This window comes from Ursus maritimus, unplaced genomic scaffold (genome assembly GCF_017311325.1).
Source record: "Ursus maritimus isolate PB19 unplaced genomic scaffold, ASM1731132v1 scaffold_51, whole genome shotgun sequence".
NCBI classification, from domain to species: domain Eukaryota; kingdom Metazoa; phylum Chordata; class Mammalia; order Carnivora; family Ursidae; genus Ursus; species Ursus maritimus.
The window spans coordinates 10,175-81,366 of record NW_024426675.1 but is presented as its reverse complement, the minus strand read 5'-3'; the positions used below and the strand labels follow the sequence as shown (position 1 = coordinate 81,366).

General features: G+C 42.1%; 1 protein-coding gene, 1 non-coding gene and 10 gene segments (V, D, J or C); 10 read left to right on the top strand and 2 right to left on the bottom strand.

The window, feature by feature from the left end:
- Positions 1–5,547: 5,547 nt before the first annotated feature.
- LOC103682250 lies at positions 5,548–6,386 on the top strand. The segment is given in 2 exon segments: positions 5,548–5,650; positions 5,775–6,386. Coding segments are annotated over 2 exon segments (381 nt in total).
- A 6,637-nt stretch (positions 6,387–13,023) lies between these two features.
- Positions 13,024–14,189, top strand: LOC103682249. The segment is given in 2 exon segments: positions 13,024–13,208; positions 13,397–14,189. Coding segments are annotated over 2 exon segments (642 nt in total).
- A 3,675-nt stretch (positions 14,190–17,864) lies between these two features.
- LOC103682248 lies at positions 17,865–19,675 on the top strand. The segment is given in 2 exon segments: positions 17,865–18,110; positions 18,271–19,675. Coding segments are annotated over 2 exon segments (411 nt in total).
- A 5,047-nt stretch (positions 19,676–24,722) lies between these two features.
- On the bottom strand, positions 24,723–28,071 carry LOC103682258 (MOB kinase activator 1A-like). Its single transcript, XM_040622769.1, has 3 exons — positions 27,998–28,071; positions 25,045–25,559; positions 24,723–24,862 (listed from the first exon to the last, which is right to left on the bottom strand). Exons 1-3 carry the CDS (start codon positions 28,069–28,071, stop codon positions 24,723–24,725), a joined length of 729 nt encoding a protein of 242 aa, XP_040478703.1.
- An 89-nt stretch (positions 28,072–28,160) lies between these two features.
- Positions 28,161–28,745, top strand: LOC103682251. The segment is given in 2 exon segments: positions 28,161–28,271; positions 28,396–28,745. Coding segments are annotated over 2 exon segments (381 nt in total).
- A 9,889-nt stretch (positions 28,746–38,634) lies between these two features.
- LOC103682259 lies at positions 38,635–39,601 on the top strand. The segment is given in 2 exon segments: positions 38,635–38,821; positions 39,009–39,601. Coding segments are annotated over 2 exon segments (645 nt in total).
- Positions 39,602–43,627: 4,026 nt separating this feature from the next.
- Positions 43,628–45,447, top strand: LOC103682252. The segment is given in 2 exon segments: positions 43,628–43,804; positions 43,965–45,447. Coding segments are annotated over 2 exon segments (429 nt in total).
- Positions 45,448–50,935: 5,488 nt separating this feature from the next.
- Positions 50,936–51,556, top strand: LOC103682253. The segment is given in 2 exon segments: positions 50,936–51,082; positions 51,207–51,556. Coding segments are annotated over 2 exon segments (468 nt in total).
- A 3,414-nt stretch (positions 51,557–54,970) lies between these two features.
- Positions 54,971–55,077, bottom strand: LOC121100929. Its single transcript, XR_005832690.1, has one exon. It is a non-coding gene; the product is annotated as a U6 spliceosomal RNA (small nuclear RNA).
- A 418-nt stretch (positions 55,078–55,495) lies between these two features.
- LOC103682260 lies at positions 55,496–56,173 on the top strand. The segment is given in 2 exon segments: positions 55,496–55,612; positions 55,782–56,173. Coding segments are annotated over 2 exon segments (441 nt in total).
- A 4,139-nt stretch (positions 56,174–60,312) lies between these two features.
- On the top strand, positions 60,313–60,915 carry LOC103682261. The segment is given in 2 exon segments: positions 60,313–60,460; positions 60,584–60,915. Coding segments are annotated over 2 exon segments (465 nt in total).
- Positions 60,916–68,309: 7,394 nt separating this feature from the next.
- Positions 68,310–69,406, top strand: LOC103682262. The segment is given in 2 exon segments: positions 68,310–68,446; positions 68,634–69,406. Coding segments are annotated over 2 exon segments (645 nt in total).
- Positions 69,407–71,192: the final 1,786 nt, after the last annotated feature.

Genomic DNA, 71,192 nt, shown 5'->3' with positions numbered 1-71,192 from the left:
TGTCTTCTAATGGCCTTGGATGGAGCTATCTGCTTCATGCAGTAATACATTTGTTTCATGTTTCATGGGTTGGCACTCACTTCTGTGAACTGTCTGCTTCTGCTGATTCTCTTGAGAACCTCAGTTTAAGATCTCTAACATGAGGGGCACCTGTCGGTTAAGCCTCTGACTCTTGATCTCAGCTTAGGTCTTGATCTCAGGGTTGTGAGTTCAAGCCTTGCGTTGGGCTCCAAAATGGGCATGGAGCCTACTTAAAAAAGAAAGAAAGAAAGAAAGAAAGAAAGAAAGAAAGAAAGAAAGAAAGAAAGAAAGAAAGATCTCTAATATGAACAACATTTTCCATTCCTGTCAATGAAGGATGGGTGATGCCAAACTAGTTGGTACACACGTAACCAGGGATCCATTTCTGATAGTTTATCTGCTGAACTGGTAATAAAAAGTGCTTAATAAGGTCACTTCACACGTCTTAATGGCAGTCTCCCTCTGCGATTTTGTTTAGAGCTGATTAAATGAAAGGCCAGGAGAGCACTCTGTGCCTGAGATGAAAGGAAGAGTCAAGGGTTTATTTATCTAGTTCAGTTTGTGAAGAGTTGGGTTGGGACATTCTGAGTTATGTGGGCTACAGGAAGCAGTTTATGGTAAGACAGCACAGCACTTTATGAGGGAAGGATCCAGGGCTAAGGCTAACATGTCCTAGCCCACAGGAGCCCAAGGGTTTCTGCTATAGTAACTCATTTCAGTTTTCATATTCCATTTGTTGTCTCCACTACAAGAGAGGATTGGGGATGGGGGTGATAGGAGAACTGAAGTTTCTGTGTGAGGGCTAACCTTACCTAACTGTCCCAGAGAAATTTGCTCCACTATATAGAGATTAATTGAAATCGCACAGGTAGTAAACACAATATCCAGTTGACTTTTAACTTTTGTGATTACTTTTGTGATTGTGTAAGGAGAGAGGGCTTCAATCCATGCAGTAAATAAAATACTATTATTAGTACACACACGTAGCTCATGAAGGGAATGAAATTGTGTAAGATCCTTTTGGAGATACTCAAATACTTCCTTGGGACAGAATTCCAGACCATAGTCTACCTTTCCAGATTTTATGGGATTTTGTTGGTTCCAAGACAAGGCGGGCATGAACAGCTCCATTGTCTGCTATCCCAGAAAAGTTTCCCTGCCAGTGTTTGCTTAATGCTGCATCCAATATGTCCCTACTGTGATGTGTTGTCTCTGGCAGATTTTGGTACGTGTTCATTGGAGATCATTCGCCTCTATCAGGCAGCTGTCCTGACTTTCATATAGCTGGTTCTCATGGGTCAAACAAATCAACCATTTTTAGTGATTCTTTACAAAATTGGGGCCAAATTTTCCACAGCTAAGATGCAATTATTAAACTTTTTCCATGGACTTGTCTTTATGTTCTGTAAGAGGCTCTTGCATAAGAACCTTAATCAGAATGGTATGTTCATACGATGAGCTCCTCATTCTTTCCTAGCTTTTACAGTGCCTTTTGTATTGTAAGACTTTGTCTTTATGACAAAAAACTTTTTGAACGGCATGAAGGCAGTCAATAATTCATATATTTGCCGTCCCTTTCTAATAGGATGCATGAGAGGGTTAAGAAAATTAGAAAGTTAAGAAACCTCGCTGTCTTTTTAGTATTTGGAAGCTGTGACCTACATTAAAAACATATTGACTGATACTGGCTACATAATTTTTTTGTAAAATGACATGCCCCAGAGATATCCACTAGTTCAGTTACTTGAATTAACGTTGCCTCTGCTAAGGGATTAGGTTTTATAAAGGGGTCTGGAGTACTAATTGCATGACCAGTCTGGTAGTGTCTTTTTCAATGTTTAAGATAAGATTATTAAAAAATCTATTCATTCAGCATTTGGTGGGGGAGTGTCCAAAAGATCTGTCCTGCACATGGACATTTCTTGAATGACAGAAGCACAACCACGAGATTCCCTTCATTGAGAAACGTATTAAAGTTGAATAATAGGAGGAGAAATTAATAATATTTCCCATTTACTCAGGCAGCTGGGCATTTTTAGAGAGTCATTTAGAGGCATTTATAGGCTATCCCCTAGAGAGCAGGCCAGTTACTGTATGTGGTTCCATCCGAGTTCACGGAGACATATGCAGTGCGCATTCTGAAGATGCCTCAACCAATTTAGCTGAGGCTACAATGATTTTGAGACAGGGATGTTAAGCCTTGGCTACCGTATCAAGAGACAGACAGTGACAGGCAGTGGATCTTTGCTGTTTGCCATGATGCGGAGGAATATCCTTAGGGTACAACCTTATTTTTAATGTACATACCCAGAGAAAGTTTTATTACAATCAATTATTAGATGATCAACACTTCTGTGGAGCTGTATGGGGTCACCTAGGGTATATTCTCTTCAGAACTGAGCGTACAAGGCATGGGAGCTTACTGTGGTTCAATTGAGACGAGGGCAAAAACATAAAGGCAAAGGTTTGATAACCTAATGACCAAACTCTGGTGTCTATTCTGGCCTTTGTGGGCAGAGCTGAGCTGTGGAAACGAAACCGTGAGGAGAAGGAGACCTCGGTGACAGGATCTATTGTCTGAGGGCTGCAGCCTGAACTCTTCAGCAAAGAGTGATTAGATTTTTCTGCTTTTGGCTCCAACATCGGCATCTGAACAGACACAGGTCATGAGGAGGAACACTGGCATAACAATAGGTACATTGAAAGAGCGACAGTGATTATCTAAACACTTTGTCTTCTTATCATAGTGTGATTTCTTTCTGGCTTAGGTGAAAGAGCAGCATAGAGGGTGTGAGGTTACAAGGATCCTAATCTTGTGTTTTTTTCTTACTCCATTACATGGAGTATTTTTAAGTGCCACCCACCCACTTTCATCACAGATGCAATGATTGAACACATCATAGTTAAATCATCAATCCTCATTTCAATATAAAATTAAACTCACTTATTTTCAGATGTAATTGTTTCCAAGTTAAGGATTGTTGAATGCAAAAGGATGTGGGGTAGTGAGACTCTCAGTGGGACACAGAGATCTATGACAGGACCCACACAACTTGCTACACCAGGAAATCCCTGTTTCCTATTCTGGGGCCACAGGGGCACATAACCCAGCAATCCTTCCCTCACTCTGTCAGGCCCCCCTCACAGTGCCAAGCTCTGATATTGAAGAAGAAGACATTTTCCATCTAGTGGAACATGTTGCTCTCCATGCTTCTGAAGGTGCTCATGGCTTTCGTGTGGCTAGGTAAGGAGAGCCCCTATGGGAATGTGCCTGGTCTAGGATCTAGAACAGGGGAGATAGGCAGTGTTGTGTGTGTATTGTGGGAAGGAGGGATCGTAGCATGTAAACGAGAAGTTCTTTGTGCCACATCACTTATCTTGAAACCCCTGATTGCATTTCCTCTAGGTTCTTCTCATTGGCTTAAAACTATTTTGTTTTTTTTTAAGTGTAGATAATGACCTCCCCCATCCATCCAGTATAGTGTTACACTGTCTATTTTCAATCCAGCATCATCCCAACCTATTTGGCTTTCTCCCTGTATATCAGAATAGACATTTGTAGCTGCTTGTCCCGAACTCCTTTCTAGTGTAGTTTTGAGGCAGGTTCTGACAAAGTGATTTGGAAGGTGGAGGAGAAGAGAAGGGATATGTGGACTCACAAATATCCAGGTCTGAGTTTCGTACTTCACTCTGCATCTGGGAAACCGTTCCCATGTTGGCTCTGGACTCATGAAGCTCCGTGATCTGATTCTCTGGAGAGTGGCCTCCAGGAAACAGCCTGAGCTAAGCTTCCATCTCTGTGTCTAGAGATAAATGTTTAAAGGCCCTTACAAAAGATGTGTCTGTCTCCAGAACTTCATCCTGATAATCCTCAGAAGCTTTTTGTTTTATTTTGTTTTGTTTTATAAAACAAGTGGTCATAAAATGGGAGCTAAGAGAGTGCTTGTTTTTGTCTTTGGTGCATTGTAGAAAAAGAGTAGTTTTTTAAAATTTGTGTAGTCACAGGGACATTTTCGCACGTTAACTGCAGACCTTTGCCCCTGATCTTTGACTACCATCTTGGCCGGGGGGGGGGGGGCAGTTATCACAAATGAAATCTCACAAACCGGTGTGGGACTGACTGTAAAAAAAAACCATGGTGGGGAGCTTCAAAAATTACAAACTCGTGGGTCTCAATCCTGTAAAATATGAGTCCTGGAGTTAGTGGTGGGATCATAGAATCTGTAATTTGAAATCACTGGTACATTGGTTTTACTATTGGCTATTGTGTGATTATAAGCTGTTATGTCTTTAACAATTTCAAAAGCTGGGAAGAAGAGAATCCTAAATCATGTTCCAGGCATTTGACGTCAACCCACATCTTCAGGGTTCCTTACCCTGTGGAGGAAAATCATTTGATTAAAGTATGGCAACATAACAATACACAGGACGACAGTGAAAAGCGTCCTTGAGGCTAGATATCCACTAAGCATATAAGATTAGCACTTGTTGCCTAATTCACATATACAAGTTATGTTATATTAGAGTCATTGAAATTGTAGAATAAGGTATTGATCTCAGATAATTTCTATAGGGATTACATAACTGTGATTATCATTTGTTCTGGGTAGGACTAATCTTTTTCACTTTTTTTTTAAAGATTTTATTTGTTTATTTGACAGAGATAGAGACAGCCAGTGAGAGAGGGAACAAAAGCAGGGGGAGTGGGAGAGGAAGAAGCAGGCTCACAGCAGAGGAGCCTGATGTGGGGCTCGATCCCATAACGCCGGGATCACGCCCTGAGCCGAAGGCAGACGCTTAACTGCTGTGCCACCCAGGCGCCCCTAATCTTTTTCACTTTTTAAATGATTTTGAAATGCAAGGATATTTGAATATTGACAAGATAATGGGAATTTTTCCTCCTAAAAAGCTTTTATTAAAAAGATTGCATTCCTTACAATCGGTATAATTTAAGACTGAGGATATATTGTATTCTAGTAGTAGTGATTCCCCAATCAAAGTCTGTTTATTCATTATTTTTGTCTAATTTAACAAATATGTAGTGAGTGTGTAATGAATGACAGTCTCTGTTCCACATGCGGGGGGCAGGGCTGAAAAGTGAAGAATAATGACTTGACTTCTTACTGTTTCCTCTGATTTCAACTAAAAACCCTTTTCTGACATTCTTTTGGATTATTGGCTGGCTCTGAATGAAATTATAAAAAATTGTCTTAAAATGTTTGAGAAAATGAGTATCTTCCCAGCTACAGAAACGCCATGAGATGCTGTGTTAAAGAACTTCCATGTCAGGTAGTGTCTTAAGAACAAAATGGACCTGAGAGGGCAGGATTGCTGTTGTTAGACTTCCAAGGGCACCTGAAGACTGACATGTGCCTCATGAAGTCAGGGATGAAACACATGGCTGACTTGGGGAAGATTCTGGCCAACACGCACGCACTTCAGTCCCCGTCCACCAGGGGGCGAAGCTTCCTACCACAATCACATTTCCTGTGTGAAATGTGGGCTTCCCCTCATCATTTCTCTGTCACTCCAAGGTTTCTTCATGGTAAGAATGAAGAACATTATTTAGGTGACACTGCAGAGATGAAGTGTTCTCCAGGCTTCGTGACTGTGGTACTCTTCATGCTTGGTAAGTAAAATGCCTCTTAAAACTTGGGATTCTTTCTTCCATTGTGTCTGCAAAATCTTTAACTCTAATTTTATCCCAGAGCTTTATGCTCAAGGTGACACAGGTCTCTTTTCTCTATCTTCAGGACAAACCCATGGAGACTCGGTGACCCAGACGGAAGGCCAAGTGACCATCTCAGAAGATGCTTCCCTGACTATAAACTGTACTTATATAACGACGAGTTTCCCCACTCTTTTCTGGTATGTCCAGTATCCGGGAGAAGGTCCACAGCTCCTCCTGAAAGCCTCGAGGGACCAGGAGAAGGGAAGCAATAAAGGATTTGTAGCCACGTACAACAGAGATTCCAAATCCTTCCACCTGGAGAAAGGCTCAGTGCAAGAGTCAGATTCAGCTGTGTACTACTGTGTCATGAATGACACAGTGACGGGGACTGCAGGGGGAGCTGAGCACAAACTCTGAGCAGAACAGGGGCCTGGATGCTGAGCTTCTCTGACCCACTATGGTTCCAGCACAGTCTGTGGTTGTCTGTCCCTCAGTGTCTGCTTGATACAAAATCATAGAGACGTCGAGAGTATAGGAACCAGAAGTCACATTCCCACCCCAGCTGTTCCTTAGTGACACTGAGGACAGTTTGATGCCAAGAGTACCTCAGCCAGGGCATAAGCAATTTCATGGTAAATCCACGTAACAATGAAGGGGTCTCTTGCTCATCCTTGCAGTGAACGTCCAGCCCCACAAGTTGTTCAGGGCAGCCTGGTGGGTGTTGCTGTGTCTATGACACTTTTAGAGACACACGGTGTGTCTGAGAAGGTGGTGATGTCCAGTGCCTTCCTGACAGAGTGTGGCAGGAGAGGTGATGGGAGAGCTTCAGCCCCAAACCAGGTTTCAGTAGAGAAAGAGGGGAAGGAAAGAAAGGAGGAGGAACACATGTACCCGAGCAAGGAAAAGAGAGTCCAGGGACCTCTGCCCTGCTTTCATTTCTAGTAAATCAGCTGGCAGACACAGGCTGATATTCAACATGAAGGGGTGGGGGCAGAAACAGAATGGAGGAAGTGGGTCATGTCCTGTTCAGGTAAATAGGTCAGTTGGCTTTCTGACAGTAGGAACTCAAGTGAGATAATTCTCAGCACCCAGAGAATATGGTGAGAAAAAAATGCTCTTGCCCTGATGTTTCTTAACAATATAGATCGATAGGTGACACTTGGGGGGAAATCCTATAGATTTCTCTAACTCCTGTTTTGCAACGTCTCACAGAGAGCCACAAATAATGGGATTGGAAGAATGCATGGGAGTCAGTGAAATTGTGCAAGGAATAATAGAAAAGCAATGTCTGTGTTTCAGTGCAAGCATTTGTCAATATTGTTACAATCTTCTTTAATTATTATCTCCTTTTCTGCAGATTTTATGAATGAGCTATGATCAGAATATTAATACATTCCCTATTATATTAGTTATATATTCTTGGTTTATAGTAATTTTTAATTTAATTGGTTTAAAATGTAAATTTTATTTTCAAACCTGTATAAATATAAATGCATGTGAAAATATACATTAAACCATTCAAAAGGGTGTATAATAAGTGTTTTCCTCCGAACTTGGGATAAACGCGGTAAACTAGGGTGGCCTGGCTTTGTCAGTAGAGCTGAGACTCCAGGTCTCATGGTTGTAAATTTGAGCATCTTGGTGGGTGTTGAGATTACTTAAAAATATAATCTCTAAAAAAAAAACCCATTATTAACCCACATTCATCTCTTGAATCCTCTAAAACTCTATTTAAAAAGATGGTAAAGACACATGAAAGGGCAGAAAGCCTCAAACACAGAGAGAAACAGGAAAGAAGCTCCTAGCAGGCAGTGCCTTCAACCAATTTTAGAAAATGAGCTGTAGATGGAGAGGGGCAAACCTGCACGAAAGACTAGAGAAGGGGAAACCGGGGCTGGTGTGGAAGCACCTCGGTGTGTGCTGTGCCCTCGGGAAAGGGTCAGGGAAAAGAAGCACCACACATTTTTGGAGAATTGAGGAAAATCATGTTGTCAGCATTGGTGCATGTGTGTGTGCGTGTGTGTGTGTGTGTCCCCATGTGTCCACGTGTGTGCGTGTGTTGAGGGTACTGGGGTGGAGGGAAGTAAAAGAAGTGGACCGAGTGAGAAAATGTCTAAGTCCCAGAGCAACCATGTACTCCACAGCCCTTTATACGAAGCAACGATCACTTCTAAACCGAGCAGAGAATTGGATGTTGGTCTTGGAGGAAGTGACAACAGCGCATAAAAAATTTCCTCAAATTTTGGGCATTACTAAGGCTTTTGATTTTTTTCTCACCAGTCTCGTTTTCTTTTAAGAACTTCATGGCTTGATAGCTCATTTCTTCTTAGCACTGAATAAGATTCTCTTGTCTGGCTGTACCATAGTTTACTTACCACATCTTCTGCTGAAGGACATCTTGGTGGCTTCCCTATTTTGGCAATTATGAATAAAGCTGCTATAAACATTTGTGTGCAAGTTTTTGTGTACAGGGACATTTTCCAGCCATTTGGGTAAACACCAAGGATTGTCATTGCTAGATCATTTGGTAGGAGTCTGTTCAGTTGTGTAGGAAACTGCTAGTCTTGTGTGCCAATGCGGTGTTACCATTATGCATTCCTGCCAGCCACGAATGAGGTTTCCTGTTGCCGGACATCCTTGCTGGTGTTAAAATAAAAAACAAACAGAGCAGCCTTGAAAATTCCCGGGCAGGGTGCCTGGGTGGCATGGATGGTTAAGCTTCTAACTCTTGTTTTGGGCTCAGGTCATGATCACAAGGAGTTTGGTATATAGTTTGGATATTAACCCCTTATCATATATGTGGTTTGCAAATATTTTCTCCCACTCTGTAGGATGGCTTTTGATGCTGCTGATTGTTTCCTCTATTATACTGAGCTTTTTAGTTTGATGTAGTCCCCTGTGTTATTTTTTCCTTTTGTTCTCTTGGCTTTTGATGTCACATCATTGATCATTCCCAAAAACAATATCTTGGAATTTTTTTTCTATGTTTTCTTTTCAGAAAAATAACTTTTAGGGGTGCGTGGGTGGCTCAGTGGTTTAAGCGTTCGACTCTTGATTTGGGCTCAGGTCATGATCTCAGGGCCATGAGATGCAGCCCTGCTGGGCTCAGGGCTGAGCCCAGGACTGGCTTAAGATTCTCTCTCTTCCTCTCCCTCTGCCCCCCACCCCAGCGTGCATGTACTCTCTTTCTTTGAAAGAACAAACAAACAAAAACTCTTAGTTTGTGGCTTTTTCTATTGTTTTGCTATTTCTGTGGTAATCTTTGTTATTTCCCTCCTTCTGTAGACCTTGGGCTGACTTATGCTTTCCCTATGTCCTTGAGCTGTAAGTTAGGTTATTTATTGGGGATCTTTTGTTAGGATATTAGACCTCCATATATAATTCCTAGGGGGATATCTAAGACAAAGGAACACTTTTATTTAGCAAACAATGCACTAAAGCATGCATATGAATGATAGGTTGTTAAAATGCTTAAGATATTTATATGTGTAGGTATGACTCCAACATTGCTCTTTGTGGTACATTTAACAGGACAGGAAAATTGACCCTCCTAGTAAGTAAATGCGATGTTCAGAAACAAGACAGCTAAGGTCTCCCTTGATTCAAATTTGATTTCTTGTGCAGAGACTGATTATACACAATTTTGATGATGGTTTTTCAACTTCTCTTAATGTGTTTTTAGAGGAATCAAAAATATATGCTTTCAATAGTTCTTAAAGCACTCCCAGGTGTGAACGAATGGAGATTTGAGGGACCACTGATGAATGTGTGGAGGCTTGTTCACACTTGTTTTTACCCCGTGCTCTATCAAGGTGTGGGATTTGCTTAGTTTTACTTTCATCCTTTTCTGTAAATCTCAATTTCTTCTTGGTATTTCATCTCTCCCAGTTTCTTCTTTTTTCTGTTCTCTCTTCTGTTGGAATATTTATTTTTTTTAACCTCTGTCTTTTCTTTCTTAGATCTTCCTTTTGCAGGCGTTGCCTTAGTTGGCCATCGAGGCGTTCTCTCAGCTTCGACTGATTCCATAGGACTGACATTCCTTGCGATCTCTATGGTGGGTGAGGTGGGTTTAGCAGGTGAGGAGGGGGCTTTAGTCTTTGCACACAGAGGCAGCAGGAAAATCCCATCCTATCCGCTCACCTTTCTGGGCTGTTTTCTTTTAGGTTTGTCTCCAAAGCAGTACATAGCAAGATTTTAAAATGTTGATTTGATCCAATAATTTCTTTTTATCTATGTTTTGGTTGCTGATATATTGGAGTCATTTCTAATATTTTGGTTTTGCTCCATATGCTTTTGTTTCCTTTTTTTTTTTTCTAGGCCGTCTTCTGTTGCACTGGAGAATTGTCTTTCTGTTCTAATGACAAGTACCCTTACATTGTGTGTGTTTATGCTTGTGCAAGTGTGCACGTTTTTCCTATGTCTGATTTTATTCTGTAACATTTTTCCTGTTATATACCACTCCCTTTCCTTGGGTGTGCTTGTTCTCTTCCTGATTTACTATATTTAGAAAACCTCAGTGTCTAGCTGCAGGAAACTACACACTAGGTGCCTATCAGGAAAGTAATTTCAGAAAGAGTTTATCAAATGAGCTGATAAACTACAGTTGCAAAGCACATTAAGAAAAATAATAGGAAAAGAAAGCCATCCAACACGATAATCAGAACATGAGTTCTCTCCATTCTTCCTCAGAGTTTTTCCTCTGCCTGGAGTAATTTTCACCTTGTAGGCTCATGGCTTGTTCCTTCAGTTCTTCCTAGTCTCTGCCCCTAGAAAAATATGTGCTTATAGTGAGGAATGCTTAAAACATTTTATTGAAGTGTAGTATTTCATATTTAAAAAAATCATCTTAACTACTACTCAGGAGGGTAAAGGATGTATAAATGAAAGCATATCCACAATATGGAATAAAATGGAACGGAGGATCTATATGGGTTAATACACAAGATTTACCTTTGAGTTTATAAAGCAAGTTACAGAAAGGTAGACCAGAATGTTTATTTGTATTATAATGAAATCTAAAGAAAATACTGTCCATTTCCTGGTGATTGAAATCTAGTAAATTACGTTGAAACATCAACCCCAATTGTACAAGATGAAGAACAACGTAGGGTAATAAGTGCCGAAAGGGTCAGAATTGGGGTTGGTAGTCAAAGGGATTTTAGTCTATAGGTAATGTTTTATTACTTTTAATAACTCATATATTCAAAATTCCTCCTATTGTTAAAAGTGATAAAAGTCATAAAAGCTATCATAAAGGTTTATGCATATTGTCTTCTATTCTTTCACCAAAAAGGGAAAGGGGAAAATGATTACATTCTTCATAAGATTTTGTACAATGACCCAAAGTATAAGCATTTCTACCTCTTTTGGGATCAGATAGTTCTTACTTTTCACTCCTCTTAGCGTCCTACTCATTGATTCTATTATAGTTATGTACATTTTTGCTTCCCCTGTAGACTGTAAACTAGAATTATCCACGTTTATGTATTATTTTTAAAAAATCATTCATTCATTCATTCATTCTTCATTCATTCGTAACTTTTATTTACATTCCAATTAGTTAACATACAGTGTTATAGTAGTTTCAGGTGTACAATAGAGTGATTCAGCCCTTCCATAGAACACCTGAGGCTCATCAGGACAAGGGCAGTCCTTCATCCCCTCGCCTATTTAACCAATACCCCGCCCTCTCCCTCTGGTAACCATCAGTTTGTTCTGTTTAATTAAGAGTCCATTTCTTGATTTATCTCTCTCTGTCTTATTTTTTTCCCCTTTACTTATTTGGTTTGTTTCTTAAATTCCTCATGAGTGAAATCATATGGTATTTGTCTTTCTCTGACTGATTATTTCCCTCAATATTATACTCTCTACTCCTTTCATGTCATTGCAAATGGCAAGATTTCATTCTTTTAAATTGCTGAATAGTATTTCATTACTCTTTTATAAATTCTTAGACCTAGGAAATTGCTCATCCCTGTTGACACTAAAGGCTCAGTAAGTATTTATGGATTTCCTTTGAACTAAGGTAATGAAATCAAATAAATAGCACAAGATGAGATTTACCAAATTATTTTCTGATATTAACTTCCATGCAATTCCATTTTAAAAGTAAGGTTCTTTCACTTTTAATCCTCATTCAATCAAAGCAGGTGTCTTCTTTTCTGACCATCTGCATTTCCTTCATCAGGAAGCTTGGAATGAATAGGGCTGGGGATATGTGTCTGCTGAGTTGCTTGGTCTGAAGGGGTCTTCGCTGACCTTTTCAGTCCTCTAGGGGGCACTGTAGGCCCTAAAAGAAACAAAGACTTTCTGATGGTGAAATCATTGAACAGTTAAAGAGAGAACAGAAATCATATAAGTTAGTCCAATTATAGATAGCAAAGATGGGGGTGAGGGGAGACAGGGTTTGTGTAAAGTTCATCTCAGGTTTTGAGTTCTGCCATTGCATAGCAACTTCAGACATCTGGAGGCCATGTCTCTAGAAATCCACTATGCAGATAATTCTTCACAGATACCAGGATAGGAATATTTCTACGCGTTGTGACCATGGAGACTCAACAGAAAACATCCCGTTACCTGTTGTCAATTGTTATGAATAAAATCGCCCAAACGTACTGGTCTTGAAATTATTTCAAAACTGCAGATATCTTACCTTTTCATGTATCTCTGCTGAGAGCAGAGGGAACAAGGATGAAGAGAAGAAGATAGGAAACAATAAAGAACAAAAAGAGAAGGATCGGAGGACAATATTGACTTTGAACAGCAAGGAGTGGCCTGGCCAGACTCAGCTGTGTGGGGGAGCTGGGTCCAAGAATTGCACAGGAGAAGTGGAGAGGTGAAGGTTAGAGAAGACACTATGCAGACATCTCATTTTCCACCAACCAAATTCTGATCGCAGTAATAATCAATGCAGATGGTGACTGTCTTGGTTTCTAGAATTGTCTTGATTTCAAGAAATTGTAGTTACTTCAACAATATATAATGCATGCTATCAGATTGTTTTCCTTTATCAGTATTTTCACATAACTGAATTCTCACATTGTATGTCAAACTATGCAATTTGGGGAATGGAGACACTCTTTGCTATTTTTCAAGGTTTTGTGTAACTCCCTTTAGGCCCTGAGTCTTCTAGGAATATCATTCACCTCTCCTCACACACACATTAACCCACACATTTCTTACATAAAGTGTTTTAAGAAAACCCCTCTGGTATCTTCGTATATTGGAACTATTGCCCCTTAGCTCCCTGCACTGTTGGCAAGCACAATCTTGGAGAGATCATGGTGCACAATCTTGGGCCACTGTGGGTGGAGTCTCGAGTTCCGTGAGTGACAGGGCTGAGGTGTGACTGGTGCTCAGCGGCTGTGTTGGAACGATTGACTGTAAGACACAGTTTCTCTGGACCCAGGACTCCACTCTCTGCACAGTAGGGGTGTCGGTAACTCGGCAACTAGACAAGGAATCATGAGCAGACACTGGGGAGCTCTGCTGGGGCTCCTGTGGGTCCACGTTTGCTGTGAGTGGGGGCATCCAGACGGGGCTGGGGAGCGGTCCGCAGCCCTCAGTGGTGGGGGGAGCTGACACTGAGCTCTGAGAGGGTCCTACAGCCCCGGGGGTGTGTCTCGGGACATTTTACAAGTTTGGAAACTGCATCGGTGACCCCCTGGAGACTTGACTTGTGTTTGTTCTTCTCTTTCCACGCAGGGGTGAGAGGGCTGGAGGTGGAGCAGAGACCTTCAGCCCTGAGCCTCCAGGAGGGAGCCGGCGCTGCTCTGAAGTGCAATTTTTCTAGCTCAGTGCAGAGTGTGCAGTGGTTCCGACAGAACCCCGGGGGCGGCGGCCTCACCTCCCTGTTTTTCATAGCTTCGGGCATGAAGCAGAGCGGAAGGCTCAACTGCACACTGAACACGAGGGAACGGTCCAGCGCCCTCCACATCGCGGCCTCCCAGCTGGAAGACGCTGCCTCCTACCTGTGCGCGGCGGAGACACAGTGCTGCCTGCTGATCTGGGGCCTGCACGCCAACTGCAGCTGCGCCTGTGCCCTGGCCCCTCTCTGGGACATCTGCACCCACAGCAGCCTTGGCTCCTTTTCAGATTTTCAGACCTATGTTACAGCACCTTTTCCCTCCAAAATGAGACCCATCAGGATTCTCATTTCACTTGCTTTTCTTGCCCTTTTTCTTCCCAGTAAGACCTTTGGAAGTAAAAATTCTACCATGGAACCATTGGAGCAAGTGATGGAGATGCCCATATCCCATGCCCTCGGAAAGCAGATCTCCCGGCAGGTAGCATAAAATGTGTGTGTATATTACTCAAACGGAAAAGGCTTGAAAAATTGGATACTCTTCAACAAATAGAGATGACTGAATTTTTTAGTTGCCATAGAAGGTTTTATTTTCAAAGAACAGTAAGGAGAACGTGTATGGTATTTTTAAAGTTTGTGTTCAGCTTTTTCACGCTGGGAAATGCAAATATAATAAAATAATTTTATTGAGGGTCAGACACTCTACTTGTCTTATTACATGTATTTTCTATTTCAGTAATGTAATACCCTGTAAATAGGTACCTTTATTTTATGCACGAATAAAGGGAAGATTTTAGAGCATAAGTGACTTGGTGGAGCTCATATTATTCCAAAGTTAGTGAATCTTAGGTGACATGAGAGCTTATCCTCTGCATATCTGATATACAGACTCTAAAGAATCACAAAATCTGAATGATTTCCTAATTTGTACGATGTGTTGACGTGTATCACTGACAGAAGTAGCCAATTCAGTCATTTCTAAATAGCACCTTGTGGGGAAGAGCTCATGGAAATTTTCTTTCTGTTCCAAGAAAATCCATTGTCCTTCCTTGCGTTTTGAATGAATCTATTGTCATGATTATGTAACATCATTCCAGGTTTGGAAAAGGGAGCAAAGAGCTTCCAGGATTCCCCTAAAGAACCCATCTGTGTTGTAGCCAGAGACAAAGACTGCTGACCCCAAACCCAAAGTTGAAACTTGCATGTGTAAGGATTCCAGCACAAATTGAATTCCAGCCTGCTCTGATTGTTATGTTGATGAAAGGGCATTGACAGGAAAGACTGGGTCCCTGAAAATTCAGAAGGAGATAAAGGGCAGACTCCCAAAGCTGGGAGCAGCCAGCTTCTTGATCATGGGACATGGGCAGTTACACAGCCCCCTGCTCTCCCAAGGAAGCCTGCTCTTGGTTTAATGCTGGGCCCTCACTGTCTTGAAATTCATAGTAATTTTATCTTTGTCCTTGTCCTTTCTAAGTGAGTCCAGTGAGTGGGAGGAGCAAGTGCCTGAGCAGAGAGATGCATGGGGCAGCAGGACACAGGCAGGAGCACACCCAGGCTCCAGGTCTGGGTCACGGCAGGTGGTGTGTGCGCTGAGCAGGGGGCAGGGCCACCTGGGATCTGTGGCTGCTTTGGACTAGCTGGGGCTTTGACGCCAGCAAAGGGTGTAGTGAATACTGTCAGGAAATTACTACAGAAGGAAAGTGTATTCATGTACCTTTCAATTAAGGGGTTTGGCAGGTTTTTACACAACAAAACACACTTATCGTGTGATCCCACAGTGGCTTCCTGAGTATTTACCCAAAGGGGTTGAAAACTTATGTCCACACACAAACCTGCACACAAGTGTTTTTCGATAGTTTATTCACATTTGCGAAAACTTGGAATTAGGCAGCATGTCCTTCAATAAGTGAATGAATACATGAATGGTGGTTCATCCAAACAATGGAATATGGTTTGCTGTTAATAAGAAAGGAGCTATGAAGCCAGGAAGAGATAAGGGAAACTTGCATGCATTTTACTAAGTGAATACAGCCCTCCTGAAGAGGCTACATAAAGTATGATTGTGACACCGTGACTTTCTGGAAAAGGCAAAACTACAGAAGGAGTAAAAGGATTGTGATTGCCAATGGTTGAGGGCAGCGAGAGGGATGAAGAGCACAGAGCGTGTTTAGCACAGTGAACCCACTCTCTCCAATGCTATGATTCTGGATGCATTCCTTGTACATTTGTTCACACCCACAGAATCTACAACAGCAAGAGTGAACTCTAGATAAACTGTGGCCTTTGGGTGACATGATGTGGCCAACTAGCGCCTTCCATTGTGAAAGAGCCACGGGGAAGGTGATAGTTGGAGGGCTATATACCTGTGTGGGGGCACGAGGTGCCCTGGAAGCCTCAGTACATCTGACTCATTTTTCTTTGAACCTGGTTGAGATGGTTGAAAAGAAAAAAGTCTTTAAAACATTAAAATCAGAGACACAAAACTAATGTGGATGAAGAGTTAAAGCATTTTAGAAAAATGTTTCCCCTAGAAACATTACCTGATGACAACTTTTCCCAGCTTTTTGAATAAAGATCCCAAATTTTCATCTTGAAATCATCTCAAAAATTGTATACGCATCCCTGGCTGGAAATTTTGAACCTCCAAACTAAAGTTCTAAGGAGAAAGCCAGAATCCAGTAAGCAATTAGGCGTTTTAGAACGTGCTTCTCGCTTTCCATGTTAGTAAGCTCACCCACCTCCTCTAGTTGGTCTCAACCGGGGGGGGGGGTTCTTTCTTTTTTTCATACAATACATATATACACAAGAAATATGACTCCGGTAACATCCAGCTTACCCATGGCTTAGCCATGGAGCCCCCTGGTCTCACTGTCTGTGAAGGGCTTTCAGTCTGTGAATAAAGTCTCATTTTAGTCCATGTTAATATCGATTTAGTTCTTGATACATTATTGATCTCATAGAAGAAATGAAAACCCAGACAGGATTTCATCCTGAGGACGGTGTCTTTGCTTCTGAAGAGTCCTCAGGGTGGGTTAGGGTCAACCTCAGACCCACTAGGTCCCGTGTGGTTGTGAAAATGGTCTTGGGGTCCATGATGGAGGTAATTTCACCCCACTCTGACACCAGTCCATTGCACACAATCAGTTCTCAATACATATATGCGTTGTTACATAGTATCAAAGAAATTTAGAGCTGGAAGAGCCCTTAGAAATCCTTTATTCCAACTTCATTTTACACATCAGAGACTGTATCCAAGATGACAGTATGGAACAATTAGGTAGTGAATAAGCTGGGCAAGAAAGAAAGTGGGTTTCCTCACTTTCGGTTTAGCATTCTTTCCCTTGCCTCCTTGCTGTAGGGTCATTGGGCTGGGTAGAGAAAAAATGTCTAATGGAAGCCCAGCCATATCTCTGCAGCTTGGCTCTGAGAAGATTGTGGCCCATTTAGTTTGAATGCCTGAATAGAGAGGTCCAATTTATGTAGATGTCTGAGACCTTGGGCAGGAAGGGAGACTCAGGCTGAGCCGCTGTTACTCTACCAGCAAACTCATGCATCACTCTCTGTCTCAGTAGGAGAGAGCCAAAGGTGATGGTGCCCTGTGAACACCGACGTGTGTTTCTAAGGACTTTCCCCCAAATAGCAAATATATTTATCATCCCAGGTGGACATTTCTTGAAGCTAGAAGGAGTATAATGAGCATAACTCACACATTGTCTGCAAAACAATCATTGGATATTTAGGGTTCCTGCTGCCGGCAGTCCATGTTCTTGTTAGTACCCTTCCCAGAGCACACATAATAGTTATGCTTCCCTGGATTTTTTTCTCATAGAGGTCATCAGAAGATTCTAAGAAATTCAAATGAATTAATTAAGAATGAGAAAGGGGTTTTGTAAGAGAAAGCTAATTCTGGAAACTCACAGGGTGAAGAACTTTATCAATGAGTCTTGGGGAAAGGACATTGTAGTGGAGTTTAGGAGAAATATGATGGAGTATAGAACGTGAAGCTGTGTTGGCCAGGAAATGGGAAGCATGAGAGAATAGGTCGTTAATACTTTAGAGGAAATTCTCCTGAGGCTAAGTCAGTAACTGCATTGGAGGACATGCCAGCTTTTTTGATTTGGGAAAATGAAACCACTTCAAGAATAGACTCATATGGTTTTATTTTCTGAGTTTGCAGCTTGATGTTTTCTCAGAATTTCTACTCTTTCAGTAGTTCGCATTATATAAGACACATAGCATTCAAATAGATTTCTCAAAGCATGTCAGATTTCTCCATGCAAGTTTGTCCTTCAGAGGCACGGGCGAGGAGAAGAGCATTTCCCTGGTGAGATCAGTAGCGCTGTGACCACAGACGGAAGTGCACCTGTACCGACGCAGAACACGTGGAGGGCTCGTTTTCGTGCATCTGGTGCGCTAGACTGTGGCAGGAGCAGGGCCTTTTCTCATTGGCTGGTGAACAACGTGGGAAAGTCCTCTGTTAGAGGAAGGGGACGGCCTGGCAAGAGCAGGAGCTGAGCTGGCTGGAGGCTGCAGTTCTGAAGCTGGTCTAACGGGGAGGAGCCATGAGGACATCCAGGGGAGCTTTAATCGTGTTCTCGTGGCTGCAGCTGAGCTGTGAGTTGACAAGTATGGGACACGGAGGATATTAGTGGATGGTCTTCAGAAGTCAAGCCTGGCTTTACTCAGGTTTCCCCCGTTAGTGTAGAAAAGAACATTCTGAAGCATAAGAACCTGGAATCTCTTCTCCTCTCTCTGACCTTTTCTTTCTGCACAGGGTTCAGCCGAGGAGAGACTGTGGAGCAGCGGCCTTCTACCCTGAGTGTGCGGCAGGGACGCAGCTCTGTCATCAACTGCAGCTATTCAGACAGTGCCTCAGTCTACTTCCCTTGGTACAAGCAAGAACTTGGAAAAGGTCCCCGGCTCCTTATAGACATTCGTTCCAGCATGACCACAAAAGAAGACCAAAGGCTCACTGTCTTACTGAATAAGATGGCCAGACATCTGTCCCTGCACATCGCAGACACGCAGCCTGAAGACTCAGCTGTGTACTTCTGCGCGGCAAGCACACGCTGTTTCCCAGACACCTGCTGCCTGCACTCAAACCTGCCACCGAGGCAGCCCCCTGGCCTTTGACACAGACCTTCCAGGATAGCGTTTGTGCTGTTGTCTCTCTGTAGGTGGAAGCTAATGTGTTAGACGTTAAAGGCATATAGTAAAATATTAGACTGGAGATGACCCAGACAGGGTAGGAACATTTTATTGGATGACTCTTGTTTAATAGATTCTTGAAGTGATTTTGTAATGTTTTATTTTCAAATTTTAAAGATGACTTTACATTTGCTATTCAGACTCCTTCCCTATAATAACTCCTTAGTACCAATATAACCGTCCTTATTATGGATGGACACGGAAACACTGTGTATCAAAACTAGCATTTATGATATTTCTGATTCTGAAACATAATGGGAAATACAGAAATACAGAAAGTGCAAATATGAAAGTGATAATTGTGTAATCACATAATATTGCTAATATTCCTTTTAGTCTCTAAAAATCCTTATTGTAATTATGATCATGGTTTTTTCACTTTGTATTTTGATTTGAGCATGCCCCACTTCATCAATTTTTTCCTTCAAAGATCTGCTTTATTTTACTTTATTTTTTTAAGTTAGTCATTTAACATATGTTTTAAAATAGCTCTGTGAGATATTTTATTTAATTACATTTTCATATAAATTTTGTTCCTCTGTATTTGCGGCAAAATTTGAGAGCCATTTCTGTATCCTTTGATCACTTTCTTGCTCAGAAATTGTGTCATGAATTTTCCTTTAGAGCCCAGGGATGGTATGTACTATTTGTGTGTTTGAGGGAAATTAAGATAGGAAGTGATTTGACAATGCGAGCTTCAGATAAAACCCAGAAATCTATTCTCATTTACAAAATTTTGTAAGTCTCTGTTCACAATTACCCTCTCATAGAATTTAGGAGACCAAATATTGTATTTCATTCGTGCTATATTTTCAGTAGGTAGAAGATACTTTTTTGCATAATTCCTTATCAGTAGCTGTTAAAGAAAGAAGGAAAGGAGAAATCTGCTCCTTACTCATAATTCTAATGTAAGCTTTGATTGAATTAAATTTATAAATTGATTTGTGAGAAATAAAAGTCCTTGAAGTATATGTCTGATTATTTGATTTTTTACAACATACTGTTTCATTCCATTTATGTGTCTCTTTCTTAATAATGCTCAGTTGTTTGAAGATAATTCAATTTTTCCTGGACTTGTAATTTTTTGTTATTATTATAATGAAAACTGATCTTTCTGAGATACATGGGAAAACTTTTATATGCATGTATCAGCCACCTTTTTTTTTTAAGATTTTATTTATTTATTTATTTATTTGTCAGAGGAGAGTGAGACCACAAGCAGGTGGAGCAGCAGGCAGGGGAGAAGCAGACTCCCTGCTGAGCAAGGAGCCTCATGCAGGACTCAATCTCAGGACCCTGGGATCATGACCTGAGCAGAAGGCAGACGCTTGATGGACTGAGCCACCCAGCATCCCTCAGCTACTCACTAGTATTAGTATTGCACAAAGCCATTTGGAGTAATGGCTAATGCAGAGACGATGTGCGGCCAACCTCCCTGCCACACATGGTCACATTTCACAGAATCAAACATTACTAACCACAACCTTCTTTTTTAAAAAAAGTTATTTCTCTAGTGTTGTAGAGAAATCAAAGGAGTGAAGGAAGTTGTGTAAATATTTAATTCTCTCCTTCTTCCATTCCTGCTCAAGGGTAGGCTCCTGTCAATGTCCCTCCAGGCATTCCTAGTTAGGGATGGACCTAATCTGCCATTGTCATGGTGAGTGTGGCTAGCTGGCTTGTTCTCATTGGGAAATGCATCCGATTAAATTCAGTTTATCACACACAACGAAGGAGGTCAGGACGGCAACCCAACACGTCGATGGGCTCGATTCTCTCGCTCCTTGTACCCCCAGCTCCCTCGCCACAGAAGCAACCTGACTGCTGATTGTCCCATTTCCTGCTGGCCTGAAAATGGGGTCAGAAGGAAGCACGCGTCTATGTTATCAGCTCATTTCTTCTTAAGTCAGTTAGAAGCAAGACAGAGGGTGCCCTTGCTACAGGTTTGAACGCTCGATCCTATTTAGAGGAGCACTGACGTAGTGGAAGCAGCAAGGGTTTAGCCGGAGTGCGCGGGGAGCCCGTAGCTCAGATCCAGACAGGGTCAGGCTTCACACCTTCACGCGGGGGGCGTGTCTGTCTCCTACTGCCTGGGACCGTGGAGCACCAACTTCAAGGACTTCTCTCCATCCTGCGAAGCCAGACTGGGTGCTGAGAGTCTCTCTCTCTCTTTTTGTTTGTTTGGTTTTTTTTTTTGCTGAAATACAGTGATGATCCTGTGACATCTTTTTTTATTATGTTATGTTAGTCACCATACAGTACATCATTAGTTTCTGATGTAGGGATCCATGATTCATTGTTTGCATATAACACCCAGTGCTCCATGCAATTCGTGCCCTCCTGAATACCCATCACCAGGCTAACCCATCCCCCCACGCCCCTCCCCTCTGAAACCCTCAGTTTGTTTCCCAGAGTCCATAGTCTCTCATGGTTTGTCTCACCCTCTGATTTCCCCCCCTTCAGTTTTCCCTTCCTTCTCCTAATGTCCTCCGTGCTGTTCCTTATGTTCCACATATGAGTGAAATCATATGATAATTGTCTTTCTCTGCTTGACTTGTTTCACTTAGCATAACCCCCTCCAGTTCCTCTTCCGTTGGCTTTCTCCAGGCCGGTGCTGACTGCGTATGTGTGGTTTCTCCCAACCCGGGAGATGGGCTGCTCTCTGCACACGCTCACTAGCCGCTTACAGAAGCTCCCTCTTGCTGCCCCCGAGTGCGCTGGTGGCAGGTCGCAGGGTGCGATGATGTGCGGGTGAGGCACTGAGTGTCGTGTGTAGTGGTTCGTGTAATTAGGTTTGTTGGCTGTGAGTCATCTGTACTGGCATTTAGTTTCTAGGGGTCTGCTCTGTGATGCAGCTTGTACTAGGGTTCATTCCTTCTTACTAACGCCTCCAGCGTAGCTGTGCTCAGTCTGCATACTGGACGTTTCCCTGCTTCCCACCAGTCTTATCCACAAATGCTCATCGCTAGGGGCTCTTAGGGGGACACTGTGAAGGTGCAGAGTGTGAATTTTCCTCTTTGTCTGTTCCTGCTCTTTGCTTCAATCTTTCTTCAAAAATCTCTTTTTGCCAACACATGACTCAGTTTGCAGACTTCCAGGCCCTCCTTGTTTCATCAATGTTCCACACTCCAAAATCCTCATTCTCTCCATTTCCCACCTTCCACCTCTAACCCCATTCCTACAGTGCCTTAAAAATCGATGGTAATGGGTGGTTGATATTTGGGCTTTCATTGTAACCCCCTCTCATATTTGATTTGAAGGTACATGTGTAGAGTAGAAATCTTAACAAGAATCTCTTTAAATGTTTCTAATTACAGAATTTCACCATTTTAACACAACATAATGTCCTCAGGGTTCATCCATGTTGCACAAATTTAACAATTTACTATTTTAACAATTTTCAAGTGTTCAATTCACTTGTATGAAATAATTTACATTGTTGTTCAACCAGCACCACCACCCATTTCTAGAATTCTTTACATCTTGAAAAACTAAATATTTGTACTCATTAAGCGATTACTCTCCATTACTCCACCCTCCAGTCCTTGGGAACTACCACTCTGCTTTGTGTTTCCACGCGTTTGACTACTTTAGATATCTCATAGAAGTGGAATTATGCAATATTGGTCATTTCGTGACATTGCATTGGACATAATGTCCTCAGGGTTCATCCATGTTGCAGCATGTGACAGAGTTTATTTCCTTTTCAAGGTTGAATAATATTCCAGTGTATGTCCTATCCCATTTTGTGTATCCATTCCTATTTGTTGATGGACTTTTGGGTTGCTTCCACCTTTTGGCAGAAGCAGGAATTCATAAACCTCTCAATATTTTCTGTATATAGATGAATCCCTTCCATTTTTGAGTATATTCCACAAGCGGACTGCTGGGTCATAAGACAATTCTATTTCTAAATTTTGGAGAAGTATTTATACCTGTGAACTGGAACAACTATGCTCTAGACTGAGCTACCACAAGCAAGTTTCAAGGAACAGAGTGACTACTAGTCATGAATGGAGTGCCAATATTGGTGAACCACAAAATCCTAGAAGAGTTCTCCACTTTTGCCACAACGCATTGCATAGATCAGGTGTTGGTATTTGGTCTGAATGGAATGGTGAAGCCGATACCCAGTGGTCAGCTCCTGAATAGCAGTTTGGGCCTCCATTATATTTTCTTTCCTCTTTTGGTAAAAGAGCCAAACCTGGACTTATTTAAATCTTCTTTATTAGTTACAATGTATAATAAAGAGTGTTAAATAGTGTCTTAAGATATTTCAAAACCTTGGAAAGAAGTCATTTTGCTACTCTCTAGTCTCTCTCTCAAATTTTCTGTCAACAATCTTTAGTGGCAAATACAGGGAACCGGTTTTTTGGTTTTTGTCTTTTTCATTTTAAAGAATAGTACTTTATTGAATAAGTTCTCTTCACAGAAAAATAAGCTTTAATCTATGATGACTGCCAGATATACAGTGGAAAGCAATTTTCTTTGTTTTCCATACTGATGGCAAGGTTTCTACTAAATGAAAAAAGTCATAAAATTATGTTCACAAATATAGCACTCTATCTCAAAACATTTCACATGATTATTCACATCACTAATACCATGGCGTAAAAATCTGTCATTCTGTCAGATTAGATGACATATACCAGTAATGAAAAAAATGCAAAATCTTCTAACAAAAATTAATAAAAATGTACAAGGCTGTCCTTAGGTGCCTTAGGAAAATTATTTCTGATATACATACTCCTAAACCTTAAATAGGTTTATGTGAATAAAATACCAAGTAAAGATTAAAATTTAAAGTCATTTTAGAAATAACTCTGGTTACTCCCATACTACATAGGTCATATGAGGATTTAAACTGCAATCATGGATTTTGAAAAAAAAAAGTCTTATCTATAAAAACACTAGTATACAAACTTCAAACTAAAAGGTTATCCAAAGTAACACACGAATGTTCTAAATCTTAAGGAAACTTAAAAATACCTCTTCTATCTGTATATAAGGCAGAATAAAACTGATCTGATTGTGTTATTAGGTAATTTATTCTTTTTTTTAAAATATATTTTATTTATTTATTTATTTGACAGAGAGAGAGATAGCCAGCAAGAGAGGGAACACAAGCAGGGGGAGTGGGAGAGGAAGAAGCAGGCTCCCAGCAGAGGAGCCTGATGCCGGAACCCCGGGATCATGCCCCAAGCCAAAGGCAGAGGCTTAAGGACTGCGCCACCCAGGAGCCCCATTAGGTAATTTACTCTGGAAACTTGTTAAAGCATTGGTGGAAATTCTCAATAGCCATTATGCTGTCACCTGAAGCACTCAGTCGTTTTCTTCAGTAAAAGAATAAGTAAACTAATAGACTACATGTTAGTTGATGAGGGAGCAGAAGGCTGGCTGAAGACAAAGCATAAACTGACACCCTGCGACCTCCCCCCACTCTGCACTCTTGGGTGGGACAGGTGTGACATTCTTCCAGGAAGTTCCCAACAATGCCTTGCTAGAGGGAAAAACAACCTTCACTTGACAATGGCAAGGCCTCCACTGAGTCTTCCTTAACATATGAAAGTTTTCTCAACCTCCCTTTTCCTTACCTCCCCCAACCCCATGGTCTATAATCAGCCACCCCTCACAACCCGGGGCAGCAGCTCTTTCTGCCCATGGGTCCTGTCCCTGTGTTTTAATAAACCACCATTTTGCACCAAAGACGTCTCAAGAATTCTTTCTTGGTCGTGGGCTCCGGAATTCACCCCCCTGAACCTTGCTGATATCCCACAACCTCATCATTGTCATCCCCTATTACAACCAGTCTAACTCAGGAGGGGTCACACAGTGCCTCGGATTCACTGTGTCTTGAATTTCTCACTGACGGATTAGACCAATCTGCCTTTGGGACAATTTTATCAGTAGACACAAACAATAAGTGTATTTTTATCCTGTTTTCTTAAAGTCTGTATCGCTAGTCTATAACAAGTAGCAATGAGATAGCTCTAGCTGATGAAGCAAGAGGGTCACTGTGTTCTAGAAGAAACATTTATCTGTCTTTGATCCAAGTTTCTCAATTAATCCCTGAAGAGGTGTCAACGCACGCCTATCAATCAGATTAAACTCCTGAACAAAGAAAATAAAGTGCTTAAAGGAGGTGTTGAGGTAGGCCTCCTCTTTTTTTTTTTTTTTTTAAGATTTTATGTATTTATCTGACAGAGAGAGACAGCCAGCGAGAGAGGGAACACAAGCAGGGGGAGTGGGAGAGGAAGAAGCAGGCTCCCAGCAGAGGAGCCTGATGTGGGGCTCGATCCCAGAACACCGGGATTATGCCCTGAGCCGAAGGCAGACGCTTAACCACTGAGCCACCCAGGCGCCCCAAGGTGGGCCTCCTCTTGATAAATATGGCCATAAACCAGGAAGAGATGCTTCAGAATGATCTTTGACACACACATAAAGTTTTTTGGAAATGGGATACCAATCTTAGAAGGAAAAAGAGTTTCATCATCAAGCTGATCCTGAACCCAAGTCATCAAATAGTCAATGTATTTTGGTGCAGAACATTTGATTGGCTTTTTGATATTAGTACCGTCTGCCCAATGATATTCGTGTCTTGGACGTGCAGGCATGAGTGGACAGCTTGCTTCAGAGCAGAATTCTGTAACAGTTCCATACTGCGTGTTGATCTGGTTGAAGGGATCCACAGTGTTAACTGCAATGCACTCACTGAGGTCCTCCCCCTTTGGCAACATAACAGCTTGTCTCAGATTCCCACTTCCTAGGGTTGCTTCTGCCTGTTTTAAGAGTTCACACTGACGAGAGCCCTCAGGGATATTCTTCTTTGGTTTGGCTACCCCCACCCTCCCAGGGGGTCTGGATTCAGAGTCCCAGCAGGAAGCACAAGGAAGCAAACAGTCCTCAGTTCGCAGCCAGTGGAACACCCAACGCCCCTGCTTTGAACTAGGGGTCTAGTGGGTGCAAGTTGCCGTGCTCGCCTCCCCCACCAGGCGAACCTGAAAATCAGAGAAAGATTTTGGCTATCATCCAGCTCTGTGTTCAAAAGTATCAGCTTTGCCATCAAGTTCTTGATACTTTCGAGCTTGCTTTATTCTTTGTAAATTTGAGAGTGATATCTCCTTTAATATTTTGTCCTGACAATTTATCAATAATATATCCAAAATGACAAGTAGCAGATGAGCAATTTAGGAAGGTGTCTCAATAGGTACAGAAAAATGATTTGACAAATCCAGATTCATTCCTAAGAGAAACTCTCAGCAAATAAGGAATTGAAGGGAATTTCATTAATGAAAACAGGGCTCAACCAAAAACCTACATCAAATGTCATACTCGATGGTGAAAGCCTAAACGCTTTCTCCTTAGCTTCAGAAATAAGGGAAGAGTTTTGGCTCTCAGCACTTGTAGTTAATATTGATGTAGAGGTTACAGCCAATGCAATACGGCACGAGGAAGAAACAAAGCCATACGGTTTGGAAAGAAAGAAGTAAACTTATCTTTATTAACAGACAGCATAATTGAGCAGAAAATGCAAGGGAATCTACAAAACAGCTGCTAGAACAAATTGGTCTAACAAAGTCAAATGTACACCTACCATATTCCGCTCCCGGAAATCGATCCAATAGAAATGAAAGTGTATGTCTATAAAAATCTTGTACAGAAATGTTCATAGCAGCTTTATTTGTAACAGCCCCACTGGGACTAATCCTTAGGGTAGCGGCAGGTGAATAAACACATTGGTTCATAGGCACGTGATGGGATTCTACATAGCAGCAAAAAGAAACGAAGTTTTGATAATTAAGTCTATGGACCGTTCGGAAAATAACTATGCTGAGAAGAAACCAGACAAAAGAGTACATAGGAGTCCATTTATACAAAAGTATAAAATATACAAACTAATTCACAGAAGAGTTCTCTGAAATGGGGGTGATGAGGGTTGAGAAAAGGAAACTTTTGGGGTGATGCATATGTTCGTTATCTCAATTGTGGTGATGGCTGCACAAATACCTACATACGTCAAATCTCATAGAATTGTTTGATTTTGTGTTTTTGGTTATGTAAATTATGTGTTAATAAAGGGTTAAATATCCAAATTCACTATGCAGTATCTTCCCTCGATGACATGCAAGTCTTCTTTTGTGACATCAAATGCAAACTATTTCTCTTGTCCACTTTCATTGGCCTGAAATTGTGTTTTTTTAAAGTTATGCATAAGAACTTTTTTCATCCATGTGCTAATCTGTTTATTTTCAACCAGCATTATCACAGCCTATTTCCCATTGTTCCTGCATATCTGAATAGACATTTGTAGTGGCTTGTCCAAAATTGCTTTCTAGCGTAATGATGAGGCAGGTTCTGACAATGTGATTTGGAAGACGAAGGAGAAGTGAAGGGGTGCATGAACCAAAACAGTATCCAGGCCTGAATTTCTTACTTCACTCTGCACCTGGAAAACCTTTCCCACGTTGGCTCTGGACTCCTGATGTTCCTCGACCTGAATGTGTGGGAAATCGGCTCCAGGAAACAGCTGAGCTAAGCTTCCTTATGCGTCTAGAGTAAGTGTTTACAGGGCTTTACGGAAGATGAGTCCCTCTCCAGAACTTTTTCATGAAAATCCTGATTTCTTACCTTTTGGCAAAAATTATTTGATTAACATTTGACAACAAAATGTGTCAGATGGATGGTAATAGAAAGCATCCTTGAGGCTAAACCTGTTAGGAGGATAGGATTAGTATTTGTTGCCTAATTCACATATTCTAGTCACCTTATGTTGGAGTCAATAAAACTGTGAGAACATAAGAATCTCAGATCATTCTACAGCGTTTCAGTGACTCCGTGTATGATGTTTCTTCGGTCTATAATTCTTATATTTCACTTTTTAATTATTCTAAAAATCAGGAATATTTGACTATTACAATGTTTGATTATCAGATAGTGTGACTTCTTCTGAAAGCTTTTCTTAAAAAGTAGTATTTCTTGCAATTGCTAATAGTTTAGGAACAAGTAAATAGGGTAATTCAATTAGAGGCCTTTGTTCATTATTTTTGTTTAATTTAAAAGTATTCAGTGAGTACTTAAAAAATGACAGTCACGGTTCTAAATATTAGGTTACAGGCTGGCCCACATGGACGCATGAGAATGTGAAGCACTGTAGTAAGATGCTTAGAAGATTGTTACCCTCCAGCTACAGAAACGCCCTGGGATGCTGTGTTAATGAACTTCCATATCAGGTAGAGTCTTAAGAACAAATAGACCTGAGAGGACAGAACTGCTGTTGCTCAGACTTCCAAGGGCACCTGAAGACTGACATGTGCCTCATGAAGTCAGGGATGAAACACATGGCTGACTTGGGGAGGACTCTGGCCAACATGCAGGCACTTCAGTCCCTGTCCGCCAGGGGGCGCAGCTTCCTACCACAATCACATTTCCTGTGTGAAATGTGGGCTTCCCCTCATCATTTCTCTGTCACTCCAAGGTTTCTTCATGGTAAGAATGAAGAACATTATTTAGGTGACACTGCAGAGATGAAGTGTTCTCTAGGCTTTGTGACTGTGGTACTCTTCATGCTTGGTAAGTAAAATGCTTCTTAAAACTTGCGATTCTTTCTTCCATTGTGTCTGCAAAACCTTTAACTCTAATTTTATCCCAGAGCTTTATGTTCAAGGTGACACAGGTCTCTCTTCTCTTTCCTCAGGACAAACCCATGGAGACTCAGTGACCCAGACGGAAGGCCAAGTGACTCTCTCAGAAGAGGCTTCCCTGACTATAAACTGTACTTATATAACGACGAGGTTCCCCACTCTTTTCTGGTATGTCCAGTATCCGGGAGAAGGTCCACAGCTCCTCCTGAAAGCCTTGAGGGACAAGGAGAAGGGAACCAGCAAAGGATTTGAAGCCACCTATGACAAAGATTCTAAATCTTTCCACCTGGAGAAAAGCTCAGTGCAAGCGTCAGATTCAGCTGTGTACTACTGTGCCATGAATGACACAGTGATGGGGACTGCAGGGGGAGCTGAGCGCAAACTCTGAGCAGAACAGGGGCCTGGATCCTGAGTGTCTCTGACTGATCCACTCTGGTTCCAGCTCAGTCTGTGGTTGTCTGTCCCTCAGCATCTGCTTGATACAAAATCGCAGAGACATTAAGAGTATAGGAACCAGGGGCTCCTGGGTGGCTCAGTCGCTAAACATCTGCCTTTGGCTCAGGGCGTGATCCCAGAGTCCTGGGATCGAGCCCCACATCAGGCTCCTTCGCTGGGAGCCTGCTTCTTCCTCTCCCACTCCCCCTGCCTCTGTTCTCTCTCTCGCTGGCTGTCTCTATCTCTGTCAAATGAATAAATAAAATCTTAAAAAAAAAAAAAAGAGTATAGAAACCAGAAGTAACATGCCCAAAACCAGCTGTTCCTTAGTGACACGGAGTACAGCTTGATTCCAAGAGCTCCTCAGCCAGGGCATAAGTGACTTCAAGGTAAAACCACATAACACTGAAGTAGTCTTGGGGTGCCTGGATGGCCCAGTAGGTTAATAGTCTGACTCTTGATCTGTTTAGGTCATAATCTCAGGTTTGTGTGATAAAGCCTCACGTCAAGCTCCGTGCATGCTGAGTTGGGATTCTGCTTCTCTCTCTCTCCTTGTCCTTTTGTCCTTCCCCTGTTGCCCCTCCCCCATTGACTCTGTCTCTCTCCAAAATAAATAAATAAATAAATAAATCTTTAAAATAAACAAACAATTACCAATGAATTGGTGTCTTGTTCATCTTTGCAGTGAAATTCCAGGCTGAGAAGTTGTTCAGGGCACCCTGGAGAGGGTTGGTGTGTCTATGACCCTTCTAGAGATAAACAGTGTGCCTGAGAAGGTGACCTCTGCCCAGTGTCTTCCTGACAGAGTGTGGCAGGAGAGCTAATGGGATAGCTTCAGTCCAGAGCAGGTTTTATTAGAGAAAGAAGGGGAGAGAAGAAAGGAGGAGGGACACATGTACCCGAGCAAGGAAAAGAGAGGCCAGCAACTTCTGCTCTGCTTTCTTTTCTAGTAAATTAGGTGATGGACACAGACTGATATTCAACATGAAGGGGTGGGGGCAGAAACAGAATGGAGGAAGTGGGTCATGTCCTGGCCAGTTAAACAGATCAGTTGGCCTTCTGACATTAAGAACTCAAATAAATCATTCTCAGTATCCAGGAAATATGGTGAAAGAAAATGCTCTTGCACTGATATTTCCTAACAATATAGATTGATAGGTGACACTGGGATGGAATCCTATAGATTTCTTTAACTTCTGTTTACAGCCTCTCACAGAGAGCCACAAATCATGGGATTGGGAGAATGCATGGGAGTCAGTGAAGTTGTGCAAAAAGTAATAGAGTCCCTAGTATGGGCCCTCAACTCTATGGTCAACTAATCTTCAACAAAGCAGGAAAGAGCATCCAATGGAAAAAAGACAGTCTCTTCAATAAATGGTGTTGGGAAACCTGGACAGCCACATGCAGAAGAATGAAACTGGACCATTCTCTTACACCATCTACAAAGATAAACTCAAAATGGATGAAAGACCTCGAAGTGAGACAGGAATCCATCTAAATCCTAGAGGAGAACATAGGCAATAACCTCTTCGACATAGGCCACAGCAACTTCTTTCAAGACATGTCTCTAAAGGCAAGGGAAAGAAAAGCAAAAATGAACTTTTGGGACTTCATCAAGATAAAAAAAAAAACTTCTGCACAGCAAAAGAAACAGTCAACAAAACTAAGAGGTAACCCACAGAATGGAAGAAGATATTTGCAAATGACCTTTCAGACAAAGGGTGGGTATCCAAGATCTATAAAGAAATTATCAAACTCAACAACTTAAAAAAACAATAATCCAGTTAAAAAATGGGCAGAAGACATGAACAGACACTCCTCTGAAGAAGATATACAAATGGCTAACAGACACATGAAAAGATGTTCAACATCACTAGCCATCAGGGAAATACAAATCAAAACCACAATGAGATATCACCTTGCACCACTTAGAATGACAAAAATTAACAAAACAGGAAACAATAAATAATGGCAAAGATGTGAAGAAAGGGGAACCCTCTTACACTGTTGGAGGGAATGCAAGCAGGTGCAGCCACTCTGGAAAACAGTATGGAGGTTCCTCAAGACGTTAAAAATAGAGCTACCCTACGACCCAGAAATTGCACTACTAGGTATTTATCCTAAAGATACACATGTACTGAAAAGAAGGGACACATGTGCCCCAATGTTCATAACAGCAATGTCTACAATTGCCAAACTATGGAATGAGCTTAGATGTCCTTCAACAGATAAATGGATAAAGAAGATGTAGTTCATATATACAATGGAGTATTACCCAGCCATCAGAACGGATGAATATCCACCATTTGCATCAACGTGGAGGGAACTGGAGGGGATTATGCTAAGTGAAATAAGTCAAGCAGAGAAAGACAATTATCATATGGTTTCACTCATATATGGAACAGAAGGAATAGCACAGGGGAAAGGAGGGAAACCTGAATGGGAAGAGATCATGGGGGAGACAAACCATGAGAGACTCTGGACTTCGGGAACCAAAATGAGGGTTACAGAAGGGGTGAGGTGGGATAATTGGGTGATGGGCATTTAGGAGGGCACGTGTTATGATGAGCACTGGCTGTTATAAGCAACTAATGAATCCTTGAACACTACATTAAAAACTAATGATGTACTATATGTTGGCTAACTGAACATAATAAATAGTAGAAAACCAATGTCTATATTGCACCACCAGACTTTGCCAATATGGTTGCAATCCTCTTTATTTTTAAAGTATTGTTTAATGACTTATTTATTTATTTTAGAGTGAGAGTGAGAGTGAGTGAGATTATGGGGTAGGGGGTGTTGGGGGGAGGGACGGAGGGGGAGGGAGAGAGAATCTCAAGCACACTCCTCAAGGAGTATGGAGACTGACATGGAACTTGATCTCATGACCCTGAGATTATGACTTGAGCTGAAACCAAGAGGTAGTCAGTTAGGCAATCGACTGAGTCACCCAGGCACCATGTGATCTTCTTTAATACTATCCCCTTATCAGTAGATTTTATGAATGAACTATGATCAGAGTATTAATACATTTCCTTATATATTAGTCATATATTCTTGGTTTAAATTAATTTTTTATTTAATTGGTTTAAATAGAAACTTTTTTCAAACCTCTATAAATATAAAAGCATGTGAAAATGTAATTTAAACAATTCAAAAGGGTATATAATAAGAATTTTTCTCAGACTTTTGGACAAACATGGTAGATTAGGGGTGCTTGGCTGGCTCTGTGGGTAGAGCTGGGGCCCTGGATCTCAGGGTTATAAGTTTGAGCCCCGTGTGGTGTGTTGAGAGTACTTAAAAACAAAATCTCTAAAAAAACCCATGGGAGATTAATAATTTATCTCTTGATTTCTCTAAGACGCTATTAAGAAGATAGTAAAGACATCCCAAAGGGCAGAAAGCCACAAACAGAAAGAGAAAGAGGAAAGAAGCTATCAGCAAGCAGTGATGCCAACCTGTTTTAGAAAATGAGCTGCATATGGAAAGGAGCAAACTTGCTTGAAAGACTAGGGGAGGGGAAACCCAGGGCTGGTGTGGAAGCCCCTCAGTGTGTGTTGTGCCCTGGGGAAAGGGTCAGGGAAAAGAAGCACCACATACTTTTGGATAATTGAGGAAGATGGTGTTGCCCGCATTGGTGTGTGGGTGGGTGTGTGCATGTGTGTGTGTGTGTGTGTGTGTGTGTATGTTAAAGGTATTGGGGTGGAGGGAAGTAAAATAAATGGACCAAGTGAGAAAATTTCTAAGTTACAGAACGGCCATGCATCCACGGCCCTTTGTAGGAAGGAATGATCACTTCTAAACCCAGCAGAATATTGGATATTGGTCTCTGAGGAATTGAGAAGAGCACGTAAAAAATTTCCCCCAAATCTTATGCATTACTGAGCTCCTCCTACCACCCACTCAGGGACTTGTGTGACATTCTTCCAGGAAGCCCCCAACCATCTCAATGCTAATGCCTTGCCAGAGGGAAAAACAACCTTGACATGACAATGGCAAGGCCTCCATACCTTGGGAGTCTTCTTTAACATATGCAAGTATTATCTCAACCTCCCTTTTTCCTTCCCTTCCCCCAACCCCATAGTCTATCATCAGCCACCCCTCACAAACCTGGGCAGCAGCTCTTTCTGCCCACAGGTCCTGTCCCCATGTTTTAATAAACCACTATTTTGCACTGAAGATATAGCAAGAATTCTTTTTTGGTCGTCGGCTCAGGACCTCACCTCACCGATATCCCAAAACCACATCATAGCAACTGTCTAGTCTTTCATCTTGCTCACGGATGAGTAACTCCTCATTACCTTGTCCCCAGTGCCCATGGGAACCTCTACCTTGATTCTATGAATTTGTCTATTTTAGACACCTCATTTAAGTGGAATCATGCATTATTTATCTTACTGTGACTGGCTTCTTTCAGTTATAGCATAATGTCCTCAGGCTTCATCCGTGTGCTTGCACATTGCAGGATTTCCTTTTTACTCTCAAGACTGAACAGTACCCCATTGTATGTACATACCACATTTTCTTTACCCATTCATCTGCTGCTGGACACTCAAGTTGTTTCCCCATCTTGGCTATTGTGAACAGTGCTGCAGTAAACATAGGAGTGCTTAATATCTTTTCCAGATCCTGATTTCAATTCTTTTTGGTATGTACTCAGAAGTAGGATTACTGGATCATATGGTAGTTCTATTTTGTACTTTTCGAAGAACCTCTACTCTGTTTTCCATGATTACACCATTATGCATTCCCACTAACATTGTGCAAGTGTTATAATCTTTTCACATCCTTGACAACACCTGTCTTTTGTGTTTTTGATTTATAAATTATGGATGATACCAGAGAATTTATTGTAACTGTAATGGCGAATACATAGAGATAGCTATTAACGAGGAACAAGAAAATAACACATGTTTAAAGTATGTTCTTTTTTCTCCCACTGTTACGTTGAGGCTAGTACCAACATTTTAAGTATTGAAATATATAATGGGACCCATTTTCGCATAACTGCATGACTGTGTGAGGTGATATTTCATTGGGACTTTGATTTGCATTTTCCCATGATTAGTGATATTGAGTATTTTCTCACATACTTGTTTTGGCCATTTGAATATGTTCTTTAAAGAAATGTCTATTTCAGTCTTTAGACCATTTTTAATTGGCTGATGACTTTTTTTTTAAACTATTATTATAGGAGTTCCTTATGGTGTGGGTTTGGAATATCGGTGAGGTTCAGTGGGGTGGAGTCCAGAGCCAACGACCAAGAAGGAATTCTTGAGATGTCTGGTGCAAAATGGTGGTTTATTAAAACACGGGGTCAGGACCTGTGGGCAGAAAGAGGTGCTGCCCCGGGCTGTGAGGGGTGGCTGATTATATACTATGGGGTTGGGGGAGGTAAGAAAAAGGGAGGTTGAGAAAACTTTCTTATGTTAAAGAAGACTCAGTGGATACTGGAGGCCTTGCCATTGTCAAGTGAAGGTTGTTTTTTTGTTTGTTTGTTTGTTTTGAGATTTTATTTATTTATTTGACAGAGAGAGAGAGAGACAGCCAGCAAGAGAGGGAAGCAGGGGGAGTGGGAGAGGAAGAATCAGGCTCCCAGCAGAGGAGCCTGTTGTGGGGCTGGATCCCAGAACTCCAGGATCACGCCCTAAGCTGATGGCAGACACTTAACAACTGAGCCACCCAGGCGCCCCTCAAGTGAAGGTTGTTTTTCCCTCTAGCAAGGCATTAGCATTGAGATGGTTGGGAACTTTCTGGAAGAATGTCCCACATGTCCCACCCAAGAATGTGGGGAGTTGGGGGAGGTCGCAGGGTGTGAGTTTATGCTTTGTCTTCAGCCAGCCTTCTGCTCCCTCATCACTTATATAGTTTGGCTATTAGCCCCTTATCATATGTGTGGTTTGCAAATATTTTCTCCACTCCGTAGGGAGACTTGATGCTGCTGATTGTTTCCTTTGTGGTACTGAGCTTTTTAGTTTGATGTAGCCCCCCTTGTAAATTTTTGCCTTCGTTCCATGTGCTTTAGATTTCTCAGCATTGATCATTCCCAAAAACAATATTGTGGAACTTTTTTTCTACGTTTTCTTTTCAGAAAAATAACTTAGGCAGGGACGGGCAGCTCAGTCCTTTAAGCCTCCAACTCTTGATCTCCGCTCAGGTCATGATCTCAGGGTGGTGAGATTGAGCTCCCTGTTGGGCTCAGGGCTGGACTGGGAGCTGGTTTAAGATTTTCTCTATCCCTCTCCCTCTGCCCTCCCCCACCCCCAGTTTATGTGCACTCTCTTCCTCTAAACAAACAAACAAACAAACGGACGAACAAACACTCTAAGTTTTTTACTTTTTCTATTGTTTTGCTATGTCTGTGGTAATCTTTGTTATTTCCCTCCTTCTGTAGACCTTGGGCTGACTTATTCTTTCCCTAGTTCCTTGAGCTGTAAGTTAGGTTATTTATTGGGGACCTTTTGTTAGGATATTAGACCTCCATACATAATTCCTAGGGGGATATCTAAGACAAAGGAATACTTTTATTTAGGAAACAATGCACTAAAGCATGCATATGAATGATAGATTGTTAAAATGTTTAAGATAGACCCTGATGGGTATGAAGGAGGGCACTTTTGCATGGAGCACTGGGTGTTATGCGCAAGTAATGAATCATGGAACTTTACATCAAAAACTAAGGATGTACTGTATGGTGACTAACATACCATAATAAAAAATTATTATTAAAAAAGATATTTATATGTGTAGGTATGACTCCAAGATTGCTCTTTGTGATACATTTCATTTAATAGGATAAGGAAATTGACCCTCTTAGTAAGTAAATGTGAGGTTCATAAACAAGACAGCTGAAGTCTCCCTTGATTCAAATTTGCACTTGATTTCTTATGCAGAGAATGATTATACACAATTTTGATGCTGGTTTCTCAACCTAATGTGTTTTAGAGGCATGAGCAATGTGTGTTTCAGTAGTTCTTAAAGCACTCCCAGGTGTGAACGAATGGAGATTTGAGGGACCACTGATGAATGTGTGGAGGCTTGTTCACACTTGTTTTTACCCTGTGCTCTATCAAGGTGTGGGATTTGCTTAGTTTTACTTTCATCCTTTTCTGTAAATCCCAATTTCTTCTTGGTATTTCATTTCTCCCAGTTTCTTCTTTTTTCTGTTCTCTCTTCTGTTGGAATATTTATTTTTTTTAACCTCTGTCTTTTCTTTCTTAGATCTTCCCTTTGCAGGCGTTGCCTTAGTTGGCCATCGAGGCGTTCTCTCAGCTTCGACTGATTCCATAGGACTGACATTCCTTGTGATCTCTATGGTGGGTGAGGTGGGTTTAGCAGGTGAGGAGGGGGCTTTAGTCTTTGCACACAGAGGCAGCAGGAAAATCCCATCCTATCCGCTCACCTTTCTGGGCTGTTTTCTTTTAGGTTTGTCTCCAAAGCAGTACATAGCAAGATTTTAAAATGTTGATTTGATCCAATAATTTCTTTTTATCTATGTTTTGGTTGCTGATATATTGGAGTCATTTCTAATATTTTGGTTTTGCTCCATATGCTTTTGTTTCCTTTTTTTTTTTTTTTAAATTTTTTAAGCCTGCCTTCTGTTGCACTGGAGAATTGTCTTTCTGTTCTAATGACAAGTATCCTTACATTGTGTGTGTTTATGCTTGTGCAAGTGTGCACGTTTTTCCTATGTCTGATTTTATTCTGTAACATTTTTTCCTGTTATATACCACTCCTTTTCCTTGGGTGTGCTTGTTCTCTTCCTGATTTACTATATTTAGAAAACCTCAGTGTCTAGCTGCAGGAAACTACACACTAGGTGCCTATCAGGAAAGTAATTTCAGAAAGAGTTTATCAAATGAGCTGATAAACTACAGTTGCAAAGCACATTAAGAAAAATAATAGGAAAAGAAAGCCATCCAACACGATAATCAGAACATGAGTTCTCTCCATTCCTCCTCAGAGCCTTTGTCCCTGACTTTCCTCTGCCTGGAGTAATTTTCACCTTGTAGGCTCATGGCTCGAAGTTCTTCTTAGTGTCTGCTCCTAGAAAAACATGTGCTTGTAGTGAGGAATGCTTAAAACATTTTATTGTAGTGTAGTATTTCATATTTAAAAAAGTCATCTTAACTATTACTCAGGAGAGTAAAGGATGTATAAATGGACGAATATCCACAATATGGGATATAATGGAACAAGGGATGTATATGGGTTAAAATACTAAGACCTATAAGATATACTATTGAGTTTGTAAAACAAGTTACAGAAAGGTATACCCAAAATGTTTATTTGTAGTATAACAAAGTCTAAAGAAAATATTTATTTGTATTATAACAAACTCTAAAGTAAACATGTCTCTGACTGACATATTTCCCTCAGCATTATACTCACTAGTCCATCTGTGTCACTGCAAATGGCAAGATATCATTCTTTTTTATGCGCTGAATAATACTTCATTACACTTTTATATATTCTGAACCACCTAGTAAATTACCCCATTGAAACTAAAAGCTCAAGAAATATTTATATTTTTGACTAAGGTAAAGAAATTAAATAAATAGAACAAGATGAGATTTACTTAATGATTTTTTAATATTAACTTACCTGCAATTCCATTTTAAAAGTAGGATTTGGTTTACATGTAATCTAAGCAGTTCACCATTCAATCTAAGCAGGTATCTTCTTTTCTGACCATCTGCATTTCCTTCATCAGGAAGCTTGGAATGAAGAGGGCTTGGGGGTATGTGTCTGCTGAGTTGCTTGGTCTGAAGGGGTCTTCGCTGACCTTTTCAGTCCACTAGGGGGCACCCGAGGCCTTAAAAAAAACAAGGACGTCCTCATGGTCCAGGGTTGAACAGTTAAAGAGAGAACAGAGCTCATGTGAACCAGTCCAATTATAGGTAGCAAAAGTAGGGGGAGATGGGGACAGGGTTTGTGTAGAGTGCATCTCAGGTTTTGAGTTCTGCCATTGCATAGCAGCTTCAGACATCTGGAGGCCATGTCTCTAGAAATCCATTATGCAGATAATTCTTCACAGATACCAGGATAGGAATATTTCTGGGCATTGTGACCATGGAGACTCAACAGAAAACACCCCATTACCTTTTGTCAATTGTTATGAATAAAATCCCCCAACTTACTGGCCTTGAAACTATTTCAATATCCCAGATATCCTACCTTTCATGTATCTCTGCTGAGATTGGAAGGAACAAGAATGAAGAGAAGAAGAAGAAGAGAGGAAAAAATAAGGAACAAAAAGAAAAGGAAAGGGAGAGGACAATATTGACTTTGAACAGCAACGATTGGCCCACTCAGACTCAGCGGTGTGGGTGGATGGGGTCTATGAATTGCACAGGAGCGGTGGAGACATGAGAGTTATCTCAGCAAGGACAGTATGCTACAACTTATTTTTCACTGACCACATTCTGGTAGGAATCATTTTCTATGCAGATGGTGACTGTCTGTCTTGGTTTCTGGAACTCTGTTAATTTCAAGAAGTTGTATTTACTTCTGCAATACACAATGCATGCTATCAGATAGTTTCCCTTCATCAGTATTTTTATATAACCGAATTCTCACATTGTCTGTCAAAACATGCAATTAGGGGAATGGAGTCACTATGATTCTTCGAAGTTCTAGGTAATCCCCTTTAGGCCCCAAGTCTTCTAGAAATATCATTCACCTTTCCTCACACCCCCACAAATTTCCTACATTAAGTGTTTTAAGAAAAAAACACTATATCTTCCTATATTGGAACTATTGCCCCCACCTCCTGCACTGTTGACAAGGACAGTTTTGGAGAGATTGCTATGAGTATCACTGGGCCACTGTGGGTGGAGTCTCGAGTTCCCTGAGTGGCAGGGCTGAGGTGTGACTGGTGCTCAGTGGCTCTGTTAGAACGATTGACTGTAAAACACAGTTTCTCTGGCCCCAGGACTCTACTCTCTGCACAGTAGGGGTGTCATAAATCAGCAACTAGACAAGGAATCATGAGCAGACACTGGGGAGCTCTGCTGGGGCTCCTGTGGGTCCACCTTTGCTGTGAGTGGGGGGTCCACAGAGGGGCTGGATAGAGGTCCGCAGCCCACAGTGGCGGGGGGAGCTGACACTGAGCTCTGAGAGGGTCCTACAGCCCCAGGGGTGTGTCTCAGGAGATTTTACAAGTTTGGAAACTGCATCGGTGACCCCCAGTGACATGACCTGTGTTTGTTCTTCTCTTTCCACGCAGGGGTGAGAGAGCTGGAGGTGGAGCAGAGTCCTTCAGTCCTGAGCCCCCGGGAGGGAGCTGGCGCTGCTCTGAAGTGCAATTTTTCCCAAGCTGTGCGCAGTGTGCAGTGGTTCCGACAGAACCCCGGGGGCGGCAGCCTCACCCGGCTGATTTACGTGGCTTCGGGCATGAAGCAGAGTGGAAGGCTCAACTGCACACTGAACACGAGGGAACGGTCCAGCACCCTCCACATCGCGGCCTCCCAGCTGGAAGACGCAGCCTCCTACCTGTGCGCCTTGGAGACACAGTGCTGCCTGCTGATCCGGGGCCTGCACACCAACTGCAACTGCGCCTGCGTCCCGGCCCCTCCCTGGGGCATCTGCACCCACAGCAGCCTTGGCACATTTTCAGAATTTCAGATCTTTGCTACAGCACCTTTTCCCTCCAAAATGAGACCCACCAGGGTTGTCATTTCACTTGCTTTTCTTGACCTTTTTCTTCCCAGAAAGCCCTTTGCAGCTAAAAAGCTTTACCATGGAGCCATTGGAGCAAATCACAGAGGTGCCCATATCCAATGCCCTGGGAAAGCAGATCTCCCAGCAGGTAGCATATAAATTATATGGAAGTAGTCAAATGGGAAAGGCTTGAAAATATAATGCTCTATTTATGCTTTGATTTATAAAAGTAATTATTAATGCTTTAATGTTTAATGCTGGGCCCTCACTGTCTCAAAATTCACAGTAACTTTATCTTGTCCTTGTCCTTTGTGAGTCCCGTGAGTGGGAGGAGCAAGGGCCTGAGCAGAGAGATGCGTGGGGCAGCAGGACACAGGCAGGAGCACACGCAGGCTCGGGGTCTGGGTCACGGCAGCTGGCGTGTGCACTGAGCAGCGGGCAGGGCCACCTGGGGTCTGTGCCTGCTTTGGACTAGCTGGGGCTTCGACGTCAGCGAAGGGCTGTTGTATAGCAGTTTTATTCATAATTGCCAACTTGGAAGTAGGCAGGGTGTCTTTCAATAAGTGAATGGATAAATAAATGATGGTCCATCCAGACAATGGAATATGATTTGGTGCTAAAAAGAAAGGAAGTATGATGCCGTGAAGAGATAGGGGAACGTTGTATGCATTTTACTAAGTGAAAACAGCCCATCTGAAAAGGCTACATAAGGTCTGATTCTTATCTTATGACTTTCTGGAAAAGGCAAAACTCTGGAGGGGGTAAGAGATGGTGGTTGCCAAGGGTTGAGCAGAGCAGCAGGGATGAAGAGCATGGAGCACGGTCAGGGCAGTGAGCCCACATCTCCGACATGACAATGGTGGACACGTACTTACATTCGTTCAACCCACAGAATGTACAACACAGGCGTGAACCCCAGGAGACCTGCGGGCTTTGGGTGACCTGACGAGGCAGCATAGCCTCCTTCACCGTGGAAGGTGTCTGGGGGGGTTGACAATAGCAGAGGCGATACCTGTGTGGGGGCACGAGGTGCACCGGAAGCCTCAGTACGTCTGCCTCGGTTTTCTTAGAACCTGGATGAGATGGTTGAAAAGAAGAAAGTCTTTCAAAAATTAAAGTGAGAGACGTGAAACTAATGTGTATGAAGAGTTAAAGCATTTTAGAAAAATGTTTCCCTAGAAACATTACCTGATGACACCTTTTCCCTGCTTTTTGAATAAAGATCCCAAATTTTCATTTTAAAATGATCTGAAAAAATGTATATGCCTCCCTGGATGGAAATTTCAAAACTCCAAACTAAGGGTTCAAGGAGAAAGCCGGAATCCAGAAAGCAATCAGGCTGTTCTAGGAGGTACTTCTCACTTTCCATATTCGCAATCTCATCCACCTCTCTACATTGCCTCAATTGGGGAATGTCTTTTTTTCATACAATATATAAATTATATGAAATAAAAATATATGAGAAATACGTCTCCAGAAGAACACCCTGCTTACCCATGGCTCAGCCATAGAACACCCTCAACTCAATGCCTGTAAAGGACTTTCACTCAGTGAATAAAATCCCATTTTCCCCCATGTTAATATCGATTTATTTTCTGCTTGATACATTCCTGATCTTGTAGGAGAAATGAAAACCCAGATAGAATCTCATCCTGGGGACTGTGTCTCTGTTTCTGAAGAGGCCTTAGCCATTGGTTAGGATCAACCTCAGTCCCACTAGGTCCCGTGTGGTTGGGAAAATGGTCTTGGGGGCCATGATGGAGGTAATTTCACCCCACTCTGATACCAGTCCACACTGCACACAAACAGTTCTTAGTAAATATTTGCTTCTTAAAATAGTATGAATGAAATTTAGAGCTGGAAGGGCCCTTAGACATCCTTTAGTCCAATTTAGTTTTATACATCAGAGACTGTAACCGAGATGACAGTAAGGAACAATTAGGTAGTGAATGAGCTGGGAGAGAGAGAAAGTGGTTTCCTCATTTCCTCTTTGACATTCTTGCTCCTGCCTCCTTGCTGTAGGGCCAACCTACTGGGCAAAGAGAACGTGTCTTCTCACACCCAGCCACTTAGATCTGTGCAGTTTGAATCTGAGAAAGTCGTGGTCCAATCAGTTTCAATGCCTGAATGGAGAGGTCCACTTTGTATAAACGTCTGAGACCTTGGGCAGGATGGGAGACTCAGGCTGAGCCGCTGTTACTCTACCAGCGAACTCATGCATCTCTCACTGTTTCTGTAGGAGAGAGCCAAAGGTGGTGGTGCCGTGTGAACCCCAACATGTGTTTCTAAGGGCTTTCTCCAAAATAGCAAATATATTTATCATCCCAGGTGAACATCCCCTGAAGGTAGAATGAGTATAATGAGCATAACTCACACATTGACTGCAAAGTGATCATTGGAATTAGAAGACTTCTGCAGCATGCAAAGCAGGAAGATGTAAGATGAAGGGTTTCTAGGCCAATACTTGAGTAAGTAAAGTAATATTCTATGAAATGGTCATGGAGCTGGGAATTTTGCCCAAGGGTTGGCCTTATCTGTGCAACAGTTAATCCATGGAAGAGAGTCATTCTTATGAGTGGTCATACTTCATTTTGAGAGTCACACCTAAAAGTTGCAAAAATTGACCTTCCCACCAGTAGAGGGAAATTTGCCCAGAAAAGAGGCTGAGAATTCTTAATTTATGGGGAATGGGGGAGACAATGGAAGATTCTCAGAATCAAGAAGTTTTCCATATGTAAAAACACATTTCATATATATGCCTATATTCATATATTGAGTTGATATTGTTCACCATAATTGTCTTTAAATCTTTCATGGTGGGAAAGGAGGATGAAGATGAGTTTTACTCTTTGCCCTTTCAAGGATCTGAGAGTAGGAATCTCAGAAAAGGGGCTTCCACTTTTGGAAATGAGGTAGTTTTGGTTTCCCAGGGACCATTTCTCTGATCAGTTCTTTAGGACCGGTTTCTTGTTGGTACCATTCCCGGAGCACATGCAATATTTATGCTTCCCTGGATTTATCCTCACAGAGGACATCAGAAGATTCCAAGAAATAAATGTGAATGACAAAGGGGTTTTGGGAGAGAGAGATAATTTTGGAAACTCACAGACTGGAGAACGTTATCAATGAGTCTTGGGGAAAGAACATTGTAGTAGCGTTTAGGAGAAATCTGATGGAGTATGGAACATGAAGCAGTGTTGCCAGGAAATGGGAAGCATGAGAGGACAGATGGCTAATACTTCAGAGGAAATTGTCCTGGGGCTATGAGTCAGCAATTGCATTTGAGGACATGCCATCTATTTTGATTTGAGAGAATGAAATCACTTCAAGAACACACTTACACGTGGTTATACTTTCTGAGTTTGCAGCTCGATGTTTTCCCAGAATTTCTACTCTTTCAGTACTTTGCAGAATATAAGACACATAGCAATCAAATAGATTTTTTAAAGCATGTCAGATTTCTCTATGCAAATTAGTCCAATATTGGGTCAAAAATTTCTTATTGCTGACATAGTAATAACTGATGGATGTTATCTCCCTGCTCCCTTATCATTGAGATTTGGTCCTTTACTTTTTGTCACAATCGTCTTAACTGATGAATGATTCCACATTTTGACTGTTGGTATTGTCAGTCATGGTCAAGTCCAAATAGGAGGAACAGAGTCTGAGGTAAGAGACATTTGAAATATCAAATAATCTTCTCTCTCTTACTCTAATTCTTGGTTTCCATGTTCCTTTTAGAAAGAGTTTTTCTCCATAACAGACCATTGAGGACAGTAGATTTGGCAGAAAGGGAAGATTTTCTATTTTCTTTGTTTAAGAGAGTAAATCTTGATTCCTTCCTGATGTCAGACACATGCAGCAGGCCCATCACGGAATAAACAGCGATAGCATCTACCTCTTTCCAGCTTACTATGAGTGACTCAGTGGTGCGCAGAGGTATAAATCTTGATCTCCACATTCTGGCTGTGCACTCCATCCTTGATCTAACATATAATTTGCTTGACTGATTGCCGCCTTGCTGCGGGTGAGCCCCTCGGAGGCACAGGCGAGGAGAACAGCATTTCCCCGGTGAGATCAGTAGCGCTGTGACCACAGACGGAAGTGCGCCTGCGCCGACGCAGAACACGTGGAGGGCTCATTTTCGTGCATCTGGTGCACTAGACTGTGGCAGGAGCAGGGCCTTTTTCTCATTGGCTGGTGAACAACGTGGGAAAGTCCTCTGTTAGAGGAAGGGGACGGCCTGGCAAGAGCAGGAGCTGAGCTGGCTGGAGGCTGCAGTTCTGAAGCTGGTCTAACGGGGAGGAGCCATGAGGACATCCAGGGGAGCTTTAATCGTGTTCTCGTGGCTGCAGCTGAGCTGTGAGTTGACAAGTATGGGACACGGAGGATATTAGTGGATGGTCCTCAGAAGTCAAGACCGGCTTTACTCAGGTTTCCTCCGTTAGTGTAGAAAAGAGCATTCAGACGGGTAAGAACCTGGAATCTCTTCTCCTCTCTCTGACCTTTTCTTTCTGCACAGGGTTCAGCCGAGGAGAGACTGTGGAGCAGCGGCCTTCTACCCTGAGTGTGCGGCAGGGACGCAGCTCTGTCATCAACTGCAGCTATTCAGAGAGTGTTTCAGAGTACTTCCCTTGGTACAAGCAAGAGCTTGGAAAAGGTCCCCGGCTCCTTATATACATTCGTTCAAGCATGACCACAAAAGAAGACCAAAGGCTCACTGTCTTACTGAATAAGACGGCCAGACATCTGTCCCTGCACATCGCAGACACACAGCCTGAAGACTCAGCTGTGTACTTCTGCGCGGCAAGCACACACTGCTCCCCAGACACCTGCTGCCTGCACTCAAACCTGCCACCGGGCAGCCCCCTGGCCTTTGACACAGACCTTCCAGGATAGCGTTTGTGCTGTTGTTTTTCTGTAGGTGGAAGCTAATGTGTTAGACATTAAGGGCATATAGTAAAATATTAGAATGGAGATGACCCAGACAGGGTAGGAACATTTTATGAACTATTCTTGTTTTTGGATTCTTGATGTGATTTAGTAATGTTTTACTTTGAAATTCAGGTTTTAAGATGACTTTACATTTGCTCTTCAGACTCTCTTATAAATATCCACTCAGTACCAATATTATAGTCCTTATTATCGATGGGCACTTAAACTTGTATTTCAAAAGTAGCAGTTATGATTTTTGTGATTCTAAAACATTACATGCCAAACACAGAAATATGGAAAGTGCAAATATGGAAGTGAGAATTCTGTAATCATATAATATTGCTAATATTCCTTTTAGTCTCTAAAAATTCTTAGTATAATGAGGATCCTGATTTTTTCACTTTGTGTATTTTGATTTGAGCATTCCCCACTTCTTCAATTCTTTCTCTCAAACATCTGCTTTTTAAAAATTTTATTATTTAAGTTTTCATTTAATTAATGCATTATAATAGGTCTGTGATGTATTTAATTAAATAGAGTTTCACTGAAGAGTGTTACTTTGTATTTGGGCAAAGTTTGACCACTATTTCTATGTGTTTTGACCACTTTCTTGTTCAGAAATTGTGTCACAGGTTTTCGTTTGGAGCCCAGGGATGGTATATACTACTTGTGTGTTTGAGGGAAATTAAGATCCGGAGTGATTTGACAATGTGAGCTTCAGGTAAAACTCAAAAATCTATTCTTAATTTCAAAATTCTGTAAGTTTCTGTTCACAAAACTTTCTCATACAACTTAGGAGACAGAATTTCGTATTTCATTCATTTCTGTATTTTTAGCACATAGGAAACCTTTTCCAGATAATTGACTATGTATAGATGTGAATGAAAGAAGGAAAGGAGAATTCTGCTACTTACTCATAATTTTAATTTAAGCTTTATGATTGAGTTATAGTTTGATAAGTGAAAAATGAAAGTCCTTAAAGTGTAGATCTGATTACTTGATCATTTAGATCATACTGTTTCTATTTATATGTCTCTCTTTGTTAATAAAACTCTGTTGTGAGGAGATTATTCAATTTATTCTTGGACTCATAATTTTTTGTCATCATTATAAGGAAAACCTTTCTTTCTGAGATATATGGCAAAACATTTATATGCATGTACCAGCCACCTTACTACTATTAGTAGATTTCATGAGGGCATTTGGACTAATGGCTAATGTAGAGATCACGAGTTGCCAACCTCCCTCCACATGTTCATGTATGACTGAATTAAACATTACTAACCACAACCTTTTAAAACAAGTTATTTCTCTGGTGTGGTAGAGACATCAATGGAACAAAAGAAGTTGCCTAAATATTTAATTCCCGCATTCTCCCACCCCTGCTCAAGGGTAGGCTCTTTCCAAGTCCCTTGAAGTCCTCCTAACTAATGATGAATATAATTGGCAATTGAAGGGTCCCTTGGTGACACTGATGAGGGAATGGAAGGCAAGCTGAGGACAAAGCAGAAGCTGACACCCTGCAAACCCCCCCACCCCACCCCATGGGATGTATGCAACATTCCTCAGGCACTCCTGGCTGCCCTAAAGGACAAAGAAACAGTCCTTACTACCTACAGCCCATTGACAAGTCCTTGAAACAGGCATGGTGACATTCCTCTAGGAATTCAGCTGCCTGGATGTTAATACTTTGCTAAGGGCAAAAGGCGGTTCTAGCCTGATCCCCTCCCCTCCACCAAGATGCTGTAAGTCTACTTTAATGTATAAAAATTCCTTTGGAAACTTCCTTTATCTCTAACCACCCCCCACCCCCCACCCCCGCCAAGATACGTGTTGGCAATCATCCCCCAAGCATATGGCCCACCGATATACATCTGAAGGGTCTCATGACTAAGGTTTTATTAGACGGTAATAAATGACCCTTTCGCAACAATAGCTAGGCCCCTCAAGGTCCTGGAGACCTTACTTCCAAAATTCCTTAGAGACTTAGGCTATCCCTAGCCCCCTCCCCACTTGAGGGTATAAAATAGGACATTCCTCACAACCCCGGGGCAGCAGCTCTTTCTGCCCACGGGTCCTGTCCCCGTGCTTTAATAAACCACCATTTTGCACCAAAGATGCCTCAAGAATTCTTTCTTGGTCATTGGCTCCAGACTCCACCCCACTGAACCTCATGTATATTCCACAACCTCATCAACACAATAAGTTAAGTGTTTGCCTTTGGCTCAGGTAATGATCTCAGGATGCTGGGATGGAGCCCGGGCTCCCTGCTCAGCGGGGAGACTGCTTCTCCCTCTGGGCCTCCACCAGCTCATGTAGTCTCTCCCTCTCCCTCTTTCCCTTTAAAACCTTTTAAAAAAGATTGGCATTTAGCATGGTGAGTTTGGTTCCTCTTAGCTGAGTTATGGTTGTGAGTTATTTGCTAACTGGCTTGTTTTCATTGGGAAATGCATCAGATTAAATTCAGTTTATCACACAGAACAAAGGAGGTCAGGACTGTAGCCCAACACGTGGATGGGCTGGATTCTCTCTCTCCTTGTACCCCCATCTCCCGCGCAGCAGAAGCAACCTGACTCCTGATTGGCCCATTTCCTGCCGGCCTGACAATGGGGTCAGAAGGAAGCACGCGTCTATGTTATCAGTTCATTTCTTCTTAAGTCCGGTTAGAAGCGAGACAGAGGGTGCCGTTGCTACAGGTTTGAACACTCGATCCTATTTAGACAAGCACTGACGCAGTGGAAGCAGCAAGGGTTTAGCCGGAGTGCGCGGGGAGTCCGTAGCTCAGATCCAGACAGGGTCAGGCTTCACACCTTCACACGGTGGGCGTGTCTGTCTCCTACTGCCTGGGACCGTGGAGCACCAACTTCAGGGCCTTCTCTCCATCCTCTGAGGCTAGACTGGGTGCTGAGAGTCTCCCTTTCATTGGCTTTCTCCAGGCCGGTGCTGACTGCATCTGCATGGTTTCTCCAGATCCAGGAGATGGGCTGCTTTCTGCACATGCTCACTAGCCGCTTACAGAAGCTCCCTCTTGCTGCCCGGAATGCGTTGGTGGCAGGTCGCAGGGTGCGATGATGTGCGGGTGAGGCACTGAGTGTCGTGTGTGCCCGTGGACCATTTGTGGGGAGCTGCAGGCTAACCATGGAGGCTGTGCCATGGTTTCTGGGTCCCTGTTGGTTTACTGCCCCCCAAGAGCCCTGGGTGCTGTTCTGCCAAGTGCACCCCGCTCCCCAGTGAGCAGTACCCCTCAGTGTTCTGGCTGGGCCAGAAAGAGGTTTCTCTCATGCAGCCCCCTCCGGAGCTGGAGGGCCATGTGTTCACTCACATGTTCTCACCTCCCTCCACGCGGAAATCACAGGCTGGAAGGTTTCTCTGGGCTCGGAGCCGTGTCACATGGGTGGGGGTGAAGAGGGTAAAGTGAAATTGGTCTTCGTGCCCTCCTCAATCTGTCCAATCTCAGATTTGTTCTATTCCATGGTGTGCTGTGTCTCCTCTCTGGACTTCTTCACAGGCACTCTCTTTGGTTTAGTTATGACTATGAAAATCACTGGGTTTTATGCGAGGGGGGGATAGAGATGGTAGGGAATTCCTATTTTGCCATTTTGATCTCAGTGTTGAAATTTTTTTGTTTTATTTATTTATTCATTTATTTGTTTGTTTATTTTAAATATCTCAACTGAAGGTTTTTTAAAAGTTTATTTATTTATTGAGAGAAAGGGGGAGAGAGAGAGAGGGAGAGTGAAAGAGCTGGGGTGAGGGGTAGGGGGAAAGGGAGAAGCTGGCTGCCCAATGAACAGGGAGCCAATGCAGGAATCAATCCCAGAATTGGGAATTATGACTTAAACCAAAGGAAGATGCTTATCCAACTGAGACACCCAGGTGCCCCCAAATTTTTAATTTTAAAAGAATTATATGGAATAGTGACTATTTTTGGTGTTCAGGTCTGTGAATTTTGAATTTTCAAAATTGTGTAGATCGTGTAATCATCATGCAATCACTGTACAGAATAGTTTAGTTGCCCCCCAAAAGTCCTTTGTGCTACTCTTTTGCCATTACACACTTCCACATTCCCAAATCCTTGTGAATATTGGTCTATTTTTATTTTTGTGTTTTTAAGAATGTCATATGGATGGCAGCGTGCAACACATAACCGTTTGAGAACTGCATGTCTTGGTGGGAGGAAGCACATGCCACCGGGCACACGCACGACCTCACCTCTGTCACCACTCCAGTGTTTCCTGCCCCTGCGATGTTAAACTTTGACGTTATTTTCATAGGAATAGCTCATCATTTCAAGTGTTCGGATTCCTTTAGAGACTTGATACATAGTCTACAAAATATGTCTTCCAGTTGATATCGCAGAGATGGTGTTGAAGGTTGGATCAGCTCATATAATCAAGATGAGTCACGTGCTGTGCACGAGTTTAGTTGTACAAACGTCGTCTTAAATTTTTATCAGTAGATACTTTTTCACATTTTAAGGGTAACTGAATTGATGAAGATTCACTCTAGCAGTAGCATTAGGGTATGGTTATTACTTGGCTTTTCCAGGAGTTGATGTGAAATAACGTACCCAGTAATTCTTAAACATGTTTGCACTAGCAATGTTTGTGCAGAGCTGAACTATAGCCCTAGGGTAGGTACTGTATCTATTAAAGGCTATACCCATGCCAGTTATTTTATTAGTGAGAGAACAATTCAGGATAACCAGAAATACCCAATTTTAACTTTAAAGTGAGGAAATACCTCTAAAAAGATAAAAAATAACCTCAAAAGAATGCAAAGGAAAGTATTCAAATGGGTGCTTCCAAACACCTGGGAGAATTCTATTCTAGCAGCCTTGGATGGAGTTGTCTGTCATTCAGTTACAAGTTTTTTTCTAGGATATTGAGTTTACACTCATCTGTGGACTGTCTGCTTCTGCTGATTCTCCAAAGAACCTCAGATTAAGATCTCTAATACGAGTAACTTTCTCAATTCCTGTCAGTGAAGGATGCATGATGTCATCCTAGTCGATAAACATGTAACCAAGGATCCATTTCCCCTATTTCATCTGCCTAATTGGTAATAAATTGTATATATAAGGTCATTTCACAAATTCTCAAGGGCAGTCTTTTTCTGGGATTTTGTTCAGAGCACCAAAGGTTTAGGTCATGTGATGGTGATTAAATGACTGTCCACAGAGCAGTCTGTACCTGGGATGAAAGGAAGAGTGTCTAGTTCAGTTTGTGAAGGTTGGAATGCGTGTGGTTGGGCATCTGAGTTATGTGGGCCAGAGTGAGCAGTCCATCATGAGACAGCCTAGGACTTGGAATGATGCAGGGCCGTGAGGGCTAAGGCTGTACCAGGCCGCAGTAGTTCAAGGGAAACTGCTACAGTGACTCATTTCAGTGTTAATATTCCATTTGATGTTTCCACTTTTCCAGAGGGTTGGTGTGTGACAGGAGAAGTGAATTTTCTGTGTGAGACCTAACCTTACCTAACTGTCCCAGAGAAATTTCCTCTGCTACCTAGAGAGTAATTGAAATGGCATAGGCAGTAACACAAAATCCAGTTGATATTTAACTCTTGTGATTGCTGTGGCTTTCAGGCAAGAGACTGGTTCAACCCATGTAGAAAATAACATACCATTACCTGTCCACCCTCATAGCTCATGGAGGGAACGCAACTGTGTCAGATCCCTTCGGAGATACTCAGATGTTTCCTTAGGACAGTATTTCAGAGCGTATTCTACCTTCCAGATTTTATGGGATTTCCTTGACTTCCAGAAAGGCATGGACAGCCCCATCGTCAGCCATCCTAGAAAAGTCTCCCCACTAGTGTTTGTTTAATGTTGCGTCCAGTGTATTCCCAGTGTGAAGTGTTGTCTCTGGTGGATCGTAGCAAGTGCTCCCTAGAGATCATTTGGTTGCACCAGGCAGCTGTCCTGGCTTTGATATACCTTGTTCTCATGGATCAGGAAAATCAATCATTTGTAGTGATTCTTTACGAAATTTAGACCCAAATTTTCTGTAACCAAGATGGGATTATTTGAACTTTTCCATGTTTTTGTCTTTATGTTTTTAAATAGGTGCTTACATAAGGACCATCATTGGAATCCATGTTTATGGTGACCTGCTCAAGCATCTTTTCTTAGCTTCTATGGTGTCTTTGTAAATCTGAGTCTTTGTTTTTATGACAGGATATTTTAAAATTTCATGAGTACATCAAATAATTGATGTATTTTCTGTGCCTTTCTAATAGGATGCAAGAGCTACATGAAAGGGTTAAGAAAAGTTAGAAAGTTAAGAAACCTCATTGTCTTTCTAATATTTGGAAGCTAAAAACATACTGACATCAACCACATGATTTTTTTGTAAATTGACGTATCCAAGAGATACTCATTAGTTCAGCTATCTGATTTAGTGATGCTTCTGGAGGGATTGGGTTTTATGAAGGGGTCTGGAGTAGTAATTGCATGACCAGTCTGGTATTGTCTGTTTCAGTGTTTAAGGACTCTGGCCAACACACACGCACTTCAGTCCCCGTCCACCAGGGGGCGCAGCTTCCTACCACAATCACATTTCCTGTGTGAAATGTGGGCTTGCACTGATCATTTCTCTGTCACTCCAAGGTTTCTTCATGGTAAGAATGAAGAGCATTATTTAGGTGACACTGCAGAGATGAAGTGTTCTCCAGGCTTTGTGACTGTGGTACTCTTAATGCTTGGTAAGTAAAATCCTACTTAAAATTTGGATTCTTCCTTCTTTTGTATCAGCAAAAGCTTTGACTATAATTTTTATCCGAGAGCTTTATGCCCAAGATGACACAGGTCTCTTTTCTTTTTCCTCAGGACAAACCCATGGAGAATCAGTGACCCAGACAGAGGGCGAAGTGACCGTTTCAGAAAAGGCTTCCCTGACTATGAATTGTACTTACTCAGCATCAGGGTACCCTGCCCTTTTCTGGTATGTCCAGTACCCGGGAGAAGGTCCGCAGCTCCTCCTGAAAGCCTCGAGGGACCAGGAGAAGGGAAGCAATAAAGGATTTGAAGCCACCTATGGCAGAGATTCCAAATCCTTCCACCTGGAGAAAGGCTCAGTGCAAGCGTCAGATTCAGCTGTGTACTACTGTGCCATGAGTGACACAGTGATGGGGACTGCAGGGGGAGCTGAGCGCAAACTCTGAGCAGAACGGGGGCCTGGATGCTGAGCGTCTCTGACTGAGCCACTCTGGTTCCAGCTCAGTCTGTGGTTGTCTGTCCCTCAGCATCTGCTTGATACAAAATCATAGAGACGTCGAGAGTATAGGAACCCTAAGTCACATCCCCACCTCAGCTGTTCCTTAGTGACACCGGGTACAGTTTGATGCCAAGAGTCCCTCAGCCAGGGCGTAAGTGATTTCAAGATAAAACCACGTAACAGTGAAGGGGTCTCTTACTCATCCTTGCAGTGAACGTCCAGCCCCACAAGTTGTTCAGGGCAGCCTGGTCGGTGTTGCTGTGTCTGTGACACTTTTAGAGAAACACGGTGTGTCTGAGAAGGAGGCCTCTGCCCGGCGTCTTCCTGACAGAGTGTGGCAGGAGAGGTGATGGGAGAGCTTCAGCCCAAACCAGGTTTTAGTAGAGAAAGAGGGGAAGGGAAGAAAGGAGGAGGAACACATGTATCTGAGCACGGAAAAGAGAGTCTGGGGACCTCTGTCCCGGCTTCTTTTCTAGTAAATCAGCTGGCAGACACAGGCTGATATTCAACATGAAGCCTTGGGGGCAGAAACAGAATGGAGAAAGTGGGTCATGTCCTGAATAGGTAAATAGGTCAGTTGGCTTTCTGACAGTAAGTACTCAAGTGAGATAATTCTCAGCGCCCAGAAAATAGGATGAGAGAAAATGCTCTTGCACTGAGATTTCCTAACAATGTAGATCGATATGTGACAGTGGGAGAGAAATCCTATAGATTTCTCTAACTCCTGTTTGCAACCTCTTACAGAGAGCCACGAATCATGCGATTGGCAGAATGTATGGGAGTTAGTGAAGTTGTGGAAAAAATAATAGAAAAAGCAATGTCTGTATTGCACTGCCAGACTTTGCCAATATTGTTGCAATCTTCTCTAATTATCATCTCCTTATCTGCAGATTTTATGAATGAACTATGATCAGAATATTAATATAGTCCCTTATATTTTTGTTAAATATTCTTGGTTAGTTAATTTTTTATTTAATTGCTTTAAAATGTAAATTTTAGGGGCGCCTGGGTAGCGCAGTCGTTAAAGCGTCTGCCTTCGGCTCAGGGCGTGATCCTGGCGTACCGGGATCGAGTCCCACATCAGGCTCCTCCGCTAGGAGCCTGCTTCTTCCTCTCCCACTCCCCCTGCTGTGTTCCCTCTCTCACTGGCTGTCTCTCTGTCACATAAATAAATAAAATCTTTAAAAAAATAAAATGTAAATTTTATTTTCAAACCTTTGTAAATATAAATGCATGTGAATATATACTTGAAAGTATTCAAAGGGCATATAATAAGAGTTTTATCAGACTTTTGGATAAACACAGTAGATTAGGGGTGCCTGGCTGGCTCTGTGGCTTGAGCTGGAATTCTGGTTCTCCAGGTTGTAAGCTTGAGCCCATGTTGGGTTGAGATTACTTAAAATTGAAATCTCTAAAAAAAAGAAACTCATGGTAGATTAATAATACACATTTATCTCTTGATTTCTCTAATACCTTTTTAAATAAACATTTTATTTATTTATTTGAGGTAGAGAGTGGGCAAGCACAAGCAGAGGGATGAGAAGGGGGAGGGAGAAGCAGACTTCCTGCTGAACAGTGAGCCCGACAGGGGGCTGGGTCCTGGGACACTGAGATCAGGATCTGAGCTGCACCACCCAAGGCCATCTAATACTCTTTTAGAATTTTAGTAAAGACATCCCAAAGGGGTGGAAGTTGCAAACATAAAGAGAAAGAGGAAAGAAGTATCAGCAGGCAGTGATGCCAACCCATTTTAGAAAATGAGCTGTATATGGAGAGGGGCAAGCTTGCGTGAAAGACTAGAGGAAGGGAAACCCGGGGCTGGTGTGGAAGCACCTCGGTGTGGGCTGTGCCCTCGGGAGAGGGTCAGGGAAAAGAAGCACCGCACATTTTTAGAGAATTGAGGAAGATGGTGCTGCCAGCATTGGTGCATGTGTGTGCGCGTGTGTGTGCGTGTGTGTGCATGTGTTGAGGGTATTGGTGATGAGGGAACAGAAGGCAAGTTGAGCACAAAGCAGAAGCAGACGCCCCCCCCCCCCCCCCCCCCCCCCCGTGGGATGTAGGTGACATTCCTCAGGCACTCCTGGCTGCCCTAAAGCTAAGGAAAGGAAAAACAAAGAGTTAATTTATAGAAATCACAATCCTGCCAGACATGAGTCTCCCTCAGTTTACAAATGTGTTAGCAATCTACAATTACAAAACATTTCTATCAATAACCTAGCTTCCAGAAGGCAGTGTAGATACAATTAACTGTCTTTATAACCTGCAGCCCATGGACAGATGCTTGAAGCAGGCAGAGTGTGATGTTCCTTCAGGAAGTTCCCAACCATCTTCACGCTAATGCCTTGCTAGAGGGAAAAACAACCTTCACTTGACAATGGCAAGGCCTCTGGTATCCTATGAGTCTTGTTTACAGTATGAAAGTATTATTTCAACCTCCCTTTTTCCTTAGCTTCCCCCAACCCCATAGTCTATCATCAGCCACCCCTCACAAGCTGGGGCAGCAGCTCTTTCTGCCCACGGGTCCTGTCCTGTGCTTTAATAAAACACCAATTTTGCACCAAAGACGCCTCAAGAATTCTTTCTTGGTCATCAGCTCCGGACTCCACCACACTGAACCTCACCTATATTCCAAAACCACATCATTGGGGAGGAAGGAAGGATGTAAGTAGACCGAGTGGTCCCCTCGAGTGCTCAGAACTGAGCATACGAACCATGGAAGCTTATTATGGTTCAACTGATGTAATGGGAAAAATATAAATTCAAAGGATTGATAACCTAATGACCAAACTCTGGTGTCTATTCCGGCCTTTCTGAACAGAGCTGCGCTGTGGAAATGACACAGTGAGGAGACGGAGACCTCGGTGACAGGATCTATTGTCTGAGGGCTGCAGCCCAAACTCTTCGGCAAAGAGGGATTTGATTTTTCTGCTTTTGGCCCTAAGGTGGGCATCTGAACAGACATGGGTCATGAGGAGGAACACTGTCGTAACAATATGGTACATTGAAAGAGCGACAGTGATGAGTCTAAACACTGCCTTCTTATCACAACGTGATTCATTTCTACCTTAGGTGAAATCACATAGTGGGAACATACATGAGTCTTACAACTTTTCTTCATAATTCTTTTCTTTTTTAAAGATTTTATTTGTTTATTTGACAGAGAGAGAGACAGCCAGCGAGAGAAGGAACACAAGCAGGGGGAGTGGGAGAGGAAGAAGCAGGCTCATAGCAGAGGAGCCTGATGTGGGGCTCGATCCCATAACGCTGGGATCATGCCCTGAGCGAAGGCAGATGCTTAATGACTGCGCCACCCAGGCGCCACTTCATAATTCTTACATTTTATGTTGTGTACATAATTAATTACAAGCAGTTTTTTAAAATTATGGAATGCTTCGTGACTTTGCATGTCATTCTTGCACACAAGCCATGCCAATTTTCTCTGTATGGTTCCAATTTTAATATATGTGCTCCCAAGGTGAGCCCCACCTGTCATATTTTCAGTAAGTGCCATCCACCCACTTTTATCACAGGTGCAATGAATGAACATATCACAGTTAGCTAACCCATCGACCTGCAATCCTCATTTCGATATGGATTTTACTCATGTTTATTTTCAGATGTAATGTTTTCAATTGGGGTTGCTTAATGCCCCCTGGGGGCTTTTACACAATTGACCAATTGTTGAACACTATGTCTGAAACTAGTGACGTACTACATTTTGGCTAATTAAATTTAAATTTAAAAAAGTCGCTTAGTGCAAAAGGATGTGGGGTAGTGAGACTCGCAGCTGGAAGATAGAGAACTATGACAGGACCCACACATTTGCTCCACCAGGAAACCCCTGCTTCCTGTTCCGGGGCCACAGCAGCACATACCCAGCAATCCTTCCCTCACCTTGTCAGGCTCCCCTCACTGTACCAAGCCCTGAAATTGAAGAAGACATTTTCCATCTAGTGGGAGAACTCAAACATGTTGCTCTCCAGGCTTCTGAGGGTGCTCGTGGCTTCCGTGTGGCTAGGTAAGACGGTCCCTGTGGGAATGTGCCTCCTCTATGACTTAAAATCATGAGAGATAGTCGGCATCTTGTGGATGCCTTGGGAAGGAGGGACGACAGTGTGTAAAATAGAAAGTTCTTTGTGCCACATCACATATTCCCGAAGTCTCTGATTCTATGTTTTTTCCTTCAGGATCCAGTATTGCCCAGAAGGTAACTCAAGCCCAACCGGCGATGTTAGTGCAGGAGAAGGGGGCTGTCGCTCTGGAATGCACACTTAGTACAAGTGACCCAAGTTACAGTCTACTGTGGTACAAGCAGCCCAGCAGTGGGGCGATGATTTTCCTGATTCGTCAGGATTCTTACAGCCAGCAAAATGCCACTAATGGTCGCTACTCACTGAATTTCCAGAAGACAAGAAAATCCATCCAACTTGTCATGTCAGCTTCAGAGTTGGAGGACTCCGCAGTGTATTTCTGTGCACTGAGGGAGGCCACAGTGAGCGGCGTGATGGAGGGAGGTGTACCCAAACCCAGGGCTCTTCCTGATGCCCCTCTCTGTTGTCGGGCCCCAGGGGGGTGGTGAGGGAATTGCCATCCCAGACAGGAAGTGGCTAGGGCTGTGGCAGCACACGTGTAGGCTTGGAGGGAAACTTCACTCTAAGAAATACCTCTCTGGATAAGAGTTATCATGCATCAAACACTTCCTCATCCCTGAACATTTGTGTTGACGTTGTTTGTTGAGGACTAGAGTAGCCCCAATAAACAATTTGCCATTTTGCAATTAGATTCAGCCAAAAGAATTAGCTAAGGAAGTTTAGAAAGCTTTGACTCAAAGTCAGCAATAACGGGTGTGAATTGTTGGATTTTTCAAATCAGTGTGTTCAGTAAATATTTGTTGAGTCACATGTTACAGGCAGTGTTAGAATAAGGAAGGCCGCGAAATGTCTCTGTGGTTTTCCTTTTTTTGTTTGTTTTATTCCATGCTGTTTTATGCCATTTAATGATTAGTTTAATTAGGTTTGTTTGCTGTGAGTCAATTGTACTGACATTGAGTTTCCAAGGGCCCGCTCTATAACGTAGCTTTTCTCACTCCGTCTTGTTAACGCCTCCAGCGTCCTCGTGCACAGTTTGCATACAGGAGGTTTACCTGTTCCCACCTGTCTTCTCCACAAATGCTCATAATTACGGGCTCTAGGGGGACACAGTGAAGGAGCAGAGTGTGAATTTTCCCCTTTGTCAGTTCCTGCTCTTGGCTTCAATCTTCCTTCAAAGGCATTTTTTGCTAACATGTGACTCCGTTTGCATACGTCCAAGCCCTCCTTGTTTGATCAATGTTCCACACTCCAAAATCCTCATTCTCTTCATGTTCCTCCTTCCAGCTCTGACCCCATTACCGCAGGGCCTTGAAAATGGGTGGTTGATAATTGGTCTTCCGTTATAACCCCCTCTTATATTTGTTTGGAAAGCAGATTTATAGAGTAGAAATCTTAAGTAGCTCCTCAAATTTTTTTAATTATAAAATTTTACCATTTTCACATTCATTTTTACCATTTGAACATTTTTTGAGTGTACAGTTCAATGTTATGAAATACATTTACATTGTTGTTCATCCACCACCACCTTCCATTTCTAGAATCTTTTCATCTTGACAAACTGAATATTTGTACTCATTAAGCAATAACTCTCCTTTACTCCAATCCTCCAATCCTTAAGAACTACTATTCTGCTCTCTCCTTCCTTGAGTTGAACCTCTTTAGTCCTCATAGAAGTGGAATTACACGGTGTTGGTTATTTTTTTGAAATTTCATTTGACATAATGTCCTCAGGATGCATCCACTTGCATCACGTGTCAGAATTTCTTCGCTTTTTAGGGTTCGATAATATTCCAGTGTATGTAAGATACCATTTTGTCTATCCATGTCTATCTGCTGATGGACTTTTGGGTTGTTTCCACCTTTTGGTAGAAACTGGAATTCAAAAACATCTCAATATTTATGGTAAACGTCCAAATTCTTTTTAATTGTGAGTATATATTGGAAGTGGATTGCTGGGTCATAAGGCCATTCTATTTTTTAAAAAGTTAGACACATTTATACTGTTAATTGGAACAGCTATGCTCTAGACTGTGTTATCACAAGCAAGTTTCTAGGAACAGAGAAAGAGTGACCACTAGTCATGAAAGGAGCGCCAGTATATCGGTGAATCACAAAATCCTGGAAGAGTTTGTCACCCTTGCTACAGTACATTGCGTATTTCGGGTGTGAATAACTGGTCTGGGAGGAATCGTGAAGTCACTACCCACTGGTCAGCTGCTGAATATCAGTTTGGGCATCCAGTATAATATGTTTTCTTTCCTCTTTTGATAAAAGGGTCACATCTGAGACCGTATTCCTATTCATCTAAGAATTAAATAATTCTTCTTTATTAGTTCCATTTGCATAAATAAAGAACCCGTAAAAGACACTCTTAAAATATTTCCAAAGCATAGGAAGAATCTCAGAAGAGATTTCCAAATCTCTCTGAAATTTGACAATCTCTAGTGTCAAAGAGGGGGAACAGGCTTTTGGTATCATCCAGCTCTGTGTTCTAAACTATTAGCTCTGCCATGAACTTTCTTGATAACTGTGAGCTTTGTTTCATCACTGGTAAAATGGGAGAGTGTATCTTCTTTAGTATTTTGTTGTGACAATTTATCAATAATATACCCAGAGAGATTGACAAGTAGCAGATGAGCAATTTAGGGGGGTAATCTCAGTAGGTACAGAAAAAACATTTGACAGGGGTGCCTGGGTGGCACAGTGGTTAAGCGTCTGCCTTCGGCTCACGGCGTGATCCCGGCGTTATGGGATCGAGCCCCACATCAGGCTCCTCTGCTATGAGCCTGCTTCTTCCTCTCCCACTCCCCCTGCTTGTGTTCCCTTTCTCACTGGCTGTCTCTATCTCTGTCAAATAAATAAATAAAATCTTTAAAAAAAAAAAAAGAAAGAAAAAACATTTGACAAAATCCAGATCCATTCCCGATTAAAACTCCCAGCAAATTACAGAGAATTGAAGGGAATTTCCTCACCTTAAAAAAGGACTTCACAAAAAGTCTACATCAAATGTCATCCTTGATGGTGAAAGCTTAACTCTTTTTCCTTAGTTTCAGCAGTAAGGGAAGAGTTTTGGCTCTCAGCACTCGTATTTCATATTGAAGTAGAGGTTCCAGCCCATGTAATAAGGCACGTGAGGAAACAAAGGCCATACGGTTTGGAAAGCAAGAAATGAACTTATCTTTAATAATAGCAGCATAATTGTCTGAGCAGAAAATGCAAAGGAATCTATGAAAAAAAGCTACTAGAAAAAACTGGTTTAAGAAAATCAAATCTACGCCTACCATATGATCCAGCCACTCTACTCCCAGATATGGGTGCAAGAGAAATGAAAGCATATGTCTATAAATTATCTTATATGCAAATGTTCATAACAGCTTTATTTGCGAGATCTTCACTGGGGCTAATTGGTATGTTCATCAACAGGTGAATAGACAAACTGTTTTATAAGCACGTGTTGGGATACTACACAGCAACAGAAAGAAACAGTCTTAATAATTATGACTATGGAAGAATCTCAAAATAGTTGTATTGTGAAGTGCCAGAAAAAAGAATGTTGGCTCTGGACTCATGAAGCCCCTTGACCTGATTCTGTGGAGAGTGTCCTCCAGGAAACAGCCTGAGCTAAGCTTCCATCTGTATGTCTAGAGATAAATGTTTACAGGGCTTTACTGAAGATGTGTCCCTTTCCAGAAGGTTATCCTCATAATCCTGATTTCTTACCTTGTGGGGATTATTACTTTTTTTAAATATTGCAACAAGCCTGACAGAGGCATAGTAATGGAAAGCATCCTTGAAGCTAAAACCTGTTAAGAGTGCAGCATTAGTATTTGCTGCCTGATTCCCATACACTACAGTGTCATCTTACGTCAGAGTCAACAAAACAGTGAGAACATAAGATAAGAATCTCGGGTCATTCTCTAGGGATCTGACAACTTTACATATGGCGTTTCTTCTGTCTATGATTCCTATTTTCAGTTTTTGATAATTCTGAAAATTAAGAATATTTGATTATCAAAGTATCTATCAAATACCATGCCATTTTTATTGAAAAGTTTTTTATGAGAAAGATAGTATTCCTTAAGATTGGTATTATTTTAAGACCTAGTAGATACTGTACTTCAAGTAAAGACCATTTGTTCATTATTTTTGTTAAGTAAAAATATTTAGTGGGTATGTAAAAAATGACAGTCACTATTCTGACTATCAGGGTACAATGTCAAAAAACACGGGATCACTCAGCAATGACCTGACTTCCTATTACTTTTTCTGTATTCAACCCCATCCCCTTTCCTGGCAGTCGGTGGGTTACAGGCTGGCCCACATGGCACATGAGAATATGAAGCACTGTAGTAAGATGCTTTAGAAGATTTTTACCCTCCCAGCTACAGCTACAGAAACACCCTCAGATGCTGTGTTAGAGAACTTCCATATCAGGTAGTGTCTTAAGAACGAATAGACCTGAGAGGACAGGATTTCTGTTGTTCAGAATTCTGAGGGCACCTGAAGACTGACATGTGCCTCATGAAGTCAGGGATGAAACACTTGGCTGACTTGGGGAGGACTCTGGCCAACACAACACGCACTTCAGTCCCCGTCCACCAGGGGGCGGAGCTTCCTATCACAATCACATTTCCTGTGTGAAATGTGGGCTTCCACTGTTCATTTCTCTGTCACTCCAAGGTTTCTTCATGGTAAGAATGAAGAGCATTATTTAGGTGACACTGCAGAGATGAAGTGTTCTCCAGGCTTCGTGACTGTGGTACTCTTAATGCTTGGTAAGTAAAATGCCTCTGAAAAATTGGATCCTATTTTATATTGTGTCACCAAAACCTTTAACTCTAATTTTACCCGAGAGCTTTATGCCCAACATGACACAAGTCTCTTTTTTTCCCCCTCAGGAGAAACCCAGGGAAACTCAGTGACCCAGACAGAAGGCCAAGTGACCCTCTCAGAAAAGACTTCTCTGACTATAAACTGTACCTATTCAACGACAGGGTCCCCAACTCTTTTCTGGTATGTCCAGCATCCCAGTGAAGGTCTACAGCTCTTACTCAGGGCTTTTAGTGACAAAAAGGAAAGCAACAAAGGATTTGAAGCCACTTTGGACAGCAAATCCAAATCCTTCCACCTGGAGAAAGGCTCAGTGCAAGCGTCAGATTCCGCTGTGTACTACTGTGTCATGAATGACACAGTGACGGGGACTGCAGGGGGAGCTGAACGCAAACTCTGAGCACAACAGGGTCCTGGATGCTGAGCGTCTCTGACTGAGCCACTCTGGTTCCAGCTCAGTCTGTGGTCGTCTGTCCCTCAGTGTCTGCTTGATACAAAATCATACAAACGACTAGAGCACAGGAACCAGAAGAAACATCCCCAACCCTAGCTGCTCCTTAGTGACACAGGAAACAGTTTGATGCTTACTTTTCCTCAGGGCGAGGGGAAATAATTTCAAGATAAAACAAAGTACCAATGAATGGCTCTCAGTGCGCCTTAGAGGCTCAGTCACTTACATGTCTGACTCTTGATTTCAACTCAGGTCATGATCTCAGGATCCTGTGATCCAGCCCTGCATCAGGCTGCCTGAGCACTTGGCAGGGAGTCAACCACTCTCTCTGTCTCCTTTCCTTCTTCTCCTTCCCCTCCTCCTGGGCTCTCTCTGTCTCCAAAATGAATAAATAAAGCTTTAAAACAAACAAACAAACAAAACTAATGAAGGGGTCTCTTGCTCAGGCTTGCAGTGAACGTCCAGCCCCACAAGTTGTTCAGGGCAGCCTGGTGGGTGTTGCTGTGTCTGTGACACTTTTAGAGACACACGGTGTGCCACGGAGAAAGGCAAACTTGCATGAAAGTCTCGAGAAGGAGAAACCCAGGCCTGCTGTGGAAGCACCTCGGTGTGTGCTGAGCCCTTGGGAAAGGGTAGGGAAAAGCAGCAACCACATATTTTGGATAATTGAGGAAGATGGTGTTGCCCACGTTGGTGCATGTGTACCTGTGTGTGCGTGTGTTGAGTGTATTGGGGTGGAGGGAAGTAAAATATGGGAAGCAAGTGAGAGAATTTCTAAATCACAGAACAGCCATGCATCCATGGCTCTTTCAAAGAAGCAATGATCGCTTCTAAACCCAGGAAAGATTGGATGTTGGTCTTTGAGAAAATGAGAAGGACACATAAAAAATTTCCCCAAAATCTTGTGTAATACTAAACTTTTTTATTTTTGTTCACCAGTTCGTCTTTCCTTTACTCAAGGAAGTGCTTCAGTTCCTCCCTCTAACCCCTGAGAACCACTGATCTTTTTACTGTCTCCCTAGTTTAACCTTTTCCAGAATGTCGCATATTAAGTATCAAACAGAACGCTGACTTTTCAGATTGGCTTCTTTCACTTAGAAATATTCATGTAAATTCCTCCATGTCTTCCCATGGTTGATAGCTCATTTCTTTAAGCACTGAGTAAGATTCCTTTGTGTGGCTGTACCATAGTTCCCTTACCCTTTCTTCTTCTGAAGGACATCTTTTTTTTTTTTTTTTAAGATTTTATTTATTTGTTTGACAGAGAGAGGGAGACAGGGAACACAAGCAGGGGGAGTGGGAGAGGAAGAAGCAGGCTTCCAGCGGAGGAGCCTGATATGGGGCTCGATCCCAGCACCCCGAGATCATGCCCTGAGCTGAAGGGAGACGCTTAACGACTGAGCCACCCAGGCGCCCCTTCCGAAGGACATCTTGGTTGCTGCTTTCCTGTTTCGGCAATCGTGAATAAATTTGCTGTAAACTATTTTGTTCACGTTTTTGTGTACGCAGTTTTCCAGCCATTTGGGTAGACGCCCAGGATTGTTGTGGCGACATCATACGGTAGGAGTCTGTTTAGTTATGTAAGAAACAGCTACATTTGTGTTCCATTGTGGCGGTACCATTGTGCGTTCCCGTCAGCCACGAATGAGGTTTCCTATTGCTGGACATTCTTGCCCACACTAAAATAAAAACCAAACAGAGCAGCCTTGACAAGTCCCTGGGCAGTGATCACTTGCTAAATGAATGTAGTCCTACAAACAAAGCTTAATTTAGTTGATTTTGCCAGAGCAACTTGACCTGCATCGTTTTTTGCTGTGCGTCTGGAAGTCACAAGCGAAACTGGAACTGTTACCCAAGTTTGAGGTGGGGTACCCACTGACCAATTTCTGATAATATTTACAGCAATTCTGATATAACCAATCCCTGTGCAGAATAGACACTCACTGTCTCCTCACTGTATGAGCTGCTTTCTAACAATATACCCCTGAACGTCATTCCATGGTTTGGTTTAGTGCTCCGAGTTCATGAATTGTCTTTTTGGGGTGTGCACATGACATTTTTACTAATTGCTACTTTGGTGAAATTCATTGGCTTAACCTGGGCTATTTCTCAGTTTTTGACGCAACCATTTGATGGTGTTAGTATTTTGGATTTTGGCTGTTCTAACAGGGAGAACTGAGCTGTCTTATTGTTTTAAATTTTAATTTGTATTGTTTAAAGACACTTATCATGAGATAGAGCCTCTTAAAATTTTAAGTGTACGATACATGATTGTTGCCGATGGGTACAATGTTGTACAGCAGCTCTCTACTCTTTCATCTTGCCTATGGATTAGTAACTCCCCACTACCCCATCCCTAGAGCCCACGACAACCTCTTCTGTGTCTCACTCTGTGAATCTCAGTATCTGACTATTGTAGATACCACATTAGAGTGGAGTCTCGCGTTGTTCGTCTTACTGTGACTGGCGTATTTCAGTTAGCGTAATGTCCTCAAGAGTCACCCTTGTGCTTGCATATTGTAGGATTTCCTGGTTTGTTTGTTTTTCTCCGTTTTAAGGCTAAGCAGTAATCCACTCATGTATATAGCACACTTTCTGTATGCATTCATCTGTTATTGGACGTTCAAGTAGTTTCCCCGTCTTGGCTATTGTGAACAGTGCTGTAATGGGCATAGGAGGGCTTAGTATCTCTTTGAGATCCTGATTTCGATTCTTTTTGAAATGTACTCAGAATTGGGATTACTGGATCATATGGTCGTTCTATTTTAAACTTTTTGAAAAACCTCTCTACTGTTTTCCGTGGTTACAGCATTGTGCATTCCCACCAACAGTGTGCAAGTGCTCCAGTCTCTTCACATCCTTGACAACACCTGCTTTTTGTGTTTTTGATAATAGCCATCAATTTTCTTAAATGTATAAAGTATGGATGAAAGCAGAGAAGTTAAGTAAATGTACAGGCAAATACATTGAGATAGTCATCATTAAAAAGGAACTAGAAAATTACACAGTTTAAAGTATGTGCTTTTGGGGCGCCTGGGTAGCGCAGTCATTAGGCGTCTGCCTTCGGCTCAGGGCGTGATCCCGGGGTCCTGGGATTGAGCCCCACATCAGGCTCCTCCGCTATGAGCCTGCTTCTTCCTCTCCCACTCCCCCTGCTTGTGTTCCCTCTCTCGCTGGCTGTCTCTATCTCTGTCAAATAAATAAATAAATAAATAAATAAATAAATAAATAAATAAATAAATAATCTTAAAAAAAATAAATAAAGTATGTGCTTTTTTCTCCCACCTGTATGTTGTGGGAAATACCAATATTTTAAACACGGAGATACTTAATTGAATGGCCCATTTTCGCATAATTGCATGACTGTGTGAAGTGTATTTCACTGGGGCTTTGATTACATTTTCCTGTTAATCAGTGACATTGAGTGTTTGCTCACGTTCTTGCTGCCCATTTGAACGTCTTCTTCAAGAAATGTCCATTCTAGTCCTAAGATACCTTTGATTGGCTTATTAGTTTTTTTTTTTAACTATTATTGTAGGAGTTCCTTATACAGTTTGGATACTAACCGCTTATATATAGGCGGCTCGCAAATGTTTTCTCCGGCTCTGCAGGATGACTTTTGATGCTTTTGATTGTCTTCCTTGCTGTGCTGAGTTTTTTTAGTTTCCTTTGTTTTTTTTTAGCCTTTGTCTTTTTTTTTTTCTTAGATCTTTCCTTTGTAAGAGTTATCTAGTTTGCTAGCTAAGTGTTCTCTTGGACACCTTTTGACTGCCTCTTTTGCAGAACTGGCAATCCTTTGGGTTCTCTCCTTGGGTGTGGTGGGTTTAGCAGGTGAGGAGGGGACTTTAGACTTTGCACCCTGGAGCAGTAGGAAAATCCCAGCCCACCCGCTCCTGTTTCCTGTTGTCTTCTTTTAGATTTGTCTCTCAAGCAACATGGACAAATCGTTTTAAATTTTGATTCATTTCAATAATTTTGTAAATATATGTTTGATTACCAATATATTTGAACCTATTACTAATATTCTGGTAGTGCTCCATATGCTTTCACTTCATTCCTCTCTTTTCCGTTCCACTGATAGAATTTTCTCTTTTTCTTTGCTGATTTGGGAGAAGTAAAGTGTCTTTCTGTTTCAATGACAATATCCTCAGATTGTGTGTGTGTATGTGTGCAAGTGTGTACATTTTTTCTATGTCGAGTTTTATTCTGAGATTTTTTTCCTTGTATATACCAGTGCTTCTCTTTGGGTGTGCTTTTTCTTTTGCTAATTTACTATATTTAGAAAACCTCACTGGCTGGATGGAGCAAACTATATACTATCTTTATATCAGGACGGAGTTTCATTAAGAGTTTATGAAATGAGAGAATAAAACACCGTTGCATGGCACATTTAGGAAAATAATAGAAAAAGAAAGCCTTCCAACACAATAATCAGAACATGAATTATCTTCATTCTTCCTCAGGCCCTTTGTCCCTGACTTTCCACCACCTGGAGTAATTTTCATCTGCTAGCCCCAGGGCTTATTCCTTCATTTCTTCTTAGTCTCTGTTCCTAGCAAAACATGTGCTCATGTGAAGAATGCCCAACAGGCTTTATAGTTGTGTAGTATTTCATAGATAAAATAAATCATCTTAACCTTTAATCAGTAGAAGAAAGGATGTATAAATGGAAGTCTATCCCCGGTATGGAATATAATGGAACAAGGGATGTATATGGATTAATATAGTAAGACCTACACGATTTACTATTGAGTTCATAAATCAAGGTACAGAAAGGTAGAGCCAGTATGTATATTTGTATTGTAATAAATTATAAATACAATCTTATATATTTTCTGTTGATTCAAGTCTAGTAGAACATCTGGAAGCGTCAACTCCAAATTGCCGGGATGGAGAAAGAATTAGGGTAATAGTGACAAAGGGTCAGATGTGGGCGTGGCAGCCAAAGGGATTTTACTCTCCAGGTAATGTTTTATTACTTTAATAATTCATGTGTTCACAAATTTCTCCTATTGTTAAAGGTAATAAAAAGTCACAAAAGTCATCCTAAAGGTGTATCCATACTCTCCTCTATTCTTGTCACCAAAAAGGAGAAAGGAGAGAATGATTATCTTCGTCATAGGAATTTGTCCATTGACCTAAACTGTGCACAATTGTCCCTCCTCTGGGGTCACACGGTTTTTAGTTTTCACTCCTCTTAGGGTCCTACTCTTCCACTCTATTATAATTATGTATATTTTTGTCTTCTCCTGTAGACTGTAAACTAGTATGGTTTATTTATTTATTTATTTATTTATTTATTTATTTATTTATTGTCTTAATTTTATTTCCAGTTAGTTAACATACAGTGTTATAGTGATTCAGCCCTTCCACAGAACACCCGGTGCCATCAGGACAAGGGCAGTCCTTCAGCCCCTCACCAATGAACCCATCCCCCAAACCTCTCCCTTCTGGTAGCCATCAGATTGTTTTCTTTAGTTAAGGGTCTGTTTCTTGATTTATCTGTCTCTCTCTTATTTTTTCCCTTTTCTTGTTTGGTTTGTTTCTTAAATTCCATATGAGTGAAATTACATGGTCTTTGTCTTTCTCTGGCAGACTCATTTCCCTCAGCATTATACTCTCAGGCTCTATCCATGTCGTTGCAAATGGCAAGATTTCATTCTTTTTTTATGGCTGAATAATATTCCATTGCAGTTTTATATATTCTGAGCATCTAGTAAATTACCCCACTGAAACTAAAAGCTCAATAAATTATTATGGATTTCTATTGAACTAAGCTATGAAATCAAAAAAAATAGCAGAAGGTGAGAATTACTGAATTATTTTCTGATACCAGTTTCCATGCAATTCCATTTTAAAAGTAGGATTTGGTTCACTTGTAATCCCCATTCAATCTAAGCAGGTATCTTCTTTCCTGACCGTCTCCATTTCCTTCATCAGGAAGCTTGGAATGAATGGGGCTGGGGATATGTGTCTGCTGAGTTGCTTGGTCTGAAGGGGTTTTTGCTGACAGCTTCATTCCTCTAGGGGGCATTCTAGGCTTTACCAGAAAGATAGACTTTCTGATGGTCCAGGCTTGAGCAGTTAAAGATAAAAAAGAAATCACGTGAGCCAGTCCAATTATAGTCATAAATTATAAATTCTTACATAAAAAACTAATGACATATTATATGTCGGCTAATTGAACACAATAAAAAAATAAATTATAAATTCCTAGAATTACTCCCTAAAAAATTCCTTGATAACAACTTTAAGGTACTCTTATAAGAACATAAGGGATGTTTGGAGATTGGAAAGAAAAAATGTTTACCAATATGTTTTCAATTATCTGTGATAATTGGGGGGTTGAGAGAGGGAGGGACAGAGTTTGAGTAAAGTTGTAAAGTTGATCTCAGATTTTCAGTTCTGTCATTGCATATCAACTTCAGACACCTGGGGGCCACGTCTCTAGAAATCCACTATGCAGGTAATTCTGTACAGGTACCAGGGTAGGATTATTACTGGGCATTTGGACCATGGAAACTGAACAGAGAAGATCCCACTACCTGTTGTTAATTGTTATGAATAAAATCGCTTAAACTTACCGGCCTTGAAACTGTTTCTGTATCCCACATATCCTACCTTTTCATGTATCTCTGATGAGAGTGAAGAATGAAGAGAAGAATAAGAGAGGAAAAAATAAGGAAAATAAAAGAAGAAAAGGGAGAGGACACTATTGACTATGACAAGCAACATGTGGCCTGGACAGACTCAGCTGTGGTGGTGGACAGGGTGAGCAGGAGAGGTGGAGAAGTGGAAATTAAATCAGAGGGGACATTATGCAGACAACCTATTTTTCACCAACCAAATGCTGGTTGGAATCATTTTCTGTGCAGATGGACTGTCTGTCTTGGTTTCTAGAACTCTCTTGATTTCAAGAAGTTGTATTTATTCTGCAATACACAATGCATGCTATCAGATAGTTTTCCTTTATCAGTATTTTTACATGACTGAATTCTCACATTGTCTTTCAGACTATGCAATTTGGGGAATGGAGACACTCTTCGCCATAATGTTTCAAGATTCTGTGTAACCTCCTTTCCTCACTGACTCTTCTAGAAATATCACTCATCTTTCTTCACACACTAACCAACAAATTACTTACATAAAATGCTTTAAGAAAAAAAAATCTCTTGTATCTTCCTATATTGGAAATTATGACCCTGTCTGTCTGCACTGTTGACAAGCACAATTTTGGAGACATTACTGTGCAGTGCCACTGGGCCACTGTGGGTGGAGTCTCGAGTTCCCTGAGCGGCAGGGCTTAGGAGTGACTGGTGCTCAGTGGCTCTGCTGGAACGTTTGACTGTAAGACACAGTTTCTCTGGCCCAGGACTCTACTCTCTGCACAGTACGGGTGTCGGTAATTCGGCAACTAGACAAGGAATCATGAGCAGACACTGGGGAGCTCTGCTGGGGCTCCTGTGGGTGCAGGTGTGCTGTGAGTGGGGGCGTCCAGACGGGGCTGGGGAGCGGTCCGCAGCCCACAGTGGTGGGGGGAGCTGACACTGAGTTCCGAGAGAGTCCTAAATCCCCAGGGGTGTGTCTCGGGACATTTTACGAGTTTGGAAACTGCATTAGTGACCCCCAGTGACATGACCTGTGTTTGTTCTTCTCTTTCCACGCAGGGGTGAGAGGGCTGGAGGTGGAGCAGAGCCCTTCAGCCCTGAGCCTCCAGGAGGGAGCCCGCGCTGCTCTGAAGTGCAATTTTTCCCAAGTTGTGGACAGTGTGCAGTGGTTCCGACAGAACCCCGGGGGTGGTGGCCTCACCAGGCTGATTTACGTGGCTTCGGGCACGAAGCAGAGCGGAAGGCTCAACTGCACACTGAACACGAGGGAACGGTGCAGCACCCTCCACATCGCGGCCTCCCAGCTGGAAGACGCAGCCTCCTACCTGTGCGCTGCGGAGACACAGTGCTGCCTGCTGATCTGGGGCCTGCACGCCAACTGCAGCTGCGCCTGCGCCCTGGCCCCTCCCTGGGGCATCTGCACCCACAGCAGCCTTGGCACATTTTCAGATTTTCAGATCTATGTTACAGCACCTTTTCCCTCCAAAATGAGACCCATCAGGGTTGTCATTTCATTTGCTTTTCTTGACCTTTTTCTTCCCAGAAAGCCCTTTGCAGCTAAAAAGTTCTACTGTGGAACCATTGGAGCAGGTGACAGAGATGTCCATATCCAATGCCCTGGGAAAGCAGATCTCCTGGCAGGTAGCATGTAAATTATATGTAAGTAGCCAAATGGAAAATGTGCAGAAAATTCAATGGTCGTCAACAAACAGAAAGAGATGCCTGAATTTTTTTAGTTACCTGTAGGTGGTTCTTCTTCAAAGAAATGTAAAGAACGTAATATTTTTTAAGGTCCGTATTCAGCTTTTCCACTCTTGGAAATACAAATATAATAAAATAATTTTATTGACCGTTTGGCACTCTATTTATCTTACCACATTTATTTTCTATTTCCATAAGATAACACTGTGTAAATAAGTACTTTATTTTATGCACGAACAAAAGGAGGATTTTAGAGCCTAAGTGACTTGGTGCAGCTCATATTATTCTTAAATCAGTGAATCTGAGGTGACATAAGAGCTTATCCTCTGAGAACCTCATACAGAATTTGCTATAGAATCACAAAATCTAAATGATTTCTATTGATCAATTTGTACGATGTGTTGACATGTATCACTGACAAAAGTATCCTTTTAAGTCATTTCTAAATAGCACCTTGTGGGAAGATCTCACGGAAATTTTCATTGTGTTCCATGAAAATCCATGCTCTTCCTTGCATTTTGAATGAATCTATAGATCACGGTTTTATAACATCCTGCCCAGGTTGGGAAAGGGAGCAGAGAGCTTCCAGGATTCCCCTAAAGAACCCATCTCTGTTGTAGCCAGAGACAAAGACTTCTGACCCCAAACCCAAAGCTGAAACTTGCATGTGTAAGGATTCCAGCACACAGGGAATCCCAGCCTGCTCTGGTTGTTATTTTGACGAAAGGGCATTGACAGGAAAGACTGGGTCCCTGAAAATTCAGATGAAGGTAACCAGGCAGACTCCCAAAGCTGGGAGCAGAGCCAGCTTCTTGAACAGGGGACCTGGGCAGTTACACAGCCCCACGCTCTCCCAAGGAAGCCTGACCTTGGTTTAATGCTGGGCCCTCACTGTCTTGAAATTCATAGTAATTTTATCTTTGTCCTTGTCCTTTATAAGTGAGTCCCGTGAGTGGGAGGCGCAAGTGCCTGAGCAGAGAGATGTGTGGGGCAGCAGGACACAGGCAGGAGCGCACGCAGGCTCGGGGTCTGGGTCATGGCAGGCAGCGTGTGCGCTGAGCAGCGGGCAGGGCCACCTGGGGTCTGTGGCTGCTTTGGACTAACTGGGGCTTCGACGTCAGCAAAGGGCATAGTAAATGTTGTCAGGAAATTACTACAGAAGGAAAGTGTTTACATGGACATTTCAATAAAGCTGTCTGGCAGTTTCTTATACAACTAAACGTACTCTTACAGTGGCTTCCTGAGTATTTACCCAGGGGTTGAAAACTTATGTCTACACACACTTGTACACAGTTGTTTTATGGCAGTTTATTCATAATTGCCAAAACTTGGGAGTAAGAAGCATGTCCTTCAATAGTTGGATGAACAAATAATTGGTGGTCCATCTGTGAGGTATCAAGCCATGGAGAGGGGAAACATATACATTTTACTAAGTGAAAGCAGCCAATCCAAAAATGCTACTTATGACATGATTCTGATTCTATGATATTCTGGATAATGCAAAACTGTGAGGTAGTTAAAAATTGACCTAAAAATCTATCTCTGAAAAGAAGGAAATTTGTCCAAAGAAGAGTTTGAGAATTCTTATTTTATGGCGAATGGTTAAGAGAATGGAAAATTCTCTGAATCAAGAAGTTTTTGAAACATAAAAACAATTTCATATATACACATATGTTTATTTTTATTTTTTTTTTAAAGATTTTATTTATTTATTTAACACAGATAGAGACAGCCAGCGAGAGAGGGAACACAAGCAGGGGGAGTGGGAGAGGAAGAAGCAGGCTCACAGCGGAGGAGCCTGATGTGGGGCTCGATCCCATAACGCCGGGATCACGCCCTGAGCCGAAGGCAGACGCTTAACCGCTGTGCCATCCAGGCGCCCCTACACATATGTTTATATATTGAGTTGATGTTCTT

Coding starts and splice junctions, on each gene's coding strand:
- LOC103682258 (XM_040622769.1), bottom strand. CDS start 28,071: ATGTTGGCCAGAGTCCTCCCCAAGTCAGCCATGTGTTTCATCCCTGAC. Junction 25,560..27,997: donor AGGCACATGTCAGTCTTCAG/GTGCCCTTGGAA, acceptor CTCTGAATCCAG/ACCCCCTGGGAGGGTGGGGG. Junction 24,863..25,044: donor GGCGCCTGGGTGGCTCAGTG/GTTAAGCGTCTG, acceptor AAAAAAAAAAAG/AGGAGGCCTACCTCAACACC.